At 33.9% G+C, this 72,089-nt stretch overlaps 1 protein-coding gene across 1 annotated transcript; it reads left to right on the top strand.

Moving 5' to 3' along the window:
* The first annotated feature begins 13,331 nt into the window (after positions 1-13,331).
* On the top strand, positions 13,332-51,310 carry Ppp1r3a (protein phosphatase 1 regulatory subunit 3A). Its single transcript, XM_026408892.2, has 4 exons — positions 13,332-14,151; positions 43,207-43,265; positions 43,364-43,488; positions 45,388-51,310. Exons 1-4 carry the CDS (start codon positions 13,364-13,366, stop codon positions 47,758-47,760), a joined length of 3,345 nt encoding a protein of 1,114 aa, XP_026264677.2. The 5' UTR covers positions 13,332-13,363; the 3' UTR covers positions 47,761-51,310.
* Positions 51,311-72,089: the final 20,779 nt, after the last annotated feature.

Genomic DNA, 72,089 nt, shown 5'->3' with positions numbered 1-72,089 from the left:
GGTCAGTAAATAGTTTAGATTTAAAAATATATCCTGTTCATTTACCCTTATTGCAACAGTCCTTTGTGCTACGATTAACGTGAAATCTAGGTGCTGAAACACATGAAAGAACATAACAAGAATAATAACATCTTACATTTATGTTCATCACATTAATTATATAAATACAAATTGAGGGAGAACAATTCAAAAAATAGAGAACTTAATTTCCTTATTCTTATATAGTGCCAGAGCTTGTGGCAGGCTAATAAACCTGCAAAGAACAATTAGAAAAAAAATCGAAAAATGAATCTCAAACATAGACTTTAAGATCACTGTGATCAGAAAGTTCAAGAAAATAATGCAACATGCAGACTTACCAGAAAAATTGGAGTCTTAAACATTAATACATAATTTATACACCATGAGAATCACCTCCTTAAAGTGTACAATTGAGTGGATTTTGAGTATTCACAGATATGTGCAGTATCATCACTAATTCCATTATATTTCTACCACTCCAAAATGAATCCCAGTGACCATTATCAGTCACTTCCCTTTCTCCCCTTCCTTCCGCCCTGGACATCCACTAAGAGTTTCTTTCTAAGTAAGTTTGTCCATTTTTGACAATTCATATAAATGGAATAATATAAGATATGGCCTTTCTGTCTGCCACCTTCTGATAAGCATAAGCATAATGTTTTCAAGACTCAGTCATATTGAAGCATGTATCAGTACTTCACTACTTACTATGGATGAATTGCATTTCTTTCTATAGATAATATTTCATTTTGTTTTTTCACTGATAAACAGTTGAATTATTAACATCTTTTAATTATTGTGAATATTTTGTTACAAACATCCTGTTAGTTTTGTGTGAATATATTATTTTTCATAGGCATATACTTAGGCATGAAAATGCTGCTCATATAACTCATGTTTAACTATATGAGGAACTCTCAAACTATTTCCCAAAGCACCATGCCATTTTTTATAATTTCAACCAAGAATACATGAGAGTCTTGTTTGGCAAATCTGTTATTATAGCAATTTAGTAGGAGTGAAGTGGCATTTAATTGTGGTTTTGATTCACATTACCTTAATTGTGAATGAAGTTAAGCATGTATTCCTGAGTTTATTTATCGTTCATAAATTTACCATGAATGAATATCTATCTAAATCTTGTACTGATTCTTGATTTGGTTTGGTTGACTTTTAAATCGTGAGTTGGAAGGGCTTTTAGAGGGTATGAATCTTTTGTATAATTTTCAATTTTTTCTCATATTCTGATTCTCTTTTGTTTTCTTCATATGGTTTTATATCATGAAAATGTTAAATTTTGGTGAAAGTAAATTTATCTCTTTCTTTTGTTTGTGGTTTTGGTGTGTGTCTAAGCAATTACTGTCTATTGAAGCTTGTGAAAATTCATGCCTACCTATCTGTCTAAAACATAGTTAATGTTTAAAATGTAGTTTCAAGGTTAATATGCCAAAATTACTTGCATTTCTATAAACAACAAAGGGAGAAACGGAAAATTATATGTTTAAACTGACATTGTCTACACTATAATAATAAAATGAATGTTAAGAAATAAGTCTATTACTAGATGTACTTTCCTTGCAAACTAAAAACTACTATTGAGAGAAGTTAATAAAGCTAAAATATGGAGGGCTATGCAATCTTTATGGATCGAAAGAACAATAAACAAAAATGTCAATTTTGTAATGTGGTCAATTCTTTTTAAACTCTCTGCAAATATTCTATATACTCAATATACTATGAATAATTTGCAGCGCTTTTTGTAGAAATTAATAGATTTATTCTAAAAGTTCAGTGGAATTGCAAAGGGTTAGGCAAATTTTGAAGAGTGAATTTTGTGCTTACTTTATAGGGTTTGAAGATTTATTATAAAGCTACAATAAGAAAAAAAATGATATTAGAACAAAAAATATGCTATCAGTGTGAATTTTTCAGAAATACGAAAGTAGATCCCCCAACTTATGGTCACATATTTTATTACAAAAGTGACATGCCAGTATAGGTAGAAAACCTCTTAATTAAATAAAATTTTCCATGATTTGCCAAACACTATTCAACAGTTCATTTATCAGTGAGTAAATCATCTTAACCTCGAATCTGATTCCAGTAGAAGGAACATGTATTTCTTACTTGCCTCTATTTTTGACAGTTTTTTTTGTTCTATAATTTAAAAAAATAAAGGTGACCAAGCCATAGGACCAAGCAAGAGATGACTATATAAGAAGATATGCTGTTCTTAAGAAAAATCCAAAGTAATCCTAAATCGATGGTTGTATTGGTAAAAGATGATATGCCAAGAGAAAAATTAGAATGATGTTAGATGTATCTATTCAATGTACCAGGAAGTCTTTATGAAAAATTAAGAAAGTTCTATTTATTTCTAACTTAAATATTCAAACTAGAGATGCATAATCTGTATGTGTATTCATTATATTCATATAGACATTTTTTCATGACACATAGCAAAGGGATATTTTATAAAGCATACTGATTAAGTTTGGACTGAACAATAACTTAAAGGGTGTAAAAGTAGATGGATTTTTTCTTTTAATGCAAAGAATCAAATAATACTTTTGATTATCAAATAAATATTTGCAGATATCAAAAATAATAATCATATTTCAGGTTTTTAAATTTTTGGCCCATGACCCAAAATGAAACTTTACATACTCTACAAATGTAGATATGCATAAATTTAACATATGATTTTAGACCCTTTGTTTTTTATCTATAAACACTGCAGACTGCAAACTACAGTTGTAAATTATGAGCACCTACCCTGATAAATTAATATAGCACACAGATGAGACAACTAAGCAACACTGATAATGTTACTGGCTTTGTTACAATATTAAACATCATTAAGCATCCTACCCTGCATGGTTAATCAGTCAATTCATTAAATTGTCGCAATAGACATCAAGTATTCATTATCACCCAACACTGTGCCAAGTACTATGTGCATAATCTTTGAAACTTTTGGAAAAATCTATAGTTATTGCTGAATTTTAGCATATATTAAATAACCCAAATTACAGAAGATCCTTAAAAAAGTGATTCACATATCTTACTAACCTACAACAGATAGGGCAAAATGTTAATTTTTTTTCATACTTATCTGTATAGAATCTGACAGTAAAATCCTAGGAACTCTTAATTTTCCAAAATAAAATTTTATTTCTATCCATACCATATGTTGTTTCATCTGATCTTAAACCATGATTTGAACTTACTGACAACAAGGAAGGAGCAGAATAAAGTGAAGAGGGCAAAAAAATCTTCTAGTGATCTGAACTAATGGTAATATCCCAAAGAAATATTTGCCCCTAGAATGCAGCAATGTGAAAAGACTCTAAAATATTGACTGCAGTTCTTCCTCTGATGTTATTTAGATGTATACATAACAGGTTATCAAAAGCATGCATTGATATTTACTTTTTACTGTGGAAAAATCTGGTCTGAACAAAGAGTAGAGGTTTTTGTTTAACAAAGTATTTTGGAAGATGGAAAATTTCCACATTGCCACACAGGTATAATCATTTTATAATAATTTAGAAGCTACATTAAGATTTCATATTGTGAGCATCAAATTTTACTAGTTGTAGAAGAACAGAAATAGCAATAAAAATATTAATAGGACACTGGGAAGATGAGAGCTTATATTAAATTCATTCATTTTGCCTACAACCCATCCATTCATTAATCAGTTTGTTAATCCATCAATCTATTCATCGCTCCATCCATTTACATACTATGAGATGCATGGAGATATAATGGTGCACAAAAATGTATGTGAGAGAGTCGTGGGACTCTCACAAGGAAAAATGTAACAAAATACACAATGACTTTAATAGGTGATGGGATTTTAAATTATCTTTATCCTTAGACTTTTTATATATTTAATTTGTCCTTATTAGTTATCCTTGATAGTAGAATGTATTTTAACATTTTATACATAAATGGAATATAACTTCTTATTTTTCTGGTTGTATGTGGTGTAGAATTACACCAGTCATGTAATCATATAAGTACATAGGGTAATAATGTCCCATTAATTCAACTGACCTTCCTACCCCCATACCCCCTGCCTTCCCTTCACTCCCCTCTGCCTAATCCAAATTACCTCTATTTTCCCCTGCCACCCTCTATTGTGAATTATCATCTGCATATCAGAGAAAACATTTGGCCTTTGGTCTTTGGGGATAGACTTATTTCACTTAGCATGATATTTCCCAGCTTCATCCATTTACCTGCAAATGCCATAATTTCATTCTTCTTAAAGGCTGAATAATATTGCATTGTGTATATGTACCACATATACACAATGTGGTACATATACACAATATACTTCCTTTATTTGTTCATCTGGGATGGGCATCTAGGTTGGTTCCAAAGTTTGGCTATTGTGAATTGAGCTGCTATTGATATGTCTGCATCTCTCAGTATGCTGACTTTTAAGTCCTTTAGGTATAAACTGAGGAATGGGATAACTGGGTCAAATGCTGGTTCCATTCCTAGTTTTCTGAGGAATCTTCATACTGATTTCCAGAGTGGTTGTGCCAATTTGCATTGCCACCAGCAATGTATGAGTATACCTTTCCCCCCACATCCTCACCAGCATTTATTGTTACTTGTATTTTTGATAATTGCCACTCTGACTGGAGTGAGAGGAAATCTCAGTGTAGTTTTAATTTCTGTTTCTCTAACTGCTAGAGATATTGAACATTTTTTCATATATTTGATTGATAGTATTTCTTCTTTTGTGAGGTGCCTGTTCAGTTCCTTTGCCCACTTATTGATGGGTTATTTAGTTTTCTTTAGTGTTAAGTTTTTTAGTTCTTTATATATCTTGGAGATATGCTCTATCTGAGGTCCTGGTGGCAAAGATTTTCTCCCATTCTGTAGGCTGTCTCTTCACATTCTTGATTGTTTCCTTTGCAGTGAAGAAGCTTTTTATTTTGATCCCATCCAATTTGTTGATTTTACTTCTTGTGCTTTAGGAATCTTGTTAAGGAAGTCAGTTCCTAAGCTGACATGATATAAACTTTGGGTTACTTTTCTTCTAATAGGGATAGAGTCTCTTCTATTGCCTAAGTCCTTGATCTACTTTGAGTTGAGTTTTGTGCAAGGTGAGAGATATGGACTTAATTTCATTTTGCTACATATGGATTTCCAGTTTTCCCAGCACCCTTTGTTAAAGAAGCTATCTTTTCTCCAACGTATGTTTCTGGCACTTTTGTCTAATATGAGATAAATCTATTTATCTGTGTTTGTCTCAACACACCTTCATGTTTAAAACACTAGAAAAAACTAGGGATAGCAGGAACTTACCTCAACATTGTAAAAGCAATGATGTCACTATCATTCTAAATGGAGAAAAATTGGAAGCATTTCCTCTAAAAACTGGAACAAAACATGGATGCCCTCTTTCAGCACTTCTATTCACAAGCATCCTTGAAACTTTAGCCACAGCAATTAGACAGAAGAAAGAAATTAAAGGGATATGAATAGGAAAAGAAGAACTCACAGTATTCCTATTTGCTAATGATATGATTCTATATTGAGAAGACCTAAAAAAGTCCATCAAAAAACTTCTGGAACTCATAAATGAATTCAGCAAAGGAGAAGGATATAAAGTTAACACCCATAAATCAGTTGTGTTTCTATACATCAGTGATGAATCTAATGAAAGAGAAATTAGTGTTAGAGTCTGTAAACAAGTCAGGATGGCACCTGGCAAATGTTAGAGTCTGTAAACAAGTCTGGATGGTGCCTGGCAAAATGCCAGAGGGAGTGGTTTGTGAAGTAACGCCAGCAAGCCATTAAGTGTGGAGATTCCTTATTGGTTGACTGCTGTATCGAGTTTATGCTAATTAAGATAAGCTGTGTGGAATGTATAAATACCTCTGTTGTCCTACAATAAATGGCCCCCTCTCCTGCTGTATCAACGTACACAAGTTGTTCGTCACCCCCTGGTTATTTTGCTGCAGCCGGACTGAGGCAAATTAGGAAATCTCACCCATTCTTAACAGTCTCAAAAAAACTTGTAAATCAGTCTAATAAAAGAGGAGAAAGACCTCTACAATGAAAACTACAGAACATAAAGGAAAGAAATTGAAGACTGTAGAAGATGGAAAGATCTCCCATGATCTTGGATAGGCAGAATTAACATTGTCAAAATGGCCATACTACCCAAAGTGCTATATACATTTAATACAATTCCTGTTAAAATTCTAATGACATTCTTCATAGAAATAGAAAAAGCAGTTTCATTTGGATTAATAAGAGATCTGGAATAGCAAAAAAAGTCCTTAGCAAGAAAAGTGAAGCAGGAGGCACCACAATACCAGACCTTAAATCATAGTACAGAGCTATAGTAACAAAAATGGCATGGTATTGGCACCAAAACAGACACATAGATCAACAGTATAGAATAGAAGACAGAGACAAATCCTAATCCACTTCTAACAACCATAATTTTAACTGATATTTACAATTTAATTATTTCAAAAATTTTCCATGTATTAATTTATTTGATACTTGTAACAAATCTTTGAGAAAGGAACTATTAATATTTCTGTTTTATAGATGAAGAAATAAAAGCACAGAATACATAATTACCTAATTTCATTTTCTTAATAAATTGAAGAATCTGAGCTTAGGCAGTACATCCAAGCACTGCATTTTCAGACCCCACAGCTATATTTTCTCTTAATAATGGAAGTATGTTAATTCAATTAGCAATAGTCCAATGGTATCCACAAAAATTAATAAACATAATTTTTACTGCTTATGATAGTCTGGTCAGTACTGATAACTGTTTATGGACATGTTCTAGTTCAAGCCTCTCAATAATCAAACAATTAAGCATTTCTTCCTAGAATGAAAAGTGAGCTATGGAATAGTTAGATACCCTGGCTGAGATCAAACCACTCAAAAAAAAAAAAGAGCAGGCATTTGAACCAGGCCTGTTTTATTCTAAAACCCATATTCTTGACCACTTTATCCAACTTCCCCCAGTAAAATATACTTATCAAAATAAATATTTGTGTCCAAAATGTAATAAATGTGTCCAACAAAAATGAACCCAATTAAGGATTATGTAAAATTTAACTAATGAATTAGGTAGATAGAAGTGATGGGAGGGGAGGGGAGGGAATGGGGGGATAGGATAGTAGAATGAAACAGACATTATTATTACTGTGTGTATACATGTGACTGCATAACCAATATGATTCTGCAACCTGTATACTCAGAAAAATGAGAAATTATATCCCATCTGATTCAAATGTATGATATGTCAAGGTCATTGTACTGTCATGTGTACCTAATTAAAACAAATAAAAATACATAATATCAACTATTAAATTAATATTTAAAATAAACTTTTGATGATTTACATTAATATAAATACAAAATAACCTTGAATTTTATCTTTTCCTTAATTGTGCAAACCAATGACTCTGGACTATCTACACCGTATCAAAGGAGGTTGCACTCCTGGATGGATGCCTAAGTCTTTCTCACCTGGTGCTCTCATCTTGAATAAAAGTGTGTATAAGCAGAGTGAATCAGCAGGCATCTTTGGTTAGTATGCCAACATTAGAATACTAGCAGATGAATATTTAATAATTAACAAAGTAAATGGCAGCCACAAGAGTCAATATTTTGCAGGGAAAGTAACTCAGCCTTCTCTGAAATAAGGATGTCACTGGCTGCCAATAAAAGATTTAAGATATCTGTCTGAAGCAAGAGTCTCATTCTAACAGGATGAAGGAGGGAATGTGGGCAGAAGCCCTAAAGCCAAGCTTGCAAAGATTATTCCCAAGACTTCCCAATCAATGACTAAGGCTATTAAGGCAATAGCCATTATTGCCCCTCTCTCTACCATGTGTTAGGCTATTAAGAACAGAATCTGTATTTTATATTCAACTTTATAAACTTAGGTCCCTGATATCAAGGAAGAAGTAAATTACATTTGCTTCACAAATAAATGATAAATTTTATAATAAAAACCTCACAGGCTTGCAGATTTACCAGTCTTGAGGTTTTTAAAATAATAAATGTTCAGTACAAAGCACTTACATGATTTCTAAAATCAGATATTTCATTAAGGATATACATGACTCTAGAATTCAGGCTTATTTACTCCTAATACACTGTGATTAGCTATACTTTTCATTGTAAAATGCAGATACCATGAGCACACATTTTGTCAATTAACAATATCTATCTCTAAGAAGTTTATAATATATTTTTCTTTCAGTGCTAATGCTGGAATCACCTACCACATAAGGTAAGAATCCTGTTGGTCATTTAATTTCAGTTTCCTCGAGTGTGAAAGGAAAGGATTAGATCTGATGCTTGCTTGCTAAGTATCCTTAGAGTTCTACGTTTTTGTAACTCTACATTTATATGTCTTAATTTTGACCAAAAGAGTTCAAAACACATTATAAATTCCATATGAAATAAACAACTGGTACTGAATATTATACTAGTATTTTTTTCCTTGAAAATTAAGTTAAAGAATTGGGATGCTATTCTTGGTGGCAAAATTCTCTTTCTATAACATACTCACTTCCTTATATTGAATTGTTTAAGTCTCTAGGGAATAAATGACACAGATCTTTAAAAATTTACTTTTATCTGGTAACATTTTCATTACCTGCTGATTTACCTATGCATGTTCAAGTGGTGGATATGAATATTTTCAAAGATTTTTTTCAATGATTAACAAATCTGTGTCCCTAACTATGTTTGGAGTAGTATCCTTTTATAACAAAGTTTAAAAATATCAAATATCATTAGTAGTTCTAAAGAGATTGCATAAGTCATTTTTATATCTTGGATAAGCCATCTCCAAATAGAAATATAACAGAGTCCCTGAGGGAGAGACAGGATAGTTTGAGGTATTATAATCATCAAAGGAGGTATAGGTTGAAAAGGTTGAGAGACCCTGTCACAAAGAAAAATTATCTGGACACCCCTGGAGATCTTCCATCAAATGGAAGAAGAAAGTTCACAAAAGTTAATTATTAAAAAAATAAACCAAATCTAGAACAAATGAATTTTAATAACTACTTTCAAAGAATGATTAATTTGTTCATTATGAATTTCAAAACAAGAGTTTGACATATATATGATATTATGTGAATCTTGAATATTTTCATGAGAGAATTGAGTTCAAGTCTCACCTCTGTCACTTGGATAGGTTCCTTCATTTTTCTGGATTTCAGTTTTCTTATGTAAAAAGAATAACTAAATCTTTGTTCACTGCCTATAAAATTCTACGAATATAAAATTTTAATATATTTTATGCCAATTTTTGGTGAAAGTATTTTATAGCTTACATATAAAAAGAGCACATAATACTAGAGAGCTAAAGTTGTCTTTATATGGTGAATGAAAGCTCCTGAGTTTAAGGTTAGCAGACAAGTCATCAGTACTTTAACTAAGTCTTGCATCAGAATCACCAGTGAGAGAGCATCATCATCCTGGAAATGTTACTCTGTAGATCCAATAGTGTATCTGAGCTTCTGTAGTGTGAGCATTGCTATGCATCTCTAGTTAAGAACTATTGTTCCACATTCTCTCTTGAAGCATTTCTTGAGTTGAGATTGCAGACAAAACCTATGCTAATAAGGGAAACAAATACAAAGTTATAATTAATATCAAAAGACCACTTCTTGGGCTGGGGATGTGGCTCAAGCGGTAGCATGCTCGCCTGGCATGCGTGCGGCCCGGGTTCGATCCTCAGCACCACATACCAACAAAGATGTTGTGTCCGCCGAGAACTAAAAAATAAATATTAAAAAAATTCTCTCTCTCTCTCTCTCTCTCTCTCTCTCTCTCTCTCTCTCTCTCTCCTTTCTCACTCTCTCTTAAAAAAAAAAAAGACCACTTCTTTCAGAGGCGTTTGCAGATCAATTCAGTTTTTTTTGTGACTTTCACTGGATCAGAGCTTATAGATCTTAAAAATTTTCACTGTTTTTGCATAAATGTGTGATAATAAAAATAGCAGGTAATAAAAACAGTTTGCACTGAGATAGAATATGCATAAAGAGGAACACACATATTTTAAGTTCTGAATATTTACATATATAATGTATAATTTTTTATCATTATATATAAATTTGATCTCATATATCTTCTCAAAATCTACTCACTTCCCTTTTTACCCTTTTTAGAGAGCATCTGCCCTAGGAAACTGACATGAATGACCTATAAAAGCCCCTGTGCCCTCTGGTCAATGGGTATCCTTGTTAAGACATCATAGAAAAGAAGAATGAATTTGATGTATTTTGCTTTTGGATCACTTTTGGCAAGGTCATCTTCAGTGACTTTGTCCCTTTACATGTTCTTTTCCCAATAAACTCTTTATGGCACATTTTTGCTTTTGAATTCTAATAATTGCTCCTTTTCCTTATCCCTTGAGGGATGGCAATAGCTTTGGTACAACTGGCCTCAGTTTGTCACATTACCCCTTGTGGCTTTTCTGTCTTTACACCCTTGAAAATAAACCCTCCTGGAATTATCTAGGCCATCTATGCCTTATTCACTGGGATCCTGACTTATCTGTCTGTTTTGTTAATGCTGCATTTGAGAGCCAACCCCCCATTTTTTTTTTTTAACAAAAATCAGGTTGGGATAGATGAAGATCCCAAACTTTGTAAAAAAAAAAAAAAAATCTCCTGCTCTGCTAAAAACACCTAGGCATCTGAGGAAGAGTGTAGTTCAAGCTATACTGAAATTGAGATGGTAGTGGATATAAGAAAATGAGATGTCTATCTGATCTGATATGGAAATAAACAAGGAGTTGTGAATTTTAACTAAATACAAACATCAAGTCACAAGGCTGAGGCTAGTAGTGTTTCTTAGCATGCTCCAGAGACACTTGATCTGCAATATTACATTCATCTGGCTGCAGCCCATTAAAAGAAAAATAAAGGAAAGCTGGAAGGCATTCCTAGGGGAGAAGCAAAATGATAAAAAAGCAATGGAGTGCTGACACGTGACAAGAGATGAAAAATACGCTATCCCTGTGCTATCCCTGTGCTTTAGCTAAGTGGTGACAAAGGTGGACATGACAACTGTCTATAATCATGTAAAGGCTGTAAACTCCAAAAGAGAGGCTGAGATTACGACAGGGCAAGGGAGCATTGCTCTGTGTAGAGACGGATTAAAAAGAGAAAAGTTTAGATTAAGTAACAGGACTATCTCCTAATGCAGAGACGGTTTATGTAAAGCTAAATACTACATTCTCTAATCTTTGAAAAAGACCAAAATGAAACAAGTTACAAACAATTTCTTAATATTATATATGTAGATTCCCTATAGCACATCTATCTTTCCACCTGCCTTCATCTCTGCCTATCAAAATCTATTGATACATCTTGTAAATTTGCCTTTCACAAACATAGGAATAAGAATAATGATTACTACCTGTAATGATTACTGTAGATTTTGTGCTAGACATTTAAGAAGCTTCTTAAATTACTGTAAACATTGTCTTGGAGCAATCAAGAAAACTGAGGATTAGAAATAGGTCTGTTTCTGGTTATCAAACTTGCAGGCAAGAGTAGCCACTTGCCAATCTTGAACAAATCATGTGTTCATCATCATTCTAGCTATGAGGATAAGGTAAAGGCTAAATAATTTCATTTTCTTCTCTTCCTAGGTACCATCCATTTTTCACTTTGAAAAAATAATTTCTTCATCAACTACTATATGCAATGCAAATTATTCAATTTATAAAGTTGTCTTTTGAAAGAAATTATGCCATTGGGCTCTTTCATTGAAAAAACATTCATCACCTCTCACACTTCATATCTTTTTCAATTTAATTTAATTTGTAAATTCTTGAAGAAAATCATGCTCATGACTAACATTTCAAATACACAGACTACTATGGAGAGCAAGGAACTCTGTTTACCTTGCAGTCTTCAACCTCTGTGGTTAGAGGTGAGCATGGCTAACATTTGTGTGTGTGTGTGTGTGTGTGTGTGTGTGTGTGTGTCTTTCCAGGAATTTTCTGCATGTATCTGTGTACATTTTTTTTCATGTAGCTAATTATCTTGGTTATCTCTTCATATCAGTACATAAAGCAATATTTTAGTCTTCTAATGACTGTTAAACATTCCATTGTAATGGAGTAACATGATTTATTCAGTTCCCATTAATTTATATTTAGATAGTTTCCAGAAACTTAAACAATTCTTCTATGAATATATATCTACATTTATTTTTGCATACTTCCCATACTGATAGGACAGATTTCTTGCTGGAGCATTTCAGGGTTAAAACATATATACATTCATTTTTTTAAAACATGTTTTTCTCAAATTGCCATCCCTAAAGTGGGTTTTCACATTGGCACAAATAACATAAAGGTCCAAATAGGCTGTTCACACTTTAAAATTTACAATGAACTCCAGGATGATATGGTATCAACTTCTATATTGTGGGAATAAAATGGCAATTTGCCAAAGATGAATATTTTATTTTACATTAATACTTTATTCTTGAGCTAGGCTAACCTTTGTCCACTTATAGTTTCAAGTCAACAACATGACTTATGTGTATTTTTCCATGACTTAATGAAAAGAAGCTAATGTTTAAAATAACAGATTTGGTTAATTCTTTGTTCTGACTGCTTCTCAGGCTATTTCTTCTACCTGGAAAAATCCACTTCAGTCTTGCATGTCTAAATTCCACCTATTCTTATGGTTTGTTTCAAATGTTCTCTCCTTTATCTAAATAGTGTTTCCTTCCTCAGAAATTTCTACACTTCTATTTAACCCTTTTCTAGTAAACATTTTACATTTTAAGTCTCCAATCACTGTTGCTATCATTATTAACAGACTTCAAATCTCCTCAAATCTATAAATGTTCTTATACTCCCCTGTCTCCCTTTCCAGGCTCCACGGATTGATTTAAATTAAACTATAAGTTCAGTATTATTTTACTAGTTTTATTTCCTTTTAAAATGTTCTAAGTTTTTGTTTTGAAGATCAACCAATTGAAATATTTTCATCCTAAATTTTCAGAATTTCTAACAGTGAACAATGTTCTATAAGTGCCTCTTTGGAATTCAGTTCATAAACAAATGCAACTTTAAATACTGAGAGTTAAATCTGACACACTGGCGAGAGCAAGCATGGATGCTATCATATTAAAGGCCTTTGGAGGCAGGCTAGCATAGTTTACACGCCATTGAGCCTATTTATAGAGCTGACTCCTTTTTGCAATGTCAACTGTAACATTACACTTATTTTAAGCCTCAGTATCTCAAATATCAGCCCCTACTAGTTGTATAGTTCTCTCTTATTTGATATCAGAGAGCCCAATGGAGCCTTCTGAAGTACCCAGTCAGATTAGCAAAGATAATTTTTTAGAAGTTCCTAATTTATCTGATTCTGTTTGTGAAGATGAAGACGTTGGAGATACCTTCAAGCCTGGCTTCTCTCCTCAACCCAGTAGGCGAGGTTCTGAATCTTCTGAAGACATGTACCTGGACACCCCAACTTCAGGTACCAGAAGAGTTTCATTTGCAGACACCTTTGGATTCAATCTTGTGTCCATTAAAGAATTTGATTGCTGGGAATTACCGAGTGTTTCAACCAATTTTGACTTAAAGAAGGATGTTTTCCATACTGAAGAGTATGTACTATCTCCACTCTTTGATTTGCCTTCTTCAAAAGAAGATCTCATGCAACAACTTCAAGAACAGAAAGCGATATTAGAGTCAACTGAGTATCTTCCTGGGTCTACAAGTATGAAAGGCATTATTCGAGTTTTGAATATTTCTTTTGAGAAGTTAGTATATGTGAGAATGTCCTTAGATGACTGGCAGACACATTATGACATTTTAGCAGAATATGTTCCTAATTCATGTGATGGTGAAACTGATCAGTTCTCCTTTAAGATTTCATTAGTTCCTCCTTATCAAAAAGATGGCAGTAAACTTGAGTTTTGTATACGTTATGAAACTTCTGTTGGTACATTTTGGTCAAATAATAATGGCACAAATTATGCACTGGTTTGTCAAAAGAAAGAACAAGAGCCAGAGCCTGTGAAGCCACGGGAAGAAGTTTCTAATAGACAAATAAAAGGCTGCTTAAAGGTAAAATCAAGGTGAGGATATATCTTGCAATTATTTGTTATTCATCATCTTGAAAGATTTTAATGCTGTCCTTTATATCACATGCTGTAGGAAATAGTTAATTTACAAAATATATACTGCTTGCTATGTAAAACAGTGGTTTCAGGCTTAACAAGGTCAATGCTAGTCAAATAGTTCTGTTATTTCTTCTATAAATGTGAAGGAAAAAATGGGTATAAAGTAATAGATGGTGGGGGAACTGTAATATGTGTATTACTTGCTTAATGAGTTATAAATTAATTTTAAACCATGAAATTCAGACTCTTCATAAGCTATTTATTTTGACATTTAAAGTATATTTATTTTTAGTACTTTTAAAGTGTCTGTGCTCTGAAACATTTCTGATTAACATAAAACTATATATTTAGTATGTACACAGTTATCAGAAACTTGTAGACCTTTCCCAAAAATGAAAACAAATATTTTAATGACTAATTGAGGTATATAGGGAATTTTGGAGTGATACATGTTAAGTTAAATCATAAGAGATAATACTTAAATTATAAACTAGCAGAATGATGTTAAGTATGTGAATGATATATAAATTACATATAATTTATAATTATAACCAAATGTAAGATTATGGGACCCAAATTAGTATAATTTACTAAAAGTAAATGGAGCAGAATAAAATATGACCCAAATAGAAATAAGGATATTCAGCTATATAGATTAGAGATTTGGGATGTGACCCCTCATTAGTAACCCTGCTCTCCTATTAATGTGAAAAAAAAAATCCCTGGCATTCAGCTCTCTCGATAGTGCAGTGTTGGCCAAGTTCCATGACACTGGGTTAGTAGATAAAGTATTCAGGAGGAGTTAGTCTCCTTCTGCTCTGCACAGTGTCCCGAAGGACAAGTCCATACTGCTCCTCTCGCCATAGGCAAATATTTGATTATCCTCTGAGTGATCTATTCTAACTGTCCCTAAACATAAAGAGTTTAGTAACTGTATCAGAAATAATGTAATATGATGAAAAGGGAATGGTAGTAGGAATGAAAACACCCAGATTTTAGTTCTCTATGTAGAATTTAGTGAAAAAAAACCTATAAGCTATGACATTAGAACTTTTTAACCTCTTTTTGTTTTAATGTATATGACAATAAATAGTAACTACTAAATGTGTTGTTTTAATGCATTAATGAACTAAATGTAGTGTAGGTTGAAACAATTCCAGCATATGAAGTATTTTTACTTTCATTTTCTTTTAAAGTTATTTGAAAGAGTAACTTAACCAACTTTGTGAATTGTGTCAACTCTCTTAGTCCAAATCCAACTTTTTCAGTTTTTAACTGATGCTATTAAGAGAGCTAATAGAATCATAATTGTATATATGTGAAAACAATAGTTAAATGTTTATAAACTTACTCAACAGCATACTCACTGTAGAAACAAAATAATGGTATTTAGCACACTAATTTCTCTACATACACTTACATATATTAAATACTTTATGCATGAGATAATCATCAGTGAATATCTGTTAAGCATGCTGAAGTTTGCTCTGTATGTGAGAGCAAACAGAATTTAAGAAAGGTATAGCCTTATTGTCAAAGGGTTCATAAAAAAGAGCAGCATTTAACTCAGTGGATTTTCCTGCAATTTAAAGATGCAGCTTTATAATGAAAAAGAATCCACACTGAACTATAGTTTAGGTAGGGGATTCCTTTGATATATTAAATTTGGATACCAAAAGCAAAATAAAGGCCTAATATTCTATCTCAGTCATGATATTATTGGGACTTCTCCTGGTTGAAGATATGTACAACTATCTATACCTGCACAGACATTTGTATTCTGAACAGTCATCAATGGATTCATAGCGGACACCATTCAAGTTTTAATATTGCTTTGGGGAAAAACCTGAGAAGAACTAAACCACAAAATGGTCTAAAGGCCTGTAAAGTTTCCTAATGAGTTATAAAAATGGAAAAAATCTCTCTCCTTCAAAACCACAAATACATTTTCTGCACTTCTATAACTTAAAAATGACCAACATAATTCAAACCACACTTTGAAAAAAGCATTTGCCTCTGGAGGAGGCTTTTTGTGCTGAGTTTCAGTCCAACATGAATTTTTACATCTGATTTATATACCACTCAAAATGGAGTGTATAAAGGAAATCCTGACAGATCCTTAGAACAGCATGTGCCATAATAGAATATTTATACAGCTTTTCCATGGTATAATTTATATGCAATGGGGTTTCAAATATTCCTAAAACTCACACAAGAGAGCATTATCAAATTTCTAAATGAATATAGCAGTTGGATTTCATTGCGAAGAATTTGAGAATAGAGAAAAAGAGCACACCTTATTAGTGTTATTTCACAAAATGTGTACTTGGCTAAAATTAAAGTGAACTAACACATTTGATAAAAATTATAGATTCTACAATGCCTTCCTCCTTCCACATAGTTACAATATCTAAAAGTGTCTCTTATTGAGTGTTTGTACATTTCTTATGTAATTGGAGGTCATTTCTTTCAAAGTATAAAAACAGAAGAGAAATGTATGTGAATTTTTGCTTCATACATGCAAGTAGATTAATAATATTGTGCAACATAAGTTTGAGTTAAAATGAAATTGTCTGTCCTGGTGCACAGAGCAACATCTAACTTCAATTACTCTTAATGCCAAAGTTAATTTGCTATCAGGATCCTGAGATTGTATCTTCTGAAAGTGTCAATAATCCCTTGTAATAAGTATGGGATGAACTGTGGGAACACTGTGCGGTAGGATTTCTGTTATGTCAATCATTCATCCAAGCCATGTGTTTTCTCTATGGAGATTTTTCTCAGGTCAAGTTTGGCAAATCTTCACATTGGTGTGGACTTTTTATTTTCTTTTGATGCTTGTTAATTTAACCACTTTGGACATAATTTTATATATATATATATATATATATATATATATATATATATATATATATAGAGAGAGAGAGAGAGAGAGAGAGAGAGAGAGAGGAAAGCAGAGTCTGTAACTGAGAGGCATGTGACTGAGAATGACCCAAAGTATTTAATTGCACTGAAAGGCATGCATCATGAGATACTTGTTAAGTATCACCACATATCCAGCACTGGACTATGTGCTAGCAAACAAACTAAGCTACTAAATGGATCTACATTCCATGGTGTTTGTTTGAAAATGTATGACAAGAAAGACATAGATATAAATCACATTAAATGCACATAGATAAATAAGCATAAAATAGCATGCAGAAATGGTATACTCTCAAAATGAAAAATTATAGACTTCATAAATATTTTTGTGTTTGATTTCTAACTTTACTATATGTGAACTTGGGCAAGTTAAGTTTGGTTTCCTTGTCTATTACTTGGGAATAAAAGTGGCTGTGCCCCATAAGGGTTTGAGATTTCCATGAGGTAATACACATAAACTTTTGATGTAGTGTCTCAAACATAGGAAGTTATCAATGAATATTGGCTGCCATAAAAAGGCAATGCTAACTCAAACTTTAGGAATATTTGAAAAACTCTGTTAAGGCTTAAGCTCCCTCTAAGTCCATTTCCAATTTCTTTTCAGGTTTCCTGAATTTTCAGGTTTGAAAAGTCATTCCTTTGTCTTTTGCAAGATTTTTTTTCCAGCACTGGGAATTGAACCCAGGACCTTGTGCATGTGAAACAAGCACTATATCACTGAGCTATACCTGCAACCCTCTTGCAGCTTTGGAATCAACAAGCAAACTGAACTGTAAATTTTCCTGAGATATGTGTGACCTTATATCTGGAGCACCTTAAAACTGGAAGAGAACTTAGCAACCATTAAAATTTTACACATGAAAAATGAAGTAACAGACTAGAAAGTGTAAAAAAAGGCATTACTTTTGGCATGGAAAGGATGTGCATATTAATACCAGCAAAACATATGCTTAATAACTATGTGGTTACGGACTTATTTATTTCTCAAAGCCTCAGTTAAGTTACTAGTCAAATAAGGGGTTCTAAAGTCTATGTTGTGATGATTAAGGTAAAATGAGATTATATTTTTAAAGTTTCTCATAGAGTGTTTTGGGTGCACATAATCATCAAAAGCTAACTATCACCATGGTCATCATCATTACCAAACCTTGTCCAGCTGACTAATTTCCTGATTCTTGGACTTGCACTGTTTCTCCAGACACTGTAGGTTTCCTTGTTCAAGTTCCAAAACAAATTGAACACATGTTTCTTAAGGACCTGTGTGCCAGGTCCTATGTTTAGGCAGCAGTGTCCAATTGAGAAGTGTGCCTAGAGACATGGGCCTATGAGGACAAGGAAAGTCCCCAAGACAGAGGAAAACAACAAACCCAAGCTCAGGTTATCTGGGTATACAATAGAAGCCACATATTTCAAAATATAAGAAATACTTATATTTTAGCTTTTCTCAAATGTGTGATCTATAACTGACCTTGGGTGATGGCTAGGAGAGTGGCCTCCTCAGCACCTTGTTTTTTTCTCCTCTACCATCTTAATGTATGTTCTCAACTGTTGGGTACACAGGTTGACTTCATCTGGTTTTGTATTTTATTAAGTGAAACCAATTTATTATTTTAAGCAAAGAAACAGCATGATATAGGTGTTGGATGGTTTTTATAACTTGGCCAGGTTAATGCAAATATAGCCCTAGATGACTTTAATGCCAAGGGAAAAAAATGATTAGTACTCAATATTTCTTTTCTTTTATACTAGAGTAATAGAACCAGGCACATTCAGGAAAGGGACAAAATTTTTTTTAAAGCATATTTTAAGAATGTGGAGAGTTTATCTTCCAGGATGGTAAAATTGTTAAATGAGGCTAAGAAAAGCATTGGAAAATGGGGCACAAGATATGGCCATGTTACAAGTTCCAGATAGAGCCATTGGATTGTGAGACTTCCTTCATTTACCAGTATAGCATAATCTGGGGTCCTGGAAATAGTCCAAAGAAGTATAAATATCTCCATGAGGCCTCTGGGACCTAAGGTATTCCATAACTAACTCATTTTGAGTCCCTGCTAATTGTGGAAGCTGGGTCTGTTTAAGGGCCGGGGTGCTTTGGCAAGGACTTATGGAAACATAAAACACAGCTGCACAGGCCCATCAAGAGGGTGTTGGAAGCTGCCAGCTGGTTGACAGCAAGAAGCCAACTAGCCTAGAATTTCCTTGGAGGTCTACCAGGGCTTCACAGCTTCCTGGTTTTGTGGAAATCTGTACCCCCATTAGGCTAGACTATTGTGGGATTAGTATGAAACTTTTTGGAGAGAAGAGGAATGAGGGATTCTCATCATTCAGGAATTCTCTCAACCTCTTGCTGAAAGAAAGTGCTATGGATGCTGTGGTTGGAGTGGATGCTCCTTCCTGTAAGCCTAACTTACTCACCAGAAGCCCATCTGCAACCTGAAAAAAAAAAAAAAATGGAACAGGGCCCAAGAACTCTGAGCCAAAAATGCTCTAGGCAAAGAAATGATGGCACCATTGTGAAGTAAGCCAGTGTAGTTTTTCAGTTTCCTCTAATTCTGTTAGCTGTGATTCTTGTACCTATTCCAGGTTCTTGCCCCAAACCCCTACAGGAATAATGTATGGGAAGTAACCTCAGGGTAGATTCATGGTGGGCCTGATTGCCCAGTGTCCTGTCATATTTAAGAGATAATCTATACTCTGATATCTCACTTTGTAATCTTGCATGATTTTACCTGTGTGTGTGTGTGTGTGTGTGTGTGTGTGTTTATATATTTGGATGTGTGCACACACCTCACCCCTCCCTTAAGTGCAGACATCTTTAGAATGACAGGGACTATCTCTGTCTTACATCCCTTGAAATTGGTTTCACAGAAGGGTTCTGAGTGCATTTTGAAATAATGGAAATGGATAATTTTAGAGCAGAGAGTACCATAGGGTACAAGGCAGGTTTGAGTATATAACTGGTAAGGGATCCAAAGGCTCTGGGGTCTGGAGTATGTCTGTGTATTGGTGCTTGTGGATTCCAAAACTAATGAAGCATAATGGGAATAGCAGAGGCTTTATAGTAAGGCAGATTTGGGCTTTAACTCTAATTGCCAATGATTCGAACTTGGATATTATATTTTGTATCCATTTTATTAGGGTGCAAAACAGGTATGATAATTTCTACTTGGCAGTGCTGCAATGAGAACTACATTAGCTACCATATATGTGCATCTATCCCAATGTTTGAATCAGTGACAATGTGATAAACTCTTATATGCAGCTGCTCCTACGTCTAAGATTAATGGAGAAATATTTTCTTCCCTCATTATCATTTCAGCTGCCAGGACCCAGGCTAATATAAATAGCTTCAAAATTAGTCATGTTCAATAAGCTCCTGGGCACTAACCAGGGAAACTAATGTTTATGCTTCTGTGGGGACAAATGATTTTTAAATTCCAGCAATTTCTAGGTTACAAAAACTTTGGAAAATTACCTGCTCATAAGTTAGAGACTGGGTCTATTTTTAAAGGAACTACCACATGGTTTTTCTTAATATGGTTCTTTTAAAGATGATTCTTTTGGACCAAAACATTGGCTTCATACAATTCAACCTACCATAACATTATACCTATGACTAGAAGATGAAGCTTATATAGTTCTTTTCCTCTAAGAAAATATATGCTCTATCACTGCATTTTGGTTATTCCTCTATTAAATTTCTCTATTTTAAAGCATTCTTTGTATTCTACCACTATGTGAACAGGAAAAGATTCTCAGGACACATCTCTCAAATCTTTTCAGCTTTCTGTTCTGTTGCTCTGATAACTTTCCAAGGGTAAGCAGCATGGTGGTATCATTATCCATTAGATAAATAACAATTGATTTTGAAAGCTTAATATAATGCCATCCTGCTGTTTAAAATTTTTTATGAAGAATAGAAATAAATTACTGAACTGGACTGTTTCACTGTATTGTTTGATGATGTAGACTGGTTGTACATTAAACAAACATGTCTTAGGAAAATTTAATATCCCCCCCCCAATTACTCTGAAAATGATCTGTGTTTTCCATTAGTGCTATTCAATTCACAATTATAATTGTAATATTGTAAGACAGTGGCTCTCTTTGCTCAGCTGTGCACTTGAATTTTGCCCCTTTTGAAGTCTGAAGTAGCAAATGGTCAAACTACTTCCCTTCCTCCAAAGAGATACTTGTTAATCATGCTGGATAGTGACAGTGCTTTTCCTAACCATGTGAAAACACTTCCCAGTCCAAGATTCCTAACCCTAACGACTCGTGGTATTCTGATTTGTTTTACAAAATTAAGCCAAGGTACAACCCTAACCTGTTGACTCTAATCCTAAAAGAAAAACCTCAAGCTAATTTTCATTGTTAAAATAATCATTGCAGATGTCTTAATCCAACTGCAAGCCACAGAATTTTTGTTCAGGTAAATTTCAGCTTCATAAACTGTGTATGGAATGAAGCTGGAAATATTTATTTTACCAACAACTCCTTTTGGAAATTAAAATTTGTTATTTCATAACATATTGATACAATTTAGTTTATTTAAGCACTTAACAGTAGAAAAAATCTTTTTCAGATGTAACAGAAAAAGAGATTGCCTTCCTCATATATAATCTTAAAGAGGTGCATAGAATAATAATTATCAATGTTTCTGATCTTAATACAACACTGAATTTCTCTTCTTTCATTCTCTTCTCTTCTCTTCCCTCCCTTCCTTCCTTCCTTCCCTCCTTCCTTCCTTCCTTCCTTCCTTCCTTCCTTCCTTCCTTCCTTCCTTTCTTTCTTTCTTTCTTTCTTTCTTTCTTTCTTTCTTTCTTTCTTTCTTTCTTCTTCTTTCTCCTTCTCTCCCTCCCTCCCACCCTCCCCCCCCCTCTCTCTCTCTCTCTCTTTTTCTTTCTTTCTTTCTTTCTTTCTTTCTTTCTTTCTTTATTCTTCTTCCTCCTTCCTTCCCTCCCTCCCTCCCTTCCTTCCTTCCTTCCTTCCTTCCTTCCTTCCTTCCTTCCTTCCTTTCTTTTTTTTTCCAGTACTTAGAATTAAACCCAGGGCGTTGTGCATGCCAGGCAAACTCTACTATTGAGCTACATCTCCAGCCTAGGGCACTTGATTTCCAAACAATTTTCCTTGATTCATATTGTAGAAGAAACTATCAAATTCTGTCCTTTGCTTTCAGGCAGAATTATTCTGAAAACCACTGGAGTCAAATGATTGTGTGTCTCTTTTTAATTATCTCTTGGACAATTGTATTCTTTAGTAATGTATTCTGTAAGGAAGTTCTATGTCTCTACTATAGTCTTTCATATTATTCTGTCTTCAGTCATTCATTTACTCTTTCAGTTGAATTAAATGTTGGAATTCCTATACTCTATACTCAAAGTTAAGCAGAATTATATGGTTTCTCTCATTGATTTCTACTTTCCCTGTCAAATACCCTCAATAACTTTAGATATCCCCCCAGAGGCTTAAGCTAATAAACTAGTAAACTAGTTTGTAACATTTTAATGCAAAAGTCAGAAAAGTAAAAACCCATCGCTAGCTGAATTCTTCTAGGGGTGAATAAGATTCTTATTACAGGGTCTTACATTTTTTGGCTCTGCTGTGTCAGGGGCAGCCAATGGGTTAACAGCTGGCTGGCTAAGGAGCTTTCCTAATCCAGCACACTTAGCTTTCAGTTCTGAGTATTGAAGATGTTATTATTATGCTATTTCTTTGGAAGCCAGAGAATGGAAGGAGACCATTTTATAAAATTAGAAATTTAAAAACACTTCAGAATGTTATTGTTTTTTCTTCAGTGCTACCTAAAAATATAGCTATATTAGAATTCCTGAAAACTTCTTAGATAAACCAAGAATAACTTAGAATTATAGTTATGTTATTTCTAGACATCTAGTTATTAAATAAAATTCCATTTAAGAACATAAAGATATTTAAAAAAGAATTTGAGTAAATTTGAAAAATCAAATGTAATGCAGAACAAGTGAAATTTAAATAAGCTTAAGTTTATTCTTTTGTAGAAAAGGTTAATATTTTATTTACAAGCACAAATCATTTGAATATATGTGAATTTCCTGATTGCATGTGTATGATGTGTCTGTATGTTTGTATACAATTTTAAGTAACAGCTCTTTGTTCTAATCAGTGAATATATGTAGAGAACTAGAGCAGCCAATCTAGTTGATAATTTACCTAGGAAATTCCACTGCTTTTTCTGTGGAAAATACACTCATACACACATATGTACATGTAAGCTCTTCATTCAGTTTTGTGTGTGTGTACACATGTGTGTATAGTGCATATAAAACATTCTTCAAATAGTGTACATTTTCTATATTAGTAACATCTCATTCAAAGCTATCAAATCAAGTCATATTTGTTGACAGTGGCAGTTATGCAAACATTTGAGTTACTTGTTTACAAATCTCATAAAACTTATTTACCTCAACCTGAGCCCAAGGCCTATTGTTGATCTTTCCACATTATGGGGCTTGCATTACTTTGTTATGCTTCTTTTAAATTAACAATATTTCTGGCAGGATTTCCCTATAGAGTGGCAGCCTATAGAATACAAATTTAAAAAGCTATCCTTAGATGAATAGGTTTGTGTTTGCCATTATTACATCTGATGAAACTTATTTATAGATAAGGAAAATAATATTTAGCAAGAGATTTACTGTTGAATATCATAATTGTATGTCTTAACCTTTGATGTACTGCCCTCTATATCAGTTTAGTCAGAATGTTTACAATGGTGGCATTTCTAGGTACTCCCCATACATGACTATTTTTTTTAAACCTTCACATTTTATTTTTGTCACTTTTGAGTTTTGTATTTAAATATGTAGTTTTGATAAAAGCAAAACTTTTTGTGAAAAAATCCTAAAATTATTTTACTCTAAAGCATTTCCATAAATGCTTAGGCTATTTTCAAATAAGATCATGTATTACTACACTTAAATCATGAACCAAAAAAAAAAATACAATTCTGTGGCTATATTTTGTTGGTCATAACATAGGAAGGGTGTTGAGAAGAAGCATTTGGACTTACTTGGTTAAATTATAAAAAATTATATGTAAAGATGGACAGAGCCAAAAGTGTATTTTTAAAAGTTTTCAATATGTAAACTCTAGCTCTTCCACTTGTTTTTACTGTTTCAATCCATGACACTAGCCTACTTGAAAGCTGACTTTTCTTGTCTCTGACTATCCTATTCCTCCTTTCTATCAAGGACAAGTTCAGATTGTTATTTTTCCTGGTGAAGCTTTCTTGGTGTCTCCAAATTTTTCAGATTCTTCCCTTCCTTAAGAATGGCATTTAATGCCTCCATCATTCATCTGGTGTTCAGTCAAATATTGCCCTTTTCTTCACTTAAAAAAAAAAACCCCAAAGTTGTAATTGTCCTCTTTTTCCCAACTAAATGCCAGGTTTATGAGGTCAGAAATGTAATGTAATGTATATAACTTTTTTTTTAACTTAAGTCCTACAATGAGGTAGTGATATGTGTCTGCCACACTTTAATGAATACTATTTAATTTTTATTTTGATATAATTTATATTTATAGAAAAATTCAAGAAGAATATAAATAATTCTCACATTTGTGCATATTAATAGTTTAAAACTATATACTAGAGGAATTCAGTTGCTTTGATTCTTATAGGCAATTTTTTTTACTTTTAAAAACTTCAAGCAGTGGTTATTTTTTTAGTTTGTAGCCAATTTCTGATTTTGCTGAATATAGAATATGTTTAAAGTATTCTGAAAAATATTAATGAGCTTTCTGGACATAGTGGCACATACCTGTAATCCTACCTACATGGAAGGCTGAGACAGGAGAATTACAGGTTCCAGTCAAGCCTCAACAACTTAGCAAGACTCTGTCTCAAAATAAAATTTAAAAGAAGGAGAAGGAGAAGGAGAAGGAGAAGGAGAAGGAAAAGGAGAAGGAGAAGGAGAAGGAGAAGAAGAAGAAGAAGAAGAAGAACAACAACAACAACAACAACAACAACAACTTGACTGGAAGTGTAGTTCAGTATCAGAGTGTCCCTGGGTAATCTTCAGGACTACACTCATGTGCATATATCTAAAAAACTCAAGGGGGAATACTGTTGGTACTACAATCATTAGACATAATACTTTAAAAACTTTTAAAATTGTGTTTTGCTTTTATGATAATAATAATAAGCAAACATATATTTTAGGACATTAGCATAAGGTCTGAATAATCATAAAATTTCATTGCCAAAATAAAAACATGCTTCATTTTTAATGATATATCAATTACCTCTTATATAACCACACTTAACTTCTCAGAGTTCATTAAGAATTTTAATGTAGTCCCTAATACCTTACATAACTCTGTATATAAAACTTGAAGTCTCTATCCAAAGTATAAATGTATTATTGAGGTAGCTGATGCATGACCTTGATAAAATTTTTTTCACCATTTCAGAATAACTGTTTCAATTAAATTAGCTAAAAATTAAATTACATTTTGTATTTTTCCCATAAACTTTTAATATATAAATCTAAATAGGTTTCCATTGAAAATATTATTTTTAAGACTGGATTAAAGATTTTCTGAGAAGAATTTTCTATTGTTTGGGTCTTGCTGAACTGTTCAGTGTCTTGCTAAATTGCCAAGACTTGCCTCGAACTTACAGAATTTGTGATCCTCTTTCCTCAGCCTCTCTTAGCTGCCAAGATTGTAGATATGTACCACTACACCTGCTTGAGTTTTAGATATTTCATCTTGCAACAATAGTCCTGTAGTAAGGGCTATTTCCTGTTGTCATTAATTTTGATCCAAATTCTTTCTTTAAAAACTAAGGTTAATATTTGAACTTAATATAAAAGACTAGTCCAAGAAGTTTGGTCTTTATCCTCTTGGATGGCTACATGGACATTATTTAAATATGTTTTCCTCTTTAATAACAGTGACATGAAAGAAAAGAATTATCGGAATATCAGTAGAGCTGAATGCTCTTGAGCTTGCAAAATGATAGTGAAAAAAATTCATTCAACAAATATGTATCAAATGCATATTACATTCCACAAAGGATCCTAAACTCTGTGGATGTATTCATGAAAAAAATGACATCTTTTGTCCTCATGTAGCTTATATTCTAGACAGGAAAACTAATAATAGACTAAATAAGAAGCAAGTTATGTTAGAAGATGATAAGTGCAATTGAGAAAATAAAATGCAGAGAAGAGTAAGTAGAATATGGAATATCTCCTTCCTTAACTAAAGGATGTGCTTCATTGAAAATGTGATGATTGATCAGAAGCCTGAAAAGAGTCAGCCATGAAGTTATATGGGAAAAGAGTGCTCTGTGCTTAAGGGACTGGCTGGTGCAAATTCTCTGAGGAGAACATGAGCAAGAGTGTTTAAAAAGTAGCCAGGGGGCCAGTGTGACTGAAGCAGAGTGAGTGAAGGTGAGTAGGAGATGAAGTCAGAGAGGCTGTCTGGAGCATGTGGACAGCATTTTCACTCACTATAGTCTTTTAACTGAATGTAAATGAAGGGGGTCATTGAAGAATTTTAAGCTTACCAGTGACAGGATATTGCTTTTATTTTAAAAAGTCTGATGCTGCCTGCTGTATAGGAATTATACAATGCCTAAGTGTTGGATTACAACCTGCTCTGTTTACTCATTAATAAATCACACACTGAGGCCAGTGTATAGAGTTGGGGATTGTATTTTAGAATGGGGGAGTTGTCCATCTTTGGTTCCACCATGTTCAAGTGATGAACCTTTCTCTTCTAATTTTCTCTGGGTCTCCTGTGAACTCCACAAGAGTTATTTTCCATGAGGATGACTTCTACCCAAAGGGTATCTGAGGGTAAAAAGAGTACAGGAAAGGCACAAATGAACACATACAATTGAGGGTGGTTTGTCTTTGACACTAAACTCTTCTGAGCCCCTTCTCTTCTTTCCTCTGGCCTTCTGGGAGTTCAGATCCTTAAAACGTGTCTTATAAGTCCATCTTTTTGAATGAAGAACCTGGTTAATAATTGTTAGAGTGAAGGTGGAGTTGTGTAACAATCTACTCAAAGAAGAAATCCCACACTTAGGTTATATTTAAAAAGCACTAAATCATTGTAGCTATTATTTTTTTATTTTCAAAATATTCTCATTATCTTGAAAATAGACTTTAAGTACTAGACAGATTGAATAAGTTTATGTAAATTGGTATTTATAAAAAAATTTTCCTTAAAATCAGCGCTATGTACATAAAAATCAAGCTAACCATTGAAAGTGATTCTGAAAGACAGCAAATATAATCTTGCAAGTGGTTTCACTTATGTACCATGTCATGAAAAGACCAGAATATGTGTGGTTATGGCATTTTTGTATGAAATATTATCTTGCACATGATCAAATCCAAGCATATTACACTCTTAGTATGTGGACTTGAATTTAAACCATTATATTATTGTTCTGCCTTCTTCTTCTTTTTTTTTTAGCAACTATAATCTCATCTCTATTGTTTTCACCCAAGACTGATTGTTTCTTTTATGAGAGCTAACCTACTTGTGCACATGACCATACACTTTAAGGCGTTTGCGTTTACCATAATTGTTTGGGCAATTTGCCACTTAGCATACCAACTGGAAAACATTTTGCTAGTCCAAGTATAAATCTTCATAAACTTAGCTGATTTTATAATAAGTAATAATTGTTAACATAGAAATGATGAATATCTTTTATCCTCTCCCCCCTAGAATGTCTAGGTTTCTTTATAGTTTTTTTAAAGCAAGTTTAAATTCACTGTGAATATGTAAGTCACACAATGAATGAAAATTGTTTTACAGCTCCAACAGTAGCAGAAATACAATTGGTGTACAATTGATGTGAAAGCCTGTGCTTTTGATTATGTATACCCATCTCCTCCCTAACCCTACCCCAGAATATTTTTAGCAAGGAACTTAATTTCATCCTAACCATACCTTCATGTACTGAAAAACAGTTGTGGCATAGTAGTATAAACCAGTGCTTTTCAAACTCAGCTGTGTGGAGAAAAGGGAAAAATAAACCATCCATCCTCAGGCCCGACCACAAAGACTTTAATTTACTGGGTCTGGGGCAAATCCCTGGCACAGGTATGTTTTAAAGGCTCTCTGCATGTTTCTGAGGAGCGCCAGGCTAGGAACGGATGGAGTAAACAACATAAATGGTGTTCTGAGGTATAATTTTAAAATACTGATAATCTGTTAATTAGTTGCAATATCCACCAAAAGAATAATGCTATTTATGTCAAGGGAATTTAGTAAATATGAATGAAATCATACATTTGATAATGTGGCAAGAAACATCATAGACATGAATAGCAACATTAAGAACAGTGAGATGTTGAGATACCATAGATACACTTAATAAAATATTTATTAAAGTTCACCTTTGTGGTGAATTGGAGAAAAGAACACATCTCTTTGAGGTAAACAACATTATACAGCATGGTAGGGTTAATTTCCATTTAAAATAGAAGCATCCATTTAAATGAAGCACACATCAGTATTTTTTCTGTTTGGAGACATAAAATGGTAAGGACAGCTTTTAATCACTAATAGACTATTGCAATAGAGAAGAAAGTGTGAACTGAACTGAACTCAAATTTGTGCAGAATTGACTGGACATTTTTAACAGAAAATGAATGAGCAGAGAAGGAGGCAAACAGGAGCTTGGAAGAGTTGGTCTGTATAAATGCCGATTAGGTTAGCTGTGTCTGTTTGTTGGCAATTGTCTGAGTTAGGATTCTGACCTTCCACAGAGACTGGGAGAGCCCTATCCTTCTGGATGCTTACATTGTAAAGGAATGACTTTGAGGTCCTGGAGCAAATGCACTCCTCAATCAGAGGGGTTGCACACACATTTCAAAAGGGAGAAGGAAGGATTCACATTTGTGAATCCTTTGTAGTAAATGCTCTAATAAATTGTGAACAGAAGCTCATCTTCAGACTTTTGACTAGAACAAAGAGTAAATTCTTTTGGCAGTCTTGATCTTTCTCAGGCAAACTAGGTTTATCCTAGGGATGTGCCCTTGAGCTGATAGAAACTATATTAGTATTTGCTTAAGCTTTAAATCTGTGGAGAAGGAGGTAGACAGAATCCCTCCCATCACATGCCTAATGGTACTCCGTCTGCCTGGAATATTCTCCTGCTCCTGCATCTTCTTCTGAGTAATCATTGAGGTTTCATGTCTCAGATGAAATATTTTCTCCTCCTGGAAACATTCCATGATCACCTCCCTTCCCTAAATTTGGGTTAGTGCTCTTATTATTTTCCTCTAGAAGGAAACATACCAGTTATGAGATATGCAGTCGTGATTTTCAAATACTGGTTTGTTTTTATCTTTTATTAAATTATAAACTTCATAAAGGCACAATTCATTCAACTTTAACCTGAGCTAGTGGTGTTTAACTTCTAGTCTAATATCTAACACATTTTAAATACTTGTTGAGTGAATTTGTGTTGAATTGGTTCCAACATTATTCTGAGTTAGCATGGTGTTCAATTGGTGTACTGAGTCTTTTAAATTCAGTTGAGAGCAGTGTTCTGCACAGTGTTGATTATAAAGTCCTGCTGTCTTGCTGAAAGTGTGGCCAAGATCTTCATTTTGTTAACATAACTGCATCTCAGCAGAACTTGGCTCTTGTACCCAACACTTTTAGCAGTTTCAGTATGTGGCCCAACTTCCTCAGGAACCTGATCCTTATTCTTCCCATTTGTATGTGGTTTCTAGCTTATCTTTCCTTAAACAGCATATTTTTTTGGTGCTAATTTCCAACCACAGTCCCTTTTAGCCTTCCCCACTTCATTGTCTTAGGATTTTTTTTTGTATGAACTTTGCTCTATTTTATCAAGGACCCAAAATGCCCTCTTGGTGAGCCATCTTGCATTTTTGAACTCCTTCTTACTTCCTCTATCATATCCAGTCGTAGGATCTAAAGAAAATGAGATGGTACTGTGACCTTCCTAAATCAGTTGGACTTCTTTCTTTCAATTTACATATTCATTCATCATCTCTGAACCTGGGTAGGACCAATAACTGTTGGGTGTTTTCTGTCCTTTAATTATGAAATTAACATTAGCCAGAATACAAATTATAATTAGTTGCTTGTGACAAGTATATCAAATGTTATTTATGCTAAAATAATATTGCCTCCTATTTAAAGAATGTTAAATAAAAACTAGGTAGTATCTATTCAAGGCAGTGAAGTTAATTTAAAAGTTATATTAATGATTTTATGGGGAATGGATATTAAATAAATATGAACTTCTGTAAACAAATTGCAAGAGTTTAGGCCATATGGAGTTTACAAGGAACTGTTTCTTCTGAAATTTAGTAGAGAAATAGCAATAAAAATTATTGTATTTTAGATTAGATTCAAATAATAAAATGGCAAGAAAGTGAATACAGGCAGTATATAAAGTCTCAGATGGAAAGTTATGCTATAACATATTTTTCATAATATGGTATGTGGGTAAGTTTCAAAAGACACTTTAATACCTTTCCGTAGATTCTGTAGGTCATTTTTGCAGGAATAAAAGTTTGATCCCCTTTTTTATAGAGTATTTTTTCTAAGACTGAACATCTTTCAGTGATATTACTTTTCATATAGTTTGAATAGCAACTGTAAACATTAATTTCATTATTTTTGCATAAATGCAAAATCCCATCACAATAATAAGAGCTGATACTTATAGACACTGCTGTATTCTGGGCACAAAGTGATTTAAGTCCATTTTCTCATTTAATGTGTGACATGGGTGTAGATATTTTCTTTTCCCTAGCCTAATTGCTCTTTTTTTCCTTATATTCTCTCTTAAGCCTCTCTCTGTTTTCTTCATTCTTTTTCCTATTATATTGCCCTTTCCTCTCCCACTTCAGCCCAAGTTATTCAGCTGCTGGTTGTATTACTCATGTTTCAGAATTCCATTTTTTTTAAACAGTGCTTTCTTCATTTTTTTCTGTTATAAGCCAAAAGTCAATTTGACACTGAATAAATATGTAAAAACATATTTTATCCTAAATTTTAACTGATTTAGTCAAAATGCTTCCAAGGGTTCATGTGTACAAATCTGCCTTAAAGAAGCGGGCTGAAGGGGAGGAGGTCTTTGAAGGTGCAGTGGTAGGATTCTACACACGAGCTGTAGAATCCTTTGCGAAGTGTCTATGACAGAAGATGGAAATAAGACAATAGTTCACAAAAGGTGTGGGTGAGGGGTTGGCAAAGAAAATGTGTAACAAAATGTGGACATTTGTGAGGTATGCCTCAGTGCTTTGTATTAATAATTTGTATATTAAGAAGTCACAAGTCTTCACATTAATGAATCTCTAACTAGTCTCTGACACAATAGACTGATATGTCCCCGGAGGAGTCATTATGGCCTATCATGTCAATGATCCGCATATTAATGACTCTCTTATATGCTCATCAACAGGTAGCCTAATAGACTTCCATTGAGCTCTTTTTCATTTGCTTTTTAAATGTGTCCTCTTCTCCCTTCCTTTTGTAATACTATTGTGAAGAATTGACAAAAAGGTGCATTAGGGTAATTTTAACTGTGACGTAAGTTCACAAAAGCATTAAATTTAGAAATAATGCTTTAAGACTTACTGAGCCTGCCTAAAAAACTTTTCAAATGCTGTTAAGAACAAATCTAGTGTGATAATGGGTCTCTTATTTGGATCTTAATGCAAACCGTCTAGCCCAATTTACCCTATTTCTGTTTTCCTTGATGTATTAATTTATAATATGATTAGCATAAGTAGAGCTAGTTTAAAAACCTGTTTTTGAAATGGAGTTAATTGAAAATGGAATTGAATACCAACAGACTTCATATCATAGAGGCTACTAAACACTTATTAAAACTAAAAAGCAGTAACTAATTGTATAAAAAATTAAAAGTATTACAGGAAATATATATATATTCATTTATTTGATTGCATAGCAACCCAGAACTATCTCACGATCTAAGAAATGATTTCCTAACGTTTAAATCAAAATAACCACAACAAGGCACTGAATATCTTAACATTTCCAACTTGCTTTGCTATATTTTAATTTTTGTTAAAAAGTCTTAATCATTATATTGAAGAAATGGCATTTTTTAATACAAACACAAAATCTGTGATCTACCATAAAAGCAGTACTGAAGAGTTGTTTTCTAGTATCCATCACTTAAAAAACATTTACGTTTCTGTCCATAGTATTGGCAGGTTGTGGCTGAGGAGTCAGTCCTTCATGCCAGATTTTTCCATAGGTCTTTCTCCACTTAAAATTCATGAATTCTGCTTTTAATTACATCTCAGTCCAAAGCAACCTGCAATTTTTTTTTTGGTGGAGAATCCACACTTTTACCTTCATGATTCCATTTAATCATGCACTGGCTCTTCACAACCTAGTGCCTCATTAGAAAACACGCATCTCCCAGAATTGTACATGGTGCTCCATTCAATGACAGAATAAAGTACCAGAAGTATCTTTCTCCCTGATTCTTTGGGGTGCATTACAAAAAAATAGCACCTTACACTTATGTAGTAGAGGCTTTAGTCCTGTAATTCTTGGAAGAAAATGAAAAGTTAGAAAATGTAGACGCTTTGGAAAGGAGAATTACCAAAGACTTTTTTCCAACAAGATGATGTCCTTCAATTTCTTTCTCTGTTATTGAAATTTCCTGCATCAAGAAAGCAAACTACCATCATTTTCTAGTGCAAGCACCAAGGCAATATAGTGTTCTAATTTATAAATTGAAAGAGATGAGTTTTAGAAATGTAATAATTCAACATTATGCAAAATAGGCAGATGACTCATATAGACACTGAGGTAGTAGTATGTTCTTAGTTACTTGAGTGCTTGAGCAGTTCAGTATGGTCTCCACAAAGAATTTGTGGTCTCTCATGGTTTGTGATTACATTTTAAATGTAATAAATTAACTCAAAGATCTTATCCAAGACATTTTATTAATTTAATTAATTGCAGAGATTGATAATTCTCCAATATTTGAAAAGTTTTACTTGGCTATAAATAAAGTGATATGGAAATACATCATTCTATGACACAAAGTAGAAATAATAAGACTACGTCATAAGTAGTACAGGTCAGATTTCTGTGGAATTAAATTTGAATTGATAACACTGACTAGGCTTTAATTGAGAATTTATCTTTGGCCACATTGCAGTTTTAAATTAGCAGTTATTTACATTGATTCTGCCAGCAATTGTGTCTTAAAATTAAGGTTTTTTTTTTAAATTAACATATTCTAAATTATACTCCTATTCGAGCTCTCAAGCAGAAAAGTGTGTTATTTCATGTCAAAACTGAGAAGAAAATTTGATTCCATTTTGAACAATACAGGGTGATGGGTAGTGGCTGCCTAGCTGTGTTAAAGTCATGAGTTCAATCTGGGCTTAGCAAAGGAAGCCCCTTTATCTGTTATCAGTGTCTGCCATGGGTACTGGAGAGGGAGGTCAGCATGAGCAGAGTTGTATTTGTGATTCCTAATCTAATCCCAAGCTTTCACTTTAAAGATAAGGAATGTGAAGCCCACAAAAACCAATGCCCCTTACCATGTCAGATATTAGTCCACAGAATCAGCATATAAAGGGAATAATAAATCCATTAAAAATTCTGATGTTTCCCCCTAGAGATTATTTCCTGCTTCTTTCAATGGCTGTTAATAATGCAGAATTATATTCATTTTGTTTTCCTTTCTGGCATTATCATCAAGGAACTGAACTTAATGCATCTTTTCATCCTAAATTCCTTCTGCATAATGTCTTTAAAGTTTTTCCCTTAGACACTTCTGTTCACAATTAGATAGTTATCTCAATTATCTCTCTTTTGATCAGATGTTTCTCTTCTGTTCTGTTTTATTCCTGATCAAGAGAACACTGCTACTATGGCACCAAAGGAAAAACCTTGGTAGCTGGAGTAGCTGGCAAATATATTATGAACTTTACCTCTACACTTTCCTTCTTCCTCCAATACATACACAGTTAGGAAATGTCAGAATGCTAAAACGCCCACTTTTAAGAAAAAATCAACATAACGGTATGAAAAGAAAGAGTAAGCATTAAGCAATTCTTATACCCTTGGAAAGCTTTTCAGTGTATTTGTATGTATGCAGTTAGGGCCAAATGCTTATATATTGTTCTTCAATGACTGTTAAAAAATCCTTAAATGAGTTTCATAATTTCTGACTTAAATGATCATTTATTTTATTTCTTTCTTGGGGGAGAAGAGAGCAAAGGAAATCAAATGAGACCATAAACTTTGAACAAAACGCACTGGTCTGAATTTCTTGAGTAGTTTAACATTTACTGTCTAGTTGTTTATCATGGAGTGAGAGGTGATGCCCAATAATTCCAAGTTTGGTTCTCTTTAAACAGTTCTGAACATTTTCAGGCAGTGTTAAGGAGACACAAATGCACCATACATTTCTCACTTGGGAAATGATCTCTATTTATGCCAGCTTTTTTATTCACTTTGGAACAGAATTACATTTCGCTGCTCACAACCTAATCTTGCCCTTAGCTCTAACTGGTTGGGTAATTCTATCACATCAGACTTAGATTTCATGGAACAGATCTGTAAGAGGTTTCGCTCATACTTTAAGACACATGTGGAGTTTTAGCATGATGGTTTTATAGAACTTTAGGAAAAAACATATTAATTATACTAAAGACTGCTACATTTTGACAGTGTTAAAATTAACCATAACTCCAAATGAAGAAATACAACACACCCAGACACTGCAGTAATATTAACATGGTGCCCAAATCCTGACACTGAATAAATCAATTGAATTATAAAGGAGGTGTGAATTAGCATTCCAGTGCTCACTGTATTTGGAGAGGATACTTTTAAATAAAAGTTTTTACTGGAGATCTACTCATTTATTTTTAGAGTACAGACTTATGATTCTAAGCATATATTTAAAAAGTCTAAGCAAGTATGCTACCATGGGCTATACATTTTACTCTTAAAAGTACCTTGTGAATTAAAGATATGAGAAAACATGATGAAAATTAAAAATACAGAAAATTTAAAGAAAAAGTGGAAGGATGGTTATGGGTTTCTACTTTAATAAGTGTGGTATTTACTATAATTAGCTAATAGTAAGTAATAATAATAGTAAACTCATTAATTACTTCCACATATTGAAAACTATACTTAGTAACTATTCTGTGTAAGAGAGTAAGTAATATTTTGGAAAAAAAATAAAGCATAAGCAGATGAAATCTGTGGTTTGACATCACATGGTCAGTAATTGATTTAGAAAGTATTAACTATTAGGAAAGAAACATTTGCACACCAGTTTTTCTGCTCTTTTTCAAGTCTCTTACCCTCTATGAAAAGAAAACTGACCTGAGGACCAAGACCCTTGCATTTATAGCTTTGCCGGCTAGATAACTTGTATAACTTCTGCCACATTGTTTAACCAGGCTTTAACTTCCTTTTCTGTAAAATGATGGGATGGGACTATATAAGTATGAGGTCCTTTACAAATCTGAGATCCTATGTAAATTAGAAGAATTTGGCTAACCTTTTTGAAGAACAACATGGTACTCAGAGATAAAGAATCTATGATACATTTTGAATAATTAACAGCTGACTGAGAAATACAAGTTATTGTTTGCTTTTTCTTGTGTTAGGTAGGTTGAAAACCTCCCCTGCCAATGTTCTGAAATTTTATTCTGGGGGCTGGTACCTAAGATTGGCCTATTCTTCAGTGTGCCTCTTTTCTGGGTATGTGTGAGTTATGTATACAATTAACTTCTTTCACTCATAGAGCGAAGTTCATTGTCTATCTTTATCATAATTGAGTATGTCTTACTGGAAGCCTGAGGCATAGGGAGGCACTTTCTGCAGTGCCTTCATGATGTCTCAGAAGTTCTGATTGCAGCCCTTTCTACACATGCTCTTGCACCCATGTTTCCAAACAGGAGGGCATCTCACCAGATCTAGTGATTCAGTTGAAGATGCGGGTTCTCATGTCAAAGACACGAATTCAGTAGATCTGGTTTCAAACTCCTGAAGCTTTGAAACAAGGACCAGATCATTTCCAAGTAGGAAGCTTATGAATCATATTTTTGGAGGCAATGTTTGGATTTAAATTTATGCCTTTTAAGTGAGATGACTACCAACTGATGCCCTGGTTTTCCATCGTTCACTTTTTTTCTACATTGTAGCTTGAATTGATGTGTTTGGAATAATTCTTTTTCCTGATAAGATATATGCATATGATGCCTTAAATGTGAAATTGCTGCTAATGCTACTTCTTATTTAGGTTTCAATTTAGAGGTCATATACTACTGGAAACTATTTTCACCCCGACTCTGCTATTCACTGAGCACATACTTATATACTTGTGTGTTATTGCTTTGTTTGTTTACTCTCCCCACTATTGGGTAAGACCTTGTGGGAAGGGACTCCCATCTTATTCACTGTGGTCTTATGCAACATTGGGGAATTTGTAGGTATTCAATATAATATTTGTTTAATGATAATTGAGTGGACAAATAAAAATGGATTGCTATGAATTTAAAACTACTGTGATACCTCAAAAGCCTAACTATTGGCTGGAAAAAGTTCACTTCTCCATATAATAGCACATATTTAATATTTACTGTAGATCATTACATAAAATTTCATTATTATGTCCCACTTTAAAAAAAATAGGAATAAATTCACCTTCAATTGTAAAGATGATACAAACCTGATACTGTGAGTTGTAAAGGAAAAACGGCAAAATTGGGAATTGTTCTTTCAACAAGCACTAGTATCCATTTCCAATGTGGTCAAACATCTTTTAAGATAAAGACAATTTCTGCAATAATACTTGTCCTGTTTCCTTTACCTGTGCTTGTCTTCCTAAACTCCCCATTTCAAGTTATGGTGGCTCCATCCTTTTAAATTCTCAAACTAGAAACCTCTGTTCATCTTTTCATTCATCCTAAATAGTGGCAAATATGTTGCAGACACACTTTATTATTAAATTAGTAATAAGTATGGGGAATGGGTTTGGGGCTAGAAGTTCAATCTAAATAAAGGAAATAATTTCCAAAATGCCAGTCATTAGGGAGGGAAAGTAGGCATCACTAAATTCAATGGACATTGTTGCTTATGTTGCAAATCTGGCCTTCATCATTTTAGGAGATTTTCAACATCATGATACTATATTTCATCTCCTCACCTCGTGAACAGGTACATTATTTTAGAAGTTACAGAGATTGGGTTAGGGGTTCTGATTGAAAGCAATTCTGGGAGCTGTTGTAACATTTGAGAGTGATAGCATTTGTGGGAGAAGGTAGGGAGAAGGTAGCAGGGCTCCTGAACAATTGAGAGGCTTAAAGTTTCTATGTGATCTTGGTTTCATTTCTTGGAAACCCATTATTGTAGAATGCCCGAATCTAGTAACAAAAATTTCAAGGACTACTTAGAATTTAATAGACTTGGGTTAACAAATTGTGGATCGGGAAGCATTTTATTTCCCCCTGTGAAGGACTAGAATAAAACTGAAAACCTAGGCATAAGTTGCTCATCCACTGTAAGGGCTATGAGCCAGAGATGAGGGGAAAAGCCTGAGTGTGGTATCTACATCTGTGCCTACGCATAGGTCACTTACCCCCTATGAGGATGGCAGCCTGCTGACTAACTCAACACGTTGCTGACTTGTAATGCAGGAATCCTCAGTTAACCACCAGACTGAACTTTCCCTATCTTAGGTCTTGGCAGAAGCAACACTGCAGATTTCTAATTCTCATAAATGTAACCAAGGTCAGGCACACAGAGGAATTTTAAAAATTATACATAGGAAATTGATCAACAAGTCATACTGATGCTGCATTAAAATTTGTAACTCAAATTTGATTCTTCTCCTCCCTCCTCATTACCCTCATTCTTAGCTCTCATTATTCCTGCCTGCATTGTTGCAGGAACCTGGTGACAGTCTTCCTGCTTCACTGTGGCCCATACATGGCTCTCCTTTACAGTGTTTCCGGGGATAGGTGCCTTACCTATCTCTTCCTCCCTCCTTCTTTGTCTCTCTCTTACTCTTACTCTAGCTCTCAAGTTTAATCTCTTTACTTCCACTCCATAGGTTAAAAAAATACCTAAATAATTCAGCCCCATTTTGTCTGTCTGGTTAAACCATTTACTGTCTGGCTCAAACTAACTCCAGTGGAGTCCCATGGATTCTTCCTCCACAGTTCAAACCCTCTGAACATCTTGCATCTGGGTGGCTTTTACTGTTGTGCTTTCTTACTCTCATGTTTAACCACTTGTTCTTTCCTCTGCCTAAAATGACCTTATCATTCTTCTCTAATTGGGAGCCTCTCACTGATTCCTAAAAACTAACTCAGAATGTTACTTCTTTGTGAAAAATTTCTTGATTGTTCTGACAGTGTCTTCATTTCTGGCCTCTCTTAGCTCTAAGAAAGTCATTGTCATGTCTTTTTTTGTTATTCTAGACATTACTTATTACAGTAATTATGATTGTCTATTGATGGATCTCTTTCTGTCATTACATTTTAGATTCTCTGAGATAAGAGGCTATAGAGTATCCATCTTTGATTTAACAGGGCTTGTTACAATCCATGGTGCACAGCAGGATTCAAAATATCTTTTGGAAAATGGAATGACCCTCCTATGATAAAATAAAATAACTATATGTATCATGATTTATGTACCATAAATATTTTGCTTCACAAAATAACATATATTTTCATAATTTTTAATTTCTATATTTATAAATAATTTAAATATTGTGGGCAATCATTTAAATCCAGAATTAAAATAATTGTCCTGAACTTTAGAAAGGGTGATATTTTAAGACCTGGAAGACGTATAAAAATAAATGTGCTTTAAAATACTAAATCCTTTTTTGAAATTCAACTTTAATGGAGAGAGAAGAGAAGACCAATGCCATGGTAATGTTGGTGAGAGGTCAAAAGGAAAAGGGAATATTACTCAGCAATAAAAGAGAATAAAATCATGGCATTTGCTGGTAAATGGGTGGAGTTGGAGAAGATAATGCTAAGTTAAATTAGTCAATCCCCAAAAAACAAATGGTGAATGTTTTCTCTGATATAAGGAGGCTGATTCATAGTTGGCTAGGGAGAGGGAACATGTGAGGAATAGACAAACACTAGATGGCAGAGGGGTGGGGTAGGGGAGTGAGGGCGCAGGGGATTAGCAATGATGGTAGAATGTAATGGACATCATTATCCAAAGTACATGTATAGGTGTCAACATACTTTATATACAATCAGAGATATGAAAAATTGTGCTGTATATGTATAATAAGAATTGTAATGCATTCCCCTGTCATTTTTTTAAATCAATTAAAAATTAAAAAAAGGAAAAGGGAGGGATAGAAAGGATAAGCCTACTTAATCAATAGCACTTATGGTGCCACTATTATGTGCCAGGCACTGTGTTAACCACTGAGAATACAGAAAAGTAAAGAAGTCACCTGTTCAAAAAGGACTCAGGAAACATAAAGGGAAGATGGGAAATATTAAAAAATGCATTTCACTTTTATCACAATCATATATATTTCTGGGTCCCTTTTATCATCAATAATCAAGTTTGTCATCTTTATCAGATTTACTTAAGGTGTTGAATGAAACTCTGATATGCTAGATCATATGACTGACATTTTGAATTTTTAGAGTAGAATTTTATTTATAGGCATCACCTAATTTAGTCTAGAAAGCCAGTTTGAAAAATATTTTCACTCACATGTTGCCTAGGAGTAAGTGCAGTAGTTATGGATTATATAAATGTTAAATTTTTGAGAAAGGCACCTGTCAAAATGTTTTCCAAAGTAGGTTTCACTATTTATTGTACCACCAGCAGTGTGGAAGAAGTCTGTGTCTCCAAATCATCTTCCACTTTTGGTATCTTTTAAATTTTTTCCAATTAAATGCATATAAAAGGCTATCGCCTTTTTATCTTGATTTTCATTTCTCTGTTCTCTAGCAGTGCCCATCATCTCTTTGTGTTGATTGATCATGTCCTTTCTGTTTTGTGAAATGTCTGCCCTCTCACTTCCAAATGAATTGGTTGTGCTTTCTTATTGATTTGGAGTTCTCTCTGTGTATACTATTAATTCTTATTTGTGTTGACTTTGTGTAATGTAAACATCTTCTCCTAGTTTGGAATTTGTGTTTTTATAAAGTCTTTTAAGACACAATATTTAAATTTTCATAGAGTTACACTAACTGATTTTTGTGGACTACTTTTTCTTTTTTCTTATATATGAAAATATTTCCTACTCTGAGGTCTAAGATATTCACATATATTTCTAAGAATTTTAAGATTTTTGACATTTATGGTCTTAATCCATGTGGAGTTAAATTTTCAAGATGCATTGTGCCAGTTTCATCTTTTTCCATAAGGGAATTCATTTCCCCTGTCTCCCTAAACTGACTAATCCTTTATTTCCCTATTGTTTGACATGCTACATTTGCCATATACCAAGGTTTTAGATAATGTCTTATTATGTTACTGAGCTCTCAGTACTGTTTTGTTGATCAGTCTGTCTTCCCCTTAACCAGTACATACTGTCTCAGTAGCTAAATCTTCGTAGGAACTCTGAAATCAGCTAAGGGAAGTTCCTCCTCCTATTTTTCTATCTTTCAGAAATATTCCAGCTATCATTAGTCCTTTTTTTCCCTTTGGACTCATACATCCAAATTATGCTATAAAGTTTTAAAATTGTGATTAGGATTGAATTCTCAGATCAATATGGAAGAGAACTAATATCTTCCTAATATGTCTTTCCTATCTATGAATATGGTATGTTACTTAATTTTTCTAGATCTACTTTAATATATCTTAATATAATTTTATTCTTTTCCCTTTAAGAATTTTGTACACTTTCTATTACTTTTTGCCTACATGTATTTCATATAATATGTAAATTTCATTTGTTTTTACTTTTCTTCCTTGTGTTTACCTCTGATTGCAAACTTTTCCCTATATATCTGTATTTGCATGTTTTTCTAAGACACTACCATAATAAAATACAGTTGGATCCCTAATCATTTGTCCCCAAAATGGGTTTAAAAGGCAGACTCCTTTCCTTTTGACTCCATTACTTTAAAACAATTATTTTAAAGAATGAATTAGGGACTGGGGCTAGGGGCTTGGGTTGGGGCTCAGCGGTAGTGCACTTGTCTGGCATGTGTGAGGCACTGGATTCAATTCTCAGTGCTACATATAAATAAATAAAACAAAGGTCTAACAACAACTAAAAAAAAGAAAATATTAAAACAATCGAACATATATGTGTGTGTGTGTGTGTGTGTGTTTGTGTGTATTAATGATAGTATTTTGGCTAGATAAAAGCAAAATCATTCATTAGATATGATTTTTCCCTCTACAAATGAGATTTTCTATATTGTTATGGGAATAAAGAGGAAGTAGGAACAATTAAATGCCACTTCATGGTCTCTAAATATTTTGAACACATATACATTATGTACTTGGAGAAGGAAAGGTAGGTCAGTTTGTTGTTGGATTCCATAAAAATGAATCATTTCATAGTTATATGCTTCATTAAGCAATATAAATTTATAGTTCAATTCAGTATCAATTATGAAAACTGTATTTTCTTATGAAATTATTTTTACATAAACATCATTTTCATTTACATTTCCACAAAAGATACTAAATGTTTTTAGTAAAGCTAAAATTATACATTATAAATATATACAAATTTGAGATTGGCTAACTTCACTTAGCATTATCTTCTCTAACTCCATCCATTTATCTGCAAATGCCATGATTTTATTCTCTTTTATTGCTGAGTAATATTCTATTGTGTATATATACCACATTTTTAAAAATCCATTCATCTACTGAAGGGCATCTAGGTAGGTTCCACAGTTTAGCTATTGTGAATTGTGCTGATATAAACATTGATGTGGATGTGTCCCTGTAGTATGCTGTTTTTAAGTCTTTTGGGTATAGGCCGAAGAAAGGGACAGCTGGGTCAAATGGTGGTTTCATTTCCAGTTTTCAAAGGAATCTCCATACTGCTTTCCATATTGGCTGCACCAATTTGTAGTCCCACCAGCAATGTATGAATATACCTTTTTCCCCACATCCTTACCAACACTTATTGTTGTTTGTCTTCATAATAGCTGCCATTCTGACTGGAGTTAGATGATATCTTAGAGTAGTTTTGTTTTGCATTTCTCTAATTGCTAGAGATGATCAGCATTTGTTCATATATTTGCTGATTGATTGTATATCCTCTTCTGAGAATTGTCTGTTCAGGTCCTTGGCCCATTTATTGATTGGGTTATTTATTTATTTATCTTTTTGGAGCTTAGTTTTTTGAGTTCTTTATAAACCCTAAAGATCTGTGCTCTATCTGAATATAGTAGAAAAAGGGAATGTAACCTGAATCATTTTAAGGAAAGAAAATATCTGCTTGCATTTGAGCAATCTGCAAGTCTTGGTTATAAAATGGCCAGTGGCAATACACATATGAAAACTTTTAATGGAGTATAAATTTAGCTGCCTTTCAGTTTTTAGTTAGCTTTTTAAATTTTTTCCTTCTTTTCTGGAGTGAGAGTAAATGTTATATCAATTCAGTTGAAAAAAAATAGATAATATAAAATACAAAATCAACAGTTGATATCTTAGAAAGTAATTTTATGACCACAGCTGGACTACCAGTGCATAAGACTTCATTATTTAAACCAAGAGAGAAATGTTCTCACTTGTGCTTATTAAATTCATGAATGATAAAATAATTTACATTTATATGCATTTTCACTATGGTTATATAAATTTTAATGTGAGCAATGTAATCTTGATTGGAAATATGGCTTTATGGGAATTATTAAACATTTTTACAAAGTCAGTATTTGCTATTGCATTATTGTAAAAGATCAATTTTATTTAAAAATATACAAAGTAATAAAAGAAAATGTGAATATGCTTTGTAATGTTTATTTGGCTTTCTCTTAATTTGAATTTCACCCTGTATAAAAATATTTAGAAGATGTAGTCCCAGGACAAATGTATAACATTTTGTTTTAATTTTAACAGTAAAGAAGAATCATCAGTAACATCAGAAGAGAATAACTTTGATAATTCAAAGATTACAGGTAATATTCTTATTTATTTTTTAAACAGAATTTTTCTCTTTTTTGAAAGCCTACAATTGAAACAATCTTATAAAGGTGCCATTGTATCAACTTTACAGATGCTTATATCCCAAGAATCGTTTGTTCTCATGAGGACAAGGAAGACTTGGAAACCGGTAATCAGAATGTAAAAGACGTAAACAGGGAACATGATGAACATAATGAAAAAGAATTAGAGTTGATGGTAAGTGTTCTGGTTGCCACGGTATTAGAGAAGATGAATCCATTTATGCTTCAAAGATGCTGCAATGCCTGCTTTTCAATAGCTTCAACTAATATAATTTGCAAACGTGAAAGCACTGTCTATTCTTTCCTTGCATCTCTAGCTTGATCAACAAGGCACTTTGATTTCAGTATGTTGCTTCTGGTCTCTGCAGTGGTAAATTAATGACATTCATTTCTTATCTCTGTACCAGAGGCTCTGAGTAATAGTTTACAGGAATTGTAGGAGAGGTAGCACTATCCTGATGTGCATTTCTAATCTTTGTGACACGTGTACACTTAGCACAAACTCGTCTGTAAAATGAGAAGGCTGGACGAGATGATTGTTAATGTCCTGTCCAACTCTACAAGTCTATAATCCTTGCATTTAACAGCATTTCATTTCACATTTTACTTAGTTCCATCCTTGTGAGAATCTCAAAGTTCTATAACATTGTAAAGTATTAAATTACCAAGTGAGAAGAAAATAGCCTGTGCCATAATTTTTAAACAGGAAACAAATTCAGTGCTGTACAATTTTGTATTAAATTTGTTATAAATTTCACACTTGGTGAGCATTCAATCTATTGGGGATTTTTTGGGGGGGATGGTTTAGATAGCACTTTTATCATAAAGGAAGAAATAGAAGTAAATGAGTCACATAATGCAATTTATCCCTTATTGTATTTGGTTGGAGCTCATATCATTGGGATACAAGGATTCATAATCATCTAAGATTAAAATGACATTTGCCTCTTCGAGTGTCAGTGCTGAAACAGAAAAGAAATAGAGCTTATCTTCCCCCCACATATTCCACCTTTTCTATAGTGATATGGCAACTGCATCACTAAAGTATGCAATTTACTTTGCTCCAACTTTAAGAAACTACAAAGTTGTCACCCATTCTGAGAATTCTCACCAGCTGAAAGTTAACATCACCAATTTTTTTTCAAACTACAGAATATAATGAAAGTACCCTGAAAAATCACATACTTCACCAATACACCTCATTACAATGAGCAGACTCAAATATAAAAGTTTGTTTAGAAGTTACTGAGATTGTACGTCCAATAAATGAACAGGGAGCAGTAATTTAGATGCTAATTTGCTCCATGCTGACGTTAATGCATAAAACAATGAAGCTCTATAATAGATGGAAATACAACCAAATCTGTGGAACCCACAGGCATTGGCTTACAAGACAGCTGTGCAGTTGACAAGTAACATGAGCCTTATGTGAGAAGAAGGGGGAAACGTAAGATTTGCATATAATTATTGAGATCATGCAAATGTCAGTTATGAGGAGGAAAAAAAAAACACAGGCATCTCACTGTTAAATCCTGACAGTTGGCATCACTGAAGAGCTCAAATACATTTGAGTACCAGTTGGCAGAGGGTCATTAAAACAGAATTTGCAGAGACATTAACTCCCTCACTTTTCTTTGAGTGACGTTTTGCTATTAATAGTTTGCAGAGACTTTGCAGAAAACATATTAATAAGAGAAACTGTAATGGGGGCACCTACAGCAAGTGTAAATGCAGCGAGGGGCACCCAGGAAGCTGCTCTCTAATTGATTAGCATGGAGCTATCAATGTGTATATCCTAAGTGAGGAGAAAATGCAATGACAAGCAAGAATAGTGAATAATACAATGTGATATTCGGAGGCTGGGAAGGAGAGTGATTAATTTGGTCCCCTTTTCTTACTAATCTCATTCCCAAGTCATAGCCTACAAGGATCTCCCCAAAACATCAGGCTTCCAGAGTTGGTATAAATTTTGCAAATGAGGTGCATCAAGGAAATCTATCAGATAATTACTAACCAAATTAATAAAATGTATTTAGTCAGATGGTCATTATTTTTGTTGTTTTTATCCCATAAGATAAATCAACGCTTACTAAGAACTGGAAGTGCCACTTCAAGAGACGAAAAGAACACATTTTCAACAGATCCAGTTGATTTCCCAAATAAAGCTGAGGGGTTAGAGAAGAAGCAAATTCATGGTGAAATATGCACTGACTTGTTCAAAAGGCCTTTGTCTCCAAGTTCATCAGCAGAAAGTTCCTTAAAGGGAGATTTTTACCACAATAAAAAATATTCCTTTGGAAATGAGGATAGTCATCCAGCTTCAGAGGAAATTGCTTCAGATTTGGGAAAAATCAAGTCATCACTGGGAGAAACCAGTAGTGATGAATTAGTGCAATTACATACTGGCAGCAAAGAAGTTCTAGATGATAATGCCAATCCAGCCCAAGTGAGTGGCAGAGTACAAATATTCTGTCCCTCCTCAGATCGACTATTGTCAGAAAACCTTAACAAGAATCATGAAGGAGGAGTTAAGAAAATTGAAATAACAGATTGGGAATGTTCAAGAAGAGATTTCCACTCAGATACATCCACATATCTGGAAGAATCAACAGAAAATGTATCTTCCAAAGAAGGTTATAGCAACAGTATGGATGAGAAGAAACGAAGAATACACTTAGGTGTTCATGAAAAACAAAGCAAAAAATTTCAGTCAATCTTACATGACCAAGAAGGAAAGATGGGCCACCCTGAAATAAGTGTAGAAGGGTTGGAAGCTAGGAACAGAGACCTAGTTCCTGTGCTAGGCAAAGATACTACAGTTCTGGCCCAGACAATCACAGCAGACACTTTTCCCTCATCAAGGAAAAATCCAAATTGTGAAGACGCTGTATTCACAAGTCCAGCAAGAGATGAAGGCACTCCTTTAGAAGGGATAGCCAGTCAAACTTGCTCACCAAGAAATGGAAATGGTTTAAGGGATGATTATCTTTTCCAAATTGAAGAAGAAAAATCAGGTTGGATTAATCCTGAAGATCAGAATAAGAATAAACAGCCTAAACAATATTGGAATGTTCTGGAAAGTCAGGAAAAAGCAAGAGAGAGTGAGACAAATATAGCTGAGCAGATCAAAGAACAAGCAGATTGTGAAGACATGTGCAGAAAAAGAGATAACATTAGGAGTTTGAAAGCTACTCCTAGGGAAGAATTGTTTACCTGCCAAGAAACAGAGCGTTACGAACTGTCTTCTCTAGCTGATCATGGTATTACTCAGAAAGCAGAAGCAGGAACAGCTTATATAATTAAGACAACATCAGAAAGTACTCCAGAAAGCATGTCTGCTAGAGAGAAAGCAATAATTGCTAAGCTACCTCAAGAGACAGCACGAAGTGACAGGCCCATCGAGGTAAAAGAAACAGCGTTTGATCCACATGAAGGGAGAGATGATGATTCACATTATACCCTTTGTCAACGAGATACAGCAGGTGTAATCGATGACAACGACTTTGAAAAGGAGTCACGTTTAGATATTTGTAACGTACATGTAGATGAAATGGAGAAGGAGGAAACCACGTCTATGTACAATCCCGGGAAGGCACACGACAGGGAGAAATGTGGCGCTGGAAATATCACATCGGTTGAACAATCTTCACAGGCCATTACAGGCAATCAAAAAGCAATGTCAAAACTGAATTTACAGTTCGGAATGTTGTCAACAGACAAAAAAAAAGTCCCAGAAAATAGAGATCTTGGACAGGTCCAAGGATTATCAAAGAAAACAAATTTAGATGCTCTGGTTTATTCTGCTTTTAACTCAGACACTAGCAGAGCTTCTCAGAATATTTCCAGCCACCAGACTAAAGTGTCAGTGCCATCTTGTGAACAGGCAATTGCTGTAGAGAGTACAACGGCGACCATGACTCCCCATTCTATTCCTACCAAATCAGAATATAATTGTAATCCAACCAGTGAAACCCAGGATCACGCTGTGCCTAAACCCAAAGAATTTTCCAAAAGTTCAGAAATAATGATATCAGATGGTAGAAAAGAAAGATGTATAGGCCAGAATTTTCAACCAGGAGAATGCAGGATGGGAAAATCTCTGGGGCCAATGATTTTAATCAGTGAGCCTCTGGAGAACACAGAAGAGGAAAGGCATGAAAATGAAGGATTAATAAACTCTGGACAGTCGCGATGCTCTTCTAGTAACAAAGAATCTGATAGCTCTGCTTCTGCTAGTCTCTCTGTCCAGGAAAGTCAAGCTCAAAGCAATGAGTCTCTACTCTCAAAATACACCAGCTCTAAAATATCTTATTTCCTTTTGTTTCTGATATTTCTTGTAACCATCTATCAGTATGACTTAATGATAGGTTTGGCATTCTACCTTTTATCATTGTACTGGCTGTACTGGGAAGAGGGGAGACAAAAAGAGTCTGTCAAAAAGAAGTAACCTTGGCACTTATTATTATTCTCTCTTAAAAGATAAGCTATTTAGCCCCAAACATTTGGATTGGTGAAAGAGACTATTCATTGTTCAAAGAGCCAGTGCAGTTTTTCTCTTGAAGGATCATTTAAAAAGGAATGCGTATGAAGTTTGCTCCTTCATATCAGTAATTATTCTATATAGGACCATTATGTTTGGATCATTAAATACCTATATGAATATGAGATCTGAAGCACGTCAAGTTGAAATTAGGTACAGCTGTTGCTCCTTAGCAGGCTATGAAGTCGCAATGCTTCACGTCTCTTCACTACTTAAAGTGCTATTTCTTGCATTCATTTCTTTTGCAGTAAAACTTCATTTTTTTTTTCCCTGAGAGCACTTTTCCCCCTATGGCTTTTAAAAATAGATAAAACATGAACAATGAAAGAAGATTTTTTTTTTCTTTTGGTCCTTTAAACTTGACCACGAAATTTGCATTTACTGCTGTATCATTTATCAGTACATACTGATAGATCAAATATTTTAAATTTCATTTCATAATTATAAGAAAAAAACATGCATATTGAAATATGTAAACTTAAATTGAAAAAGCACACAGATTATATTCACGTGATTTAGACTTCATACATACACCTTATACCTTTTTGTGCCTATGAAGTCAGGGTGTTCATAAGCCAAATTTGACCAAGACTGAAACAATTGGAAAATTATTTCTCAATTCTGAAAAATTTTGTGGATGGCCTGTCTTTAAGTGATGTTTTTCTCTTATAAAGAGAGACTGTAACATAGTTGAACAATTTCAATATCAACTATTATTCAGAGTGGAAAATTTAAATTAAAAGTTCCACAAGCATTGTTTCAGAATGACTTTGTACCTATAAAACATAAGGCATTAAATGATAATAATAAAAAAGATATCCAAATGAACTATGTATTCTATGTGTTACTACTTTTGCCTTCAAACAATTTTTTTTAATCTTTTATCTTTTCTCATGGTAAGGCAATGAATTATTCCCCAAGGTGCATTTAGAGAACAGTCTCTGGTGATATTCATGATGTGATTAGGTGGTTTTAAGAAGATAATTCAAAATTTTAAGTAGGTAAATACTTAAGTGTGGAAATCTACTGAAGAAGAAATGAAAGTCAAATATAGCAGTGACTTTGTCTGTTGTAGTTACCTATGGCAAAAGAAGTAAATAGGAGAATTAGTCATTTTAGTTAGGGATAATGCAAGGATTTATATACAATCTATTTCAACAACTATTTGTTGAAGGACTATAATCTACGAAACCCTGTGTTCTGTTCTATGGTGGAGCTTTTCCTTAAGTATTATCCATAGCTACTCCTAGTTTTAATTACGTAGTATGATCCTTTTAACTTGGCTGCAGGGATGAAAGCAAGTCACACAAAGGAGCCTATGGAGATGATTCCTTTTTCATAGGAAAATGTTTGATACAGCACATAATGTTGATCTTCAGAGGAAAAGAAATAGTCTATTCACTTGTAATGGTAAATTCAGTGAGTAAAATCTGCATATATCAGCCCACTATCATATGTGTATTTTTGAGAAGACAAGAATCAAACACTTAAAACTGACTTTTAGCTGGTAGTAAATGATTTTCTTAATTTTATTAGGTACACAACTATTTCCCAATCTCCTGATGCATGCGACTCTCAAGTCCCATTGAAAATAAATGCTTGACTTTAAGTTGAGCAAATATATATAAACATCCTGAAGTAGAACTTAGGGCAAATATTTGATTGTTTGATAAAGCATATTTTCACTTACTACAAGGGGAATACTATAAATGTACCTGGAAATTATCTCCCAAACTGCTGTCCTGATATTATGTTGACAGGTCCAAATTACAATGGAGTTAAGCTTAGCATTTTTCCAGTTCTTACTGGCTTGGTGTTTGAATTCTACTTTTTAAAGAGTTTTAGTCAATATGGCATCTCATTAATGCAAAGAATACTACATTACTTTATGAACACAGGTGCCTGAGTTGAAATTATTCCCTTCAAAGAATAACATAACCTCTTTTATCTCTCTTATTTGACTTTTCATAACATTACTTACCAAATCTTCTCATATGTTTGTTATCAAACAATAAGAAGTTTCAAAGGATTAAAAATAGTTGTGTAATTCTTTGCATGCCATAGAGAAATAATTGATGATTGAACTGACTTTCCAAACATTACTAACAAAGAACTTCAAATACAGTCATAAGAACTTGGAAAACTATTGATTGCTAGATGGAGAGGTAGAATTTTGCAAGCTATTTTAGTCATTGCACTATGTTAAACAAGAAAGGTGGGTCTCAGGAATAACTGGCAGACCCTGGCTAATAAATATTTGGCTGTGAATCATCATGGGAAGGGTCATCATCTTTTAAGCATAGCTGCTGTTACAATGTCTCATAAAGTAATGATAAAGAGCCAAATGAGGGTGTGGCAGAAGAATCAGCCCAGAGGTACCTTATATGTCTCCTTTATGTATTGAATAAGAAACTGTCACCTTTCATCCTGATGGGCTTCAGACTTTTAGAAACAAAATTTTAAAAATTAATTGATATGTCAAGCAAACAAACACTTATTTAAAAAGAAGCACATTTGTATAAGCCACAATACCACAATGTATGTCTCAACTAAGAGAAAATGAATCAACAAAATGACATTTACCCTAAGATATTAAAGAACATTGGGTTAAACCTAGCCCTGCCTTCCTGATGAGATCCAATAATTTCATAGTGAGTTATTTCAAGGAATATGTGTATCTATATATTTATCACTGTTTTACAAAAGAAACAGAACATTTTTGTTTCTGGTTTACAAGGTAAACTTAAAAGTATCCAGACCAAATTTGGGGAAAATAAATGTCTTATTTTCCTCCCAAATAGCATTCATAGTACTTTGTTCATAATATTTTCCAAGCCATATTCTGTTGCCTTCTCTATTAGGTACCCTTTTGTATATTGATAAACTTAAAAGCAAACAAAATTATGAAAATGAAATAACAAAACTAGTAAAGATATAAGCAGTACCTTTTTACCAATTTGTTATAATATCTGACTTTGCTTTCAAATTTTCACTGAGTGAATATGTAAACTGAAGCACACAATAAGGATCTTTTATTTGTTGAATCCCATCTTAACCAGTTCCTATGAAACTGAGCAATAGGATAGACTTTGATTCTGCAACAAGGTATGAAAGAACTATGACAACTCATATTCTCTAGACACTTCCAAAGTTGTGCACCTACCTGAAGAGAACAGCTGAAACTATTCCTTTTATTTATTTGATTAAGCTCATTTTATTTTTTTTATGGTTTGGGGAAAAATTGCAATAAAAAATTTTGGCACTATGATTTTCTTTTCCTTCTTAAAAATAGATTTGGTCATTAATCCAATGTTTCCATCACTTTACCCAAACCACTTTAAACTGCAAATTAAATTTTCATAAGGTTTTTCAACCTGGCTTTGTGCATGTTTTGTAAGAAATGTCTTTAATTGTATTGTGCTAAAACCTTATTAAACAAACAACTCTTTAAAAAGTACAGGATTTTTACTTTGTATCATTTCTCTATTTGTTAAATTCATGCATATTATATTCATTTTTCAAAGATAAAGCAATACTTTGTTTGAGATTTAATAAAAAATCCCCCAAGTCTTTTCCTGTTATATCCCATTCTTTGTAGTCAAGAAGATAAGGTGGCAGTGGGGTAAGTCAATAGTGAATTACAGATATATCATTATTTGGGTAATACCTTCAAAATCTGATTTTGCAGTAAATTACAATGCCTGATTAAATTACTAGCTCTGTCTGAAATTGGTAAATCTTTCTTCTTATCATTAAACCCAAACCATCCAACCTTATTTCCCACTGTCTCTTGCCTCAAATACTCCATTAGTCCGGCAAAGTACATTGTTTCACAAAATATGCTATACATATCTGTTTCTTTGTGACATTAAATATGTACCTCTTTGCCTAGAGGACACCTTCAGTTGTCTCTATGTTACTCTTCCTATCATTTTTTCACACTTTTCTATATACAGTTCAAGTGTCCATTCTTTTTAAGTATCTTCCTATTTCAGTTTTTGGGCTGTGTTTCCATATGGCTTATGACATTAACCCTCTTCTTGCATGCCCTGAGACCTCATCATCCTGACTGAACCATCTGCTTATTCCAGACAAGAATACAGTTCTTCTCTTTCTTCTGACCACTCTCTGAGGAGAAATTTGTATTAATCTTCAGTGAATACTTGTGTATAGAACTGAAGTGTAGTCATACCTCCTTTCTTTTATTCTTGAATTATAGTGATAACTCCCTTCTTTCCTGTTGCTGCAATGTAAACAGGGTACTCTGAGGTCTCATTTAAAAATGAGTGAATTTGGGCTGGGGATGTGGCTCAAGCGGTAGCGCACTCGCCTGGCATGCGTGTGGCCTGGGTTCAATCCTCAGCACCACATACAAAACAAAGATGTTGTGTCCGCCGATGATTAAAGAATAAATATTAAAGTTCTCTCTCTCTCTCTCTCTCTCTCTCTCTCTCTCTCTCTCTCTCTCTCTCTCTCTCTCTCTTAAAAAAAAAGAAAAAGAAAAAAATGAGTGAATTTAACCAAATCAAAGCTGGGATGCTTAGGAAACTTCTGAAGACAAGGCTGAAAAGGCAAAGGGAATGTGACAAGACAGAGGTGCACTAGATTTGGGATGTAGGAAGGAGAGAAACAATCCTTTTTATTTCTCTTAATAATTAAATTGACTTTCCATATTTATGAATTCTTCCTAGTACAAGAAACATTCCCTTCACTCTTTTTTTTTTTCTTTTGGAAAATAATATACCTATTATCTATTGAAATAAAAATAATGCATATCTTAATTCAGTGGCTAAGGTGAAAATGAAAAGACAAGGCATGTTTTCAGATGAAGTAGCTCAGTAGCTTAAAAACCAACAAACATCACAAGGTATAAAGTGTAAGAAATTCAATCTTCTCAAATGCTCCCATGCCCTTTGCAAATGGCTGATCTCTCAATTTCACACCTGTTCTGCATGTCAACATTTAGGGTAAGCAAATAGAATCAGGGGGAAAAAAAACAGTGTTTTTTTTTTTTTTTTTAAAAAGAAAGAGTTTGCCTGATTAATGTGTGAGAAAATACAAACACAATATTATCATTTCCAATAAATTACAGTCATGTAGTAACCTATGAATACTGTGTGTAGTGATATATGTAATATGTAGTGATTTATTCTTTCCTTGATAAGGATTCTTTCCCTTTCAGATAGAGAAATAAAATAAGACAAAAACCTGCCTCTTTTAGAGGCTGAGTCTAAAGGAAAGCAGCACATAGCCTGTGAATGTAGAAGCATGTCTTATCACAATTTAAGATCATTAACAATTAGACTCTTAAGACTTAAACAAAAGCCAGTTATATGTCTGCTATATTGTAGAATTCATTAACTTCATGCGTTGGTTGACTTGATTCTGAATGGAAACAATTTAAAATTTCCTAAAGACACACTCTATAAACCATAATATCAAACAGCAGAGAGATAGTACTTAAGTGTCATTATAAAATGCTACAAATTCTCAGTAAACACTTAAATAACCCATAATCTACTTTCAGTAATTTTATGTAGGAGGCTTTTATGTTAGAGTTTATAAAATTATTTTTAGCAAGGAACATTTATGAAAACATCAAACCATTAAATTATTTTTATATAATCTTAAGACCTCTTTTGTTTTTACATATTAAGTGAATTCCCAATTAATAAATCCATCTCTGGGAGATCCAATTGTCTTTTTTCATGAGGCATATAATTTTTTTCTCTTTCCAAGTGAAATTATTCTGAGTCCTACCTACAGAAGGGAACCAAGATTCAAGAAAAGATTGTTTTCTGCCTTCAGGAATAAGTGGAAATATTATAAATGCATTTCTACTCTTTGAAATTTGGAAAGGAAAGTGGGAAGTAAGATGAAATATACATTTTCTCATTTACTTTATAATCTTTACTATATTGGATCAAGTCTTTAGATTATAATTTAAACCGATTCCCAAGTGAATTATTTGAGCTACCTGGTCCAGTTGCCATCCCTCAATTATTGTTTAATTAAAGTGCAATAGTTATTTTGTTATTACATGAATAAGCAAGGTGTCATGAGGCTGTAGTTTGAATCTTTGAGTATAGCAACTACATATATGCCTTCACTGATCTGTGCAGGTGAAGCTCAATCTTTAATATTAATAATGATGACTAATGAAAATGATAATAATAGTAACAGTGCAGTGAAACAGTCATTGGCTTTTTTTTCAATTGTTCAACTCCTCACAACATTTTATTTCTTTTTTATAGTTGTAGATGGTGGACACATTCTTTTATTTATTTATTTTTATTTGGTGCTGAAGATTAGACCCAGTGCCTCTATGTGCCAGGCAAACACACTACCACTAAGCCACAATTACAGCTCTCAATCATTGGTTCTTGAGTATTTAAACTGAATCCTGTTTAAGCTCATTATATAAGATAGCACTTATTTTAAAGACTCTGCATCATATAGCCAGAGGAATGAGAAGTTGTGCTCCATTTGTGTACAATGTGTCAAAATGAATTCGACTGTCATGTATAATTAATTAGAACACATTTTAAAAATTTCTAAAAGAATTTCATGAGAGAAGTATTATTATTTTTCATTTTGTAGATGAAAACAGATGAAAAAAAGAGATTGATTTTCCAAGGTCAAGGAGCTACAAGTACTTGGCAGAGTCTAGATTCTGACCCCAGCAGCCTTGCTTCTGAGTTTCTTGACCCTTGCATCATGTTGCTCCTTCAATCCAGGTGCAGGGAGCTTTCTTATGAAGTGCAACATTCTACATCAACATGCAAGTGGTGCTATAGGTATATCACAGATGACTCACGATGTACAGATAATCCTCATTATCAATGTTCCTAAAGATGGAAGTTTTCTAAAATATTCTATTCCATTCAATTCTTTTTTATTCAAAGTATTTCAATTAGAAAAAAAACCAAAACCACGGTAGATTCCTTTGAGACCACAAACCAAGAATTGCAACATCTTGTGTCCAGTTCAGTAACATAGGTAACATTTAGGAAATTAAATGGCCTAAAGGAAGGACAGTTTGATCTTGAAAGCACTTTACTACTACTTTTACTTTTTCTTATGGATATTATTTATTTACTTTCCATATATGAGAGAAAACATGTGGTACTTGTCTTTTCAGGACTTATTTTGCTTAGCATGATGCTTCTAGTTCTGGCAACACTTTCCTTGATACTTTTCAGAGAGGATCCATCTTTTTTTCACTATTAGAATTTTAGGAATCAAGGAAATAACAATGAACTCCTTCAAAATTATAACTAACTTTTACAAATATAATAACTAGGATGAGGATACATCTTGATGTTATTGGCATAGTGTTTATTATGACGAGTGTCACTAATAGCATCGCTTTAATATTCAATAATATTCAAAAATAATATTGTTTGAATGACAAATTGTGATGTCACCCTAAAAGTTCAAGAAAATAATCTAGCTAGTAGATTTAAAGAGCTGTGTGTCATATGAAAAAACAAACAAACATGTTTTCAAATTCAAATGTCATTTATAATCTACAGACAGAATTATTTTCTTTAGGGTTACAGAATATAATTGAAACCACTGACTCCTGATCAGTCCAGGTAAAGTAGAACAATATTTTGCAGAAGCAATAATGTAGAGAGCAGTGTTTAAAAAGTAGGAATATTTTTTGAAGAATATGCTCCTCAAAATGTATTAGAAAAAAGTCATCTACATACTAACAACAGATAATTAATATGGTCTGACCAGATACTCTAGCCTATTCAGAGGACTCAGGACTATATAATTCCTTCATTCAGGATAGTCAGGAATAAGATGAGGAAACTTTTGTGAAAGTTGTGGAGGCCACTGTGTGTTAACCAAATTACAGTGGTGTCTGTTGCTGAAAGTTGTATTATGTCTATATGTTTTGCTCATCATCAGGAAGAGGAACCTTGGGGAGAAATAACTAGATTCTATTATTGAGATTTAACAATAATGAGCTAAGACGTCACTATTAGAATAGCAAGATAAATGAAGATGTAAACAAATGATCCAGATATCTAGTAAGAGTCAAACATATCTTAAGGCAGAACCACTGTCACTCCATCTGTTTTGGCTTTTGCAATAACCTTTTGGCTTTTGCAATAATAAGTTATCGGGTATCCTGTGGGAAGCTGTGAATGACAATGGATCTTTTCCTTCACATATGCTTACGGGATAGGTGTGTTGGAAGCTCATTCAAAGAACTACTCCGATTACTGAGGCTTGCAGAATATGTTGGTGCTGATACACTAGCAAAAGACCAGCATAATCGCCATAAAAGCTTTAGCCACACCTCTACTGGCTTCAGTTAACCTTTTCCCCACCAGCACAGAGGAAAGATTTTTGAAAACTGCTCTTTCTAAATCTTCTCTTTGTATATTCCAAAAATACCACTGGCTTCAGTTTTATGTATCTATAAAGCTATTCTATCATGGAGGTGTAAGAGTCTATGATATTTTATAAAATTAAGCATCACCAATTTTTATTATTAAGGCCAAAGGCAATTTGGTAATAGTCAAACTGTATCTGTCACTCAAAGCTCTTTGGTTGGAAAGAAACATAATTTCTGAAAGTAGTTCAATCCAAATATGGAACATACAATAGGAAATATAAGAAATAAAGGACTCCAAGGCTGGAAGTGAAAACAGGCATCACAAGGAATAGGAGTCAGGAAATGAAAAGTTGTCAGAAATGGAACCTCTCCTGGTTTTCATGTCCTCACATCTTTTATTTTTATTTTCTTCTACTTTCTGCATCCACTTCACTTTTCTGCTTTTGTCAGCGAATTTTCTCTCTCCACTTACTCTTTGAGACATGTGATACCTAACATAGAATTATCCAACAGTGGATTTACATACCGATTACACGCACCCAAAAGTTAACTGATTTTTAGATGTTTAGATTTTCCTGGATCTTAGTTCTAAACTTCAAGGAGAAAGAGATTGGCTTGGTGTGGATTAGATTCAAAAGGCAACCTTTTTTTTTTTTTCCCCCACTGGAAACTGGAAGAGAAGGAGCATGAGGAGGAGCTTTTTCTACTTCTTCCCAGTTAAAGAATTCTCCACAAAGGGAGCCACTCAGGTTCTCAAAGGGCTGATGGAATGGTAGATTTGTAAAGCATGTCTATTAATTTTTTTATATTATATGTTTTTTATTTTTTAAATTGATTTTAAAAATGACAGCGAAATGTATTACAATTCTTATTACACATATATACCACAATTTTTCATATCTCTGTATATAAAGTATGTTGAAACCCAATTCGTGTCTTCATACATGTACTTTGGATAATGATGTCTATCACATTCCACCATCCTTGCTAATCCCCTGCCTCCTCCTTTTCCCTCCCACCCCTCTTCCCTATCTAGAATTCATCTATTCCTCCCATGCTCCCCCTCCCCACCTCACTATGAGTCAGCTTCCTTATATCAGAAAAAACATTTGGCATTTGGTTTTGGGGGATTGACTAACATCACTTAGCATTATCTTCTCCAATGCCACCCATTTACCTGCAAATGCCATGATTTTACTCTCTTATTGCTGAGTAAAATTCCATTGTGTCTATATGCCACATTTTTTTTAATCCATTGGTCTACTGAAGGGCATCTAGGTTGGCTCCACAAATTTAGCTATTGTGAATTTAAAAATCATCTTGACACACATACAGTTGTGGTTAAATCAATCACTAAGTTTACAGTTAGTTCATCCAGCTTGGTGTCTGCCTTTGTTTCTGGGATCTCATGCCATCTCTCTTGGTTTCCTGCTTTTCAGCAAAAGTACATCGAAGTATCATTCTTTTAGTGAGGATCTTTTTGTAAAAATTTCTTTAGTCTTTGTAAATCTGAAAATGTCTCTTTGGTGTGTGTGTGTGTTTTTTTTTTTTTTCTGAGCTTGGCATTTGATATGGGTAGTTCTTTTTCTTCAGCACTTTGAAGACATTCAATCATTTTCTGGATTCTAAGAAGGTAATCTGTGCTTCACCCTGAATAACTTTTAAGCGTTTTCTCTTTAACTGGATAAACATCATAGAGTCAAAATAATTGTTGATTTTTCTCCTTAAAATTTCATGAAATGAAATTAAAAGGACAAGATAATATAGTTACAACAACAAAGACAATGGAGAAAAACTGTAGCAATATAATTTTGGAAGTTCTAACATGTATTGATGAGTGATAATTTATTTACAAACCCAAATAAGGTTGAAATTTATCCTAGTATTGACAGAAACTCACAATCAATTCAACTGTACCACATAACACCAGAAATGTTCAGCAGTTAGAAGTACTAAGTGTATCAGAAAATGGAAATGATCTTAGACTTGAAAATAATAAATGGTTAAAAGACTCTGCGAGATGTGTTTGGACCCCCAGATTCCCTGGTCTTCTTATTTTACACAGTTGGTCAGTTGTGCTTCCCCAACCCTGGCAGAACTGGGATTTTACTTTTTTAGTAAACTGATCATCCTAACAACAAAGGAGGAAAATAACCTTTAGTGAGAGAAACATTTGGAGATTCCTTATTTGGAGATCCATCAATGAAGTAACTCAGTTAATGTCTCCCTACATGACAGACATCAGCCAATGTGTCTTCCTGCTTCTCCCCCCTGGTATAGCCTCCAAATTAGCTTTTATGTTATTTCACTACACCTCTAAATATTATTAGAAAGCCAGTACTCACAGGTATTTGAAGAAAGTCTTTATCATAAAAGGAGAAACAAACAAATAACAACAACAACAACAACAACAAACATGGGCCAAATGAACTAAAATAAAAGAGATAAAGCCAGGAGCAGAAATAAATCTCAAAACAACTGTGTCTATTCTCACAGAAAAGAAACTATCAGAGACATTCAAAAAGAATCACAAGACGTTTGAAAGACTAAACAGTGAACAACAAAAATAAAAATAATAGTGGGAATAAAAAATTAGAAAGGGTTGAAAAATAAAATTGAGGAAATTTCTGAGAGAATAGAATGAAATGACCAAGAAGTGAAAAAAGATAAAATGGAAAAAGATGAATCATAGGCCCAGCATCAAATCAGAAGGCCTCACATCCAAGAAATTCCACAAAGGCACAAGCACATGAAATTGAGGTGACAAAATGTCTAATAAATAGTGGAGAATTTGTTCTGAGACTGAAGAACATGGTTTTTCATATTTAAAAAGTTCACTGATATCCCAGTAAAAGAATGAAACTGATGCAGAAAAAAATACATCGTCATACTCTGGAGACAAGATCTATAAACACTTTCAGAGGAAGAACATGCATTGTGCACTTATCTTCTTGGGGGCAAAAGTACATATTTGATTTAAGAAGTTCTATTTTCCCACAGATTCTAGAGAATTTTCATATATAATTTTTAAAATATTGATTCTCTATCACTCTGTTTATTCTGGAACTCTTATTAGGTGCATATTGAGTTATTTCAATTTTTATTCCAAACCTCTTAATGTTTTAGATCTATCTCCTTATTCTCATATTAATTAATCCCTTGAATTATCTTTCCAATTCATTAATTCTCTCTTTTACTGTGTGCTATGTAGATTTACTTTTCAAATTTCAATGACAATGATTTTTGTTTAAGGACGAATTTGTTCCTTTTGTATCTAGCCATTTTGATTCTTTTCTTTTCTTTTTAAAACTCCTTGCCATTAAAAAATTAAAGTTATTCTTTCATTTATCAGTTTGAGCACCTTAAATTAAATATTTAAAGATTTTATTGGAATGTTCTGTAAAATAATTTAATGTGGATTGACTTCATGTTCCAATTCTTGATTTGGTTACTTGTACTTCATTGCTATTTGACTGCATCATGTGTTTTAGAATGTTATTTATAAGTTCATTGTCTCTGTTTATTGGAGTTCATTTTTCTTGCCTCAACTGTTTTGTGGTAACATTACCTGGCTTCTAGATGACGGCATATTTTTGTTGTTTAGATATGGCATCCCCCAAAAGCTCACGTGTGAAACAAGGCAAGAAGGTTTCGGGGAGAAATGATTGAGTTATAGCCTTAACCTAATCAGTGAATCGTTCCCCATGGCATTAACTGAGTGGTAGCTGGAGGCAAGTGGGATGTGGCTGGAGGAAGTGGTTCATTGTGGGTGTGGCTATGGGGTATAAATTTTGTATCTGGAGAGTAGAGTCTCTTTGCTTACTGATCATCCTGTGAGTGGCTTCCCTCTGCTACACTCTTCTGCCATGATGTTCAGACTCACCTTGAGCCCCAAGGAATGGAGGCTTCTGTCTGTGGATTGAGACCTCTGAAACTGTGAGCCCCCACAAAGTTTTCCTCCTAAAATTGTTCTGGTCAGATCTTTTAGTCACAAAAGTGAAAAAGGTGACTATAACATATGTAAGATGATGATGCCATGGTTTGGGGGCTTGGGTAACATAAGGATAATAGAAATATTTGTCAATTCTGAGGTCAGCTAGTTGGGTTGTGCTGTTTAGGGAAACTATTTCTGCATTTTCTCTAGGCCTGAAACTTGTTAAATTTGCATTCTAGGTATTAGTCAGTGTTTTTTTTTTTTCTTAAAAAGGGGCCGTTATATGGTATAGTTGGGTTGATTATATAAGTTTTTGCCAATATTAAGGGTATTTAATCTTTAGCTTCAAATTGTGAACAGGTCTTGAGTTGCATTATTGAATATTTTAAGTTGTCCTGTTATTTTATATCATGTTGCAGAAGTGGCAGAAGTGGAGGGCTAGAGGGGAGAGAAACATCCCTGCCATATTAGATAAAATGGCCATTAGAGGGATAGGGAGATATTAGTTACCCTAGTTTTCTCTGTTTCAGCATGATATATTTCGGATTATGTCTGTCTAGTTTACTCCAGAGAAAGAGTTTGTTTAGAAGGCCTAGTTAATAAATGTGAATTTTAGCCAAAGAAAGTGATATTGATTGAGTATATAACCGTTTATTCTCTTTGATGGACACTAAAGAGTATCTTAAAATTAATAAGAATTTAGAAGAGGTATTGTGTAAAATTAATTTCTCAAAAATTTATGATTTACCCATAAATTATACTAACACTTATTCTTTTTTGAAATTCAAAATATGTACAACACATATTATGTTCACATGAAAGGAAATGATTCATTATATAAAGTTCCCAGACATTTGATAAAATTCTTATCTCATTGTAATCCCAGGAGTTCTCAGGGCTTGAATGGTATATGTCCAAATAACTAATAAATGAAACTGTATTTCCTATAAAATCCAGGTACATGTATTTGAGAAGTTGATATTATTTTGTTGTTGTTGTTTGTTTTTGTTTTTTCATAAACCACACATTGTAGCAAGGAAAACAATGGTGGCCTGTACAGGGACATGCAGTTGCATTGAGAAGCCTGAAAACAAACTTTATTTCTGGACTTCAAGCTTTTTATTTTCCATTTTCATTTTATATCCCATCATCCCCTCTTTAATTCTTCATCTTTGCCACTATGAATATTTTACTGTTACCTTGAGATGATTTCACACACTTAAACAAGGAAGTATCTCACAAAATTTTAGGACTAGGTTAAAGCAGATTTGTGCTACCTCTTACCCCACTAAATTATGAAATCACTAAAAAATGAAATAATACTTAATGTTATAAAGTTTATTTCTACTAGAGTAAAGAGATGAAAAATTATTTCAGTCTTAAAAACCACATTAGCCAATGATTAACTAAACGTACTGTTATGTTTTAGTTTCATAAGCCAAGACCAAAAGGTAGCAATATCGAAATACCATATTGACACCTCTCCTCTGATTATTTATGTCATTCTCCTGAGCCACATTGTGGAGTATGGCTGACCCAACAAACTATCAAGTTCTGAGAATTGCTGTAAAATCCTTTTGATCTTATTCAGGGAAAATATCTGGTGTATATTTGCTTTTCATTATAGGAAAATACAAGTTTATAGACTACCTCTTAAAAAATGACCTAGAAAATTGAGTAGGGTTCTTCAGATACCAAACAATTCCTGTATAGGGAAAGATTAAATTAAATTGGGATTTTACTAGTATATTGAATAAACACTTCATCTTTGATATGTTAACACTACCTGGGACCTTGAAAGATTTTTTTCCCCCTTCCAATTTATAAATTAGAATTCTGCTGCAGGTGTGATCAAATATAAAGTTATTCTTTTGTATATTCTCATTCAGGTCTTTCAAAGTCTCCTGTCTTCTACAAGAATATTTTTTACATGTTTAGGTATGTTTCTCATAAAATTGGATCTAAAATATAAAAGGTTAGATGATCTTTAAGTTAGTCAAATTTTCATCACTGACACCAACATGCCTGAAATGAACAACTTAGTTGAGGAAACATTTATTTTGGCTATGGTTTCAGAAGTTTTAAACCATGGTCAGCTGGCTCCATTGTTTTGGGCCTGAAGTGAGGCATAACATCACGGTAGAAGGGTGTGGTGGAGGAAAGCTGCTCAGCTCATGGCAGCTGGAAAGCAAAGAGCATGGTGAGGATGGGGAGCACAGGAGTCATGTGGGCTGCAAATGGGAAGGCTGAGGTGATGGGGCTGAGCAAGCTCTTGACAACTCACATGCTGACACCATGTGGCCCTGATACAGAATGTGGAGCTATAAGACTTAATGTTAGCCAGGCACAGTGGCGCACTCCTGTGATCCCAGTGGCTTGGAAGGCTGAAACAGGAGGATTGTAAGGCAAGTTCAAAGCCAGCCTCAGTAATGGTGAGGCACTAAGCAATTCAGGGAGACACTGTCTCTAAATAAAATGCAAAATAGGGCTTAGGCTGGGGCTCAGTGGTTGAGTGTCCTCTGAGTTCAGTCCCTGGAACAAAAAAAAAAAAAAAAAAGACTTAATGTTTGCTCTCCTGGGTTTTGCTTGATTTGGCCCCAAATCGCCTTTCTATTTCCCTCTTGAATGGGAATGTTTACCCTGTTCATTGTATGTTAGAAATATTTATTTATTTATTTTTTTAAATAAGGCCTTCTAGTTAAGAGTTTGCTTTAAGTCTCAGAAGAGACTTTGGACTTAGACTTTGGAGCAATGTTGAAACTGTTGAAGCTTAGGATATATTTGGTGGCCCCTGTCAGAATGTTATGGTTCAGATATGCAGTGTCCTTCCTAAAATTCAAGTGTTGAAGGCTTGGTCCCTAGTGCAACAATGTTCAGAGATGGGGTTGGGGGGAAATGATTGGATCATGAGGGTTCTAACCTCATCAGTAAGTTACTATATTTGCTGGACTAATATTTTTAATGGAGTGTTGGGAGTTGGTAGAAACTAGAGGAGGGGGGTCCTATTTGGAGGAAGCAGGTCACCAGGGGGTATGCCCTAGTTTTTCTTGTCCTTGGCCACTCCCATCTCTCTCTTTCTCTCTGCTTTCCAGTTGCCATGAGGTGAGCATCTTTCTTCCACCATGCCCTTCTGCCATGATGTTTTGCCTTATATCAAGTCCATGCACTGCAACTACTGATATTAGGAGTCAAAATAAACTTGTTTATGTCAGGGATTTTGGTCATAGCGACAAAAGCTGACTAACACAAATCTGATTTTCTAAAATTTATTATGAGTAAAAATTTATAACCAATTAACTATTTCTTACATTATAGCCAACTATAGATGCCCATAATATTTCCAATGGCTAATGTATAGTTAGCTGCTATGGAAGGTTAGAAGTACACAATGCTGTGATATAATAATCTCATAGACATTCATTAGAAATGATTTCTTTTTTCTTTCTTTTCTTTTTAGTATCAGGGATTGAACCCAGAGTAGCTTATCCACTGAGCCCCATCCCCATCACTTATTATTATTATTATTATTATTATTTTTTATTTTGAAACAGGGTCTTGCTAAGTTGCTTAGGGCCTCACTAAGTTGCTGAGGCTGTACTTGAATTTGCAATACTGTTATCTCAGCCTCCTAAATTGCTGGAATTATAAGCATGTGCTACCACACTGGGCTGGAAATGATTTTATATAGGTTGTTCCTTAAAGCTAGACTAGGATTGTGAGAAGAGAGGGGAAAGCAGGAAGCATTTTACCCAAGAGGGTAGAATTAATTAACTCAACAAATACTTAGAATAAACTACAATAAATAAGAGCTAACTCCTAGTCTATACTGTTTTGGACTAGGCATACTGAAAGTAATTAACACAAATTATCTATCAAAAGCATACAAGTTAAATACTATTTTTTATTTTATAGTTGAAACTCTGAGGAACAGAGTTTCACTGAGCAATTAAACAGTAGAATAAAATTGAGTTCAAAGTAGCCAACTCCAGTGCCTCACAGCTAACAACACGGACCCTGGAGCTCCTTGACTTCAAATCCTGATTTCTTTTATAGTACCTAGTTCAGTGCCTGACACTGGGTAGTACCTAATTAATATTAACTATTACAATGATCAATAATACACTGCTCAAACATAGCTACTTTTCTGTGGCTATGTACATTTTTTTCAATGTACCGCATATGACACAAACATGATAAGTAGAAGACCTCATGCCTCAGGGTACTTTCAACAACATAGAAGATATAGATACATGCCCCTGATGTGTAATGGAATGACCATGAGAGAGATTAATTCCAACTAGGAGAAGAGAGTTCGGGAAAGACCCAGAGGAGAATGTTGAGCAGAATATAGGACAGAGAAGCTTGCAGTTCAAGAGATAGAGAGTGTGAACTAAGGGGGACAAAGACAGTGCACCAAGGAATGTTGTTCCAGAAACATTCACCATTATGTTGGGAGAATAGCTTGACTTGTGTTTAGTTTACACAGTGGGTTGAGAGGGTAGTAAGTGGAAGAAAGAAGCAGGAAAGCAGCCCTTAGTTCAGATCTTGTGGAGCCTTGAAGAGGTCTTTAAACAACTCAGTGAGAGATCAAAGACATTTTTGGCAAATCATTTGGGTAACAGGACCTAAAATGGAGGAAGGGAGGATAGAGTCATTAGAATGAGCATGAAAACCAAACCAGTTTTGTTACCATAATTTAGTTCCACCTTCATTTTCCTGACAGCACTCTAGATGATTAATTTCTTTTTGGTCACAGGATACATCACTTACTATTTTCTTCTTTGTATGTTTCCTTCTTTCAAAATAAAGGAGCCAAAAAGATAAATACATGATCCTTAGCTTATGGAAGTCACAAACCCTCTGTGCTTCACTTTATGCTCAAATACTATAAAGACCTAATACTTAAAAACCTATTTTTTGCTCATGATGGTCGTTCATAGATATGAGAATCTTCCCTCTTTTAACAAATTCTTACTTTTGTTAATATCTTCATTCACTGGGCACATAATAATATATTATTGATTACCCTATTTGCATTTCTTCTCATAAAGACCACATTTTATGCCTTAATCTCTAAACAGAGAGTAGTATATAGCATAGTTTCAAGTAATATTAATTTAATTAATAATAATGTGAAGTTCATGCTTTGATAATGGTCCTTTTCTAGTGGGATGCAAAATTTACCAGATTCCATTTTTAGAACAAATTTGACTTGTAAAACTAAAGTCATAATTTGTCTTACTACCCTGATTTAGTAAACCAAAAAGACATCAATTTTATTGTGGATTTTTATATTTTATCTCCCAAATCAGAACACATGCCACCAAAAAGGTGGAAGAGGGTGTTTTTCTTTCCTTAAAATAGATATTTTAATCCATAAAGTAAGAGATAGTTATAACAAAACTTTTTTAAAATTTTTGAAACATCTCAATATAGTATATTTTCCAAGGAAAGAAAGCTCATCTTAAGCTATTTGACTTTTATTTGGAAACCTTTTTTGTGACTGTTACATCATATTTTCACATTGCTCTTTGGGACTTAGTAAAATGTATCTCTTAATATTTGAAGCCTGAATGTCCTCTAGATATTTTAAGATGTTACAGCAAACAAAGACCTGTTGGTCCAAGAAGCCACTAGAAGTTAATCTTAAAACTAATTATGGTTCTCCTGCTGAGAGTGTCTTTAAAAGCCACTTTCAAATTTCTGTCAAACATTTGCAGTTCTAGTTCAAATACATTTATTTTTTTTTCAGAATTAATTCACTTGCATTTAAACTTCAAGATACTGTTTGCTTTTCATTGTGAAATAGAGAAAGGTTATGGAGAAATATCCAAGGAATTAAAAAATTAACTCTGAAAATCCTCTTTTAATTTTGCAAAAACTTAATGAGTTCAGTTCTAACAATCATAGATAGAGTTACATAATTTTCTTAAGGATTTGGGATTTGTCTCATTGCCAAGTCAGGCTTTTAAGGAAAAAAAATCAATTCTTAAAAATAAACCCAGTGAGTTGATTGTATTGCAATTCTAAACTTTATTGGGAAGTTATCAAATGTCCTTTGTTCTTTTGGTCACATTTATTTTCTTTCCCCATGAAAAACAAACACAGCAGCAATGAATTTCCCATACTCTTCTCCGACCAGCGCAGATGAGGTGTATTGCCTGCAGATGACACTCTCCCGAGTCAAGGGTTGCATGCAAGCTTTTTACAAGTAAAATGCCTTCTTGCCTGTTACCAGCTTTTTTTTTCCCCTAGAAAAGAAAGAGGATTAGATTTAGATTAGATTTTTGTCTTATCTCTTTATCTTAACATTTGTTTAAAGAGAATAACCAGGGTCAACTATAAGTCTAATTGGGCCATTTTTGCCAATTAGAAAACATTTAAAAATCAACATTTGGTTCTTGGGTAAATGCTATACATGTAGTAATTAGTTTATGAACAGAAAAATTAATTTTTTTCTTAGATTATAAAATACTGGTTTATTTTTTACCAACTTACCTTCAGAGAAAGGGTCTCTTGTACCTTCTATGAACAACCTGAATGGACTGAAGGCTAATTTACTAGTAAATGTTAAAATGTATAAAGTTAGTTTCATTAAGTAGGTTTACATAATTCATTTTTCTTGTGACAACCATATCCCTTATGACATTCAAGGATAAATATGTTTTAGAAATTTTAGATAAATTACTGTTTCCCTCGGTTCATTGTCATTTGACTGAACCCCACAGTTATATCCAATAAGAAGTTAAAAATAAAGTTACTGTCAACTATTTTGCACTGACAAACATAGTGACTCACCCTCCAAATAAAAGCATATCAACATGAGCATTTCCCAAGGGTATATTCTAGGTCATAATCTTTATGTTAATGAATTCCTTACTGAATAGTAAAGTGTAAGAATATATTACCTTATTCCCATAATACATTACCTGCCAGCAGGTAATTACCCATCAAAACCTAAACAGAGAGGAATATTGCCCTGTGACACCAGTGACCCCTGCAGGTAAAATTAAAGAAGAGAGGACACTGCAATGGGACAAAAGATCCTACCATATATTAGGATGCAGTTAGATAATGCCAAAGTATTAACATTTTTAAGTAACTACCAATGAGGTTTGTTATAATTATTTACTAATTATTACTGGAGATTTTGTGACCTGTAGAGTAAGCAAGCATATGTTTGGGGATTTTATTACCTGTTGTTGAACACAATTTAAATTTTGCATATTAACCATAGTTTTTAGAGAACAGTGTCCAAGTAAGGCCTTTTGAAAAGCTGTTGGGAATTATTTAATTAAGGAATTATAGAAGACTACAAATGGCCATCTGGTCTATTAGCTAGCCTGAAGACTAAAGACTTCACATGAACAATTAGTCTGTAACACCACCCACGAATTGTTCTAAATGTGAACCGAAGCCTGAGTAATTATAAGGAGCTAGCTATAAAGAGTTGAGGGAGCAGCCAGAGTGGAGGCTGAGGGAGGGAAAGGACCTGCTCCCACTGAGCAGGCCAGTGTGAGCTGCAGAGTGGTTGGCAGAGCTCAGACCAGGAGGCATGAGAGGGTGTGTCAGGTAAAAACAAATGGACTTCTCCTGGTGTTAGGTAGTGATAAAAAAGGACCATAGTACACTGGAAAAAAGCTAAATCTTGCTATTAGAACAAAGTCAATTATTTTCTCAGGTTCCTATAAATAAAGCAGGTCGTTGACAATTGTTTTAAAAATATCAAATTGCCATATTAATGCTAAAATAAAAAGGTTTGTGTAGATTAAATTGAATTAAATGTTGGCAACCAAATAAAGAAAGATATCATCATGTGATAATGGCTTCAGATCCTGAGTATGTTCTACAATTGAGAAAAATTAAAATATATTAAGTTTAAATAAAAATGGGTAGATTTTCCTCTACCAAGCTTTATAAAAAGTAGTAGAAAATTAATCTTCCAAAAGGTAAATTAAGGAGAAATTTTTTCCTTTCTAAAATAAGCACAAACGACATTACAATAGTAATGAGTTAATCTGTATATTATGCCAAAAGAACAAGTAAGATCAGTGAGGAAAAATTAGTCAAGTCACTTATTTGGCTTAAGGGAGCATTCAAAAGCTGGGGGTCAGGGGTCTGCATTTAACACTTTATAAGAAGTCATTGGCCTCATGTAGCTACAATTATTTTGTTCAAGTATGTGTAAAATGGATAGAATAATGCCTAATGTAACAGGATTTTGCAGCACGTTAGCTGAAAATTATATTGCTCAGAGCCTGGCACATAGTAGGCCTCTGATTTATAAGACGAGTTTCAAGACTAACAGAAGATAATCTGAATTATTTTATGGTTTGGATATGAGTTATCCCCCAAAAACTCATGTGAGAGACCAGGCAAGAAAGTTTAGAGGTGAAATGATTGTGTTATGAGAACCTTAACCTAATCAGTGCATTAACCCACCTGAATGAACCAGCTGAGTGATAACTGTAGGCAGGTAGGGTGTGGCTGGAGGGGTGGTTCTCTGGGGGGGGTGCCTTTGAGCTATATATTCTGTCCTGATGAGCTGAGTATAATCTCTCTCTCCTTTACTGTTGTGGTATCCTGAGCCATTTCCTCCACCCAGCCTTCTACCTTATTGTTCTGCAACACCTCAGGCTCAGAGCAATGGAGTTTACCATCTATGGACTGAGACCTCTGAAACAGTGAGCCCCCATAAACCTTTCTTCCTCTGCATTGTTCTCTCAGGTCTTTTGGTCACAGTGATGAAAAAAAGATGACTAAAACCATCATCAATAGAATTACAAATTGAGAAGCTGAGTCATTAGCAGGCCGTTAGTAAACTGAGATAAGTAGTTTCTGTTTATTTTTAGAAATTGTGTCGAGCAGATCATAAACTAGGAAACTGCTCTTCATTCTCTAACTGAAAGATGTAGCAGTGAGAATACTGCAATGAGCTTGAAAAGGTAAGAGAGCCACTGAAATTGAAACAGAGGGTTAAGTCCTCTTGGATTTTTATTTCTTGAGAGGATGTGCTTCTCACCCTGTTACATGTAAATATGTCATCCAAATAAATTATGTTGAGGAAAATCAATTGAGAATTCTGTGGGCTGAATTGCATCCTTCCAAAAAAAAAAAAATAGGGTCAAGTCCTAACCCTTGGTACTCAGAATGTGACCCTATTTGGAAACAGGGTTTTTTGACAATGTAATTAATTAATATGAAGTCATATTGGAGTGGAATGAGCCTTAAATACAGCATAATGCACCTATAAGAAGAAAAGAACACAGGCACATATTTGGAAAAATGACATACACATGACAATAGAAACAGAAGTTAGAGTGATGTTTCTATAAGCCAAGGAGTGCAAAAGACTTCTGGAAAACACTAACAGCTAGAAGAAGTAAGAAAGGATTCTTCTCTGCAGGTTTTAGAGTGAGGATGCTCTCACATGCCTTGACTTCAGGTTTACAGCCTCCAGAACTCTGAGACCCTACAGATCTGTTGTTTTCAACTATCTAGTTTGTGGCATTTGTTACAGAAGCCCCAGGAAATTAATACAAGAGTGTAGCTGCACAATGACCTAGCTGACTGTAGCCTTCAGTCAACAGTTTTACCCCATCAAAACAAGAGAAGATGAAAACCACATGGAATCAGATGATAGCAGTAGCATTTCATTCTTAGTCTTAGTTTTTGTTGGACCAACAGGATGCCTTAACAAAAGCAAAACAGTGAAGAAGCAAACACCCCCCACCCTTTTTTTTCTTATTTTTTGAGTTATGTATGGATCATTCAAATGACAGATAAATGTTTATGACTAACAGACCTCCAGACCCTAAATAGCAGTACAGAAATGAGGCCCATTTCATTGACTTCATGCATCTTTAACAAGGGTGCCATCTGTGGTCCACTACCAGAAATCTCTTTTATTGGTGATGATATATGAGACTAAGAACACAATCTGATTTTTATTTTCAGACCCAGGTACATGAAATTGGGCTTACAGTGCTGCAAGTTAGGAAAACCTTGTTTTTAAGGCTGTAAATTGCAGATAACTTTGTGAATGTATTCATATGCATGATATTAAAATAGCTTATGTGTGCCTAAAATCCTGGATTATAAAAATAGCACCTTGCTAAAAACTGGATATTTTAGTTGATGCCCTCTCCTTCAGTGACCATTATACTTTTCTGGGGCCTGTCTTTCGTGCACAGTCTTATTTGCCATCAGTCTTAATGCATTTTCACAAACAAATTAAGGCAGAGAGTCAGATGAGGTATGCAACTCCATTCTCTATCATTCACTTCCCTGGGCCTCTGTCAGAATCAATAAATACTCATTCAAAAGAGGAGGCCTAAGCAACTCATTAATCCACCTGCTCACTGCTTCCAAAATATGGGTGCCTTGTTAGGTGTCCCCTGAAATCCACAGTGCAAAATACGGCTCTTGAGCACTGTCGGACACCTAGCCATGCAGCCATAGAGTCTGGGGAGAGGGACTTCCAGTAATTGTTACACTGTCGAATGTGTGTTCTGTGATTCATCCACTCACAGCATTTTCCAAATAATATCTTTTCCTCTTAAAAGATATTGGCTGTCTTTGTTTTCAGAGACTCATCCTAGCCTGGAGTCTTCTCATTGTTTAAATCTGTCCTTGAACATAAACAACACTCTGCAAATTTCCAATTTTATACAACATTTTTCAAAACACATAAAAAGAAATTTCTTCAAACTCAAAGGAGTGACTAGTGATTGTTGACTTGTTTAGACTGAATGTAATGCTAGGCAAAAACTCCTTCAGCAATTCATGAAAGGACTGTGGATATCAATACCATAGAAATTCACATGTAATATTGGACAAATGAAGACTCTGAATGTATCTATATGCTTAGGTTTCTCCTTGACCTTAAAGTTGGAAGTGTGATATCTTGGACTTATTCTTCTAATTCTTTTGTTGCCTCAAGTTTGGAGGATCTTATTGTTATTCCTCTTGGATTTTCTAACTCTAAGAGAAACGATGTGAAAAATAACATCAGCATGAACTTGGTAACCTCTGCTTTATTCTATTTTTACTTTTTTCATTGGACTTGGCCAAAAGCCATTATAGCTGCTGTTTATTATTTCAAAACACCATTAATACTTACTATGTGATTCATTTCTATGTAAATTTTTCTTTTAGAGAGCTTTGATTTAGAGCAATGTATGCATTAGGAAGAAAACATCATATAATTATTTACTCAAAAAACAAGAGAGAAGAAGGTTGAAGAGAGCATATCTCATGAGATTTAAGACTGACAGATTAGTAGCAGAAAACCTTTTGTCTGGAAAGTAAGAAAATGATCCTGAGAACGAAGCACAATATACCTCTCAACTTGTCAAAACCAAAGAAGCTTCATATGTATAAAATGTCTAATTCCCTTTTTTATATACAACTAACTTGAAAATTTATCTGACTTGGAAAATAATCAGTTGCAAACAAAACCTATGATCATAAACACAATTTTTTATAGTTTAAAAAGATGAAATTTTGGGGTTTTAAGAAGAGTTTGGTGCTTCATAATTTTAAATATTCAGCCTAAGGTGTTAATTTACTGATAAAGTATAACAAAGCTGTATTTCATCAGTTAGATTGTGTAGCATACCAAAATTTTAGAGATGATGAAAAACTAGCTTCTATTTTCTAAGCACTTATAATATTTCAAACATAATACTGTGCTATTTATTTTTAGCAATTCATCTAACCTCCACACTAAAGCTCTGGATTTAATAGTGTTATTTCCACTCAATAGATTAATAATCTGAGAATCATAGGGATCAACTAACTTGCTGAAGATGACATATCTGAGTTGGGGTTACACCCAGTTTTGTTTAGAGTGGAAGGGAGGGAAGAGGAAGAAGAGAAAAGAGAAAAAAAAAACGAGAAAGCAAATGTGGTATTGAATTTAGTGAAAAAAAGTCCCCAAATAATTGA

This window comes from Urocitellus parryii, chromosome 3, assembly GCF_045843805.1.
Source record: "Urocitellus parryii isolate mUroPar1 chromosome 3, mUroPar1.hap1, whole genome shotgun sequence".
NCBI classification, from domain to species: domain Eukaryota; kingdom Metazoa; phylum Chordata; class Mammalia; order Rodentia; family Sciuridae; genus Urocitellus; species Urocitellus parryii.
Note: the sequence above shows the minus strand (reverse complement) of the source record. Positions and strands in the feature narration are given on the sequence as shown.

Bases quoted from the DNA above. Each gene is read 5' to 3' on its own strand.
- Ppp1r3a (XM_026408892.2), top strand. From the start codon at position 13,364: ATGGAGCCTTCTGAAGTACCCAGTCAGATTAGCAAAGATAATTTTTTA. The intron at 43,266-43,363 runs GTAATATTCTTA...TCAACTTTACAG, and splicing joins TGATAATTCAAAGATTACAG to ATGCTTATATCCCAAGAATC. The intron at 43,489-45,387 runs GTAAGTGTTCTG...TTATCCCATAAG, and splicing joins AAAAAGAATTAGAGTTGATG to ATAAATCAACGCTTACTAAG.